Source organism: Lynx canadensis, chromosome X (genome assembly GCF_007474595.2).
Source record: "Lynx canadensis isolate LIC74 chromosome X, mLynCan4.pri.v2, whole genome shotgun sequence".
Taxonomy (NCBI): domain Eukaryota; kingdom Metazoa; phylum Chordata; class Mammalia; order Carnivora; family Felidae; genus Lynx; species Lynx canadensis.
In genome coordinates this window covers 67,253,434-67,325,522 of record NC_044321.2, presented here as the reverse complement: position 1 = coordinate 67,325,522, position 72,089 = coordinate 67,253,434, and the positions used below count along the sequence as shown (strand labels likewise).

The following is a 72,089-nucleotide window of genomic DNA, read 5'->3' as shown; positions in this document are numbered from 1 at the left end:
GATTTCTGTCATATATGGACTTTAAGAAACTAAGCAGATGAACACAGGGGAAGGAAAATAAAGAAAGGTCATTATACTTCCTTCTTAACCATAGACTCTTATCTACAGAGAATAAACAGTGTTGCTGGAGGTGAGGTGGGTGGGGATGGGCTAAATTAAACGGGTGATGGGTATTAAGGAGGACGCTTGTGATGAAACCTGAGTGTTATATATGTGATGAATCACTAAATTCTACTCCTGAAACCAACATTATACTATATGTTAACTAACTAGAATTTAAATAAAAATTTGAAACAAATTACCAGTAACCAATATACTTTCAAGTGCACATGGAAAATTATACAAGATAGATCACATGTTAGGCCACAAAACAAGTCTCAATAAATCTAAGATTGGCATCATAACATACCTTGTTTTTGACTCCAATAGTATGAAACAATAAGTCAATTACAAGAAAAAATTGGAAAAAAAAAACCAAAAACGCGGAGACTAAACAATATAGTAAGCAACCAATGATTCATGAAGCAAAGAAATAATAAAAAACATACAAGAAGGTAAATGAAAATGAAAACACAATGATCCAAAATCATTTGGATGCAGCAAAATCAGTTCTATAAGGGAAATTGATAGCGGTAAAGGGTTACCTCAAGAAACAAGATGTTGAGCATCTTTTCATATGTCTGTTAGCCCCTCACACTGGTCAGAGTGTCTAAAATTAACAACTCAGGAAACAACAGATGTTGGCAAGGATGTGGAGAAAGGGGAACACTCTTGCTCTGTTGGTGGGAATGCAAACTGGTGCAGCTTCCCTGGAAAACAGGGTGGAGGTTCCTCAAAAATTAAAAATAGAATTACCCTATGACTCAGCAATAGCACTTCTAGGAATTTATCCAAAGGATACAGGAGTCTTATTTGTAGGAGCACAGGTATGCCAATATTTATGGCAGCAACATCAACAATAGCCAAATTATGGAAAGAGCCCAAATGTCCATTAGCTACTGAATGGATAAAGAAGATGTGGTATGTATATACAATAGAATACTACTCGGTGATGAAAAAAATGAAATCTTGCCATTTGCAACAATGTGGATGGAACTGGAAGGTATTATACTAAGTGTAATAAGTCAGAAAAAGACATCATATGCTTTCACTCATATGTGTAATTTGAGAAACTTAATAGAAGACTATAGGGGAAGGGAAGGAAAAATAAGTTACAGAGAGGGAGGCAAACCATAAAGACTCTCAAATACAGAGAACAAACTTATGGTTGATGGGAATGGGGGGTTGGGAGGTGGGGGAAATGGGTGATGGGCATTGAGGAAAGCACTTGTTAGGATGAATCATGGGAATCTAATCCTGAAGCCAAGACTACACTGTACACACTGTATGTTAGCTAACTTGACATTAAATTATTAAAAACAAAAAAGAAACAAGAAAATGTTCAAATAGTTAATCTGATCTTACACATAAATGATGGGAAAAAGGGACAAACAAAATCCAAGGTGAGTAATAAAAAGGAAAAAAAAAACCCACAAAGATCAAGGCAGATATAAGTAGCATAAAGTCTAAAAACTGTAAAGACAAGAAAAGGAAAAAGTCAATCCTGCCAAGAGCTGTTTCTTTGAAAAGATAAACAAAATTAAAAATCTTTAGCCAGACTCAAGAAAAAAAGTGAAAATGCCCAAAAAATAAAATCAGAAATGAGAGAGAAGTGACAATTGAAACCACAGAAATACAAAGGGTTATAAAAGAATACTAAAAAAAATTATATATGAACAAATTGCACAATCGGGAAGTAATGAATGTATTTATAGTAACATATAACCTTTCAACACTGAATCAAGAAATAGAAAAGAAAAAAAAGAAATAGAACATTTCAATAGAAGAATTAACAGTAATGAAATTAAATCAATGATACTGATTAAAAAAATACTACCAAAAAATTTCCAGGACCATCTGGATTCACAGATGAATTCTACCAAACATTAAAAGAAGAGTTAATACCTATTCACCTCAATCTATTCCAAAAAGAAAAAAGAACCAAAAAAAAAGAAGAGCTTCTAAATACATTCTATGTGGCCAGCGTTACCCTGTACTAAAACCAGATAAAGACACAATAAACACACACACACACACACACACACACACACACACACAAACACAATAGGCCAATATCTCTGATGAACATAGATGAAATACTACTAAAAAAATATTAGCAAACCATATTCAACAATACATTAAAGGAATTACACATTACAATCATGTGGGATTTATTCTGGGTACACAAAGATTGTTCCATTATTGCAAATCAATCAATATAATATATGATATTAACAAAACCAAGGATTAAAAGCATATGATTACCTCAATAAATGTAAAAATACCATTTGACAAAGTACAGTATCCATTTATGATAAAACTCTCAACAAAGTGGCTTTAGGGTGATCATGCCTCAACATAATAAGAGACATATATGAAAAACCCATAGTTAACATTATATTCGATGGTGAAAACTTGAGAGGTTCTATTCTAAGATTAGGAAAAAGACAGGGATATCCAATGTCACCATTTTTATTCAACATAGTACTGGAAGTCCTACACACAGGTATCATACGATTTTACTCACATGTGGAATTTGAGAAACACAACAGATGAACATATGGAAAGGGAAGGGAAAATAAAATAAAAACAGAGAGGGAGGCAAACCATAAGAGAGTCTTAAATACAGAGAACAAACTGAGGGTTGCTGGAGGGGATGTAGATGGGGGGATGGGTTAAATGGGTGATGGGCATTAAGGAGAGCACTTTTGTGGATGAGCACTAGGTGTCCTATGTAAGAGATGAATCATTGGGTTCTACTCCTGAAGGCAAGAATACACTGTATGTTAACTAAATTGAATTTAAATAAAAAAAGACAAGCAATAACAAGTGTTGTCAAGAACTTTGACAAAAAGCTATTATTGTACACTGCTGGTGGAAATAGAAATTGATAGAGCTACTGTGGAGAACAATATGGAAGTTATCTAAAAATACAATTACCATATGATTAATTCTACTACTTAATTTTTATGAAAAGAAAACAAAAACACTAAATCAAAAATATATGTTCATCCTTAAGTATATTAAAGCATTATGTATATTAGCCAAGATATGGAAGGAAGCTAACTGTCCATGGATAGTTGATTGGACAAGGAAGATGTATATACATATACATATACATATACATATACATATACATATACACATATGGTATACACATGTACATATAGAAAAAAATGTTACATAGCCATAAAAAAGGATGAGATCTTGCCATTTGTGATAATGTGTAGAACTAACAGATATTATACTAAGTGAAATAAGTCAACCAGAGAAAGACAGATACCATATGATTTCACTCATATGTGGGATATAAACAACAAATGAGTAACAAAGAAAAAGCAGAATCGGATCTATAAATATACAGAAAAGAATTATGATTGCCAGAGGGGCGGAAAAAGGGGGATGGGCAAAATGTGTAAAGGGTATTGGGAGATACAGCCTTTCAGTTATGGAAAAAATAAGTCATAGTAATAAAAGGTACAGCATAAGGAATATAATCAATGATATTGTAATAGCATTGTGTGGTGACAGATGGTAGCTACATTTGTGGAGAGCATAGCATAATATATAAACTTACTGAATCACTGTGTTGTACCCTGAAACTAATGTAACATTTTGTCAATCATAGTCAAAACTTTTTAAAGGTAAACAATAAAAACAAATTGAAAATAAGGATTTAACCATTATTAAAAAATTATTTATAAATATGGACTATATAATAGTTTTATTTTTTGAAATAAAAGAATATTAAAATGTAGTTCAAAAGAAAATATTTTTTCTTTTTTTTTCCAAATTTTTATATAAATTCCAGTTAATTAACATATAGTGCATTATTAATTTCAGGAGTAGAATTCAGTGATTCATCACTTACATACAACACCCGATGCTCTTCATAACAAGTGCCCTCCTTAATACCCATTATCCATCTAGCCCATTCCCCACCCACCTCCTTCCATCAATCCACGTTTTGTTCCATATATTTAAGTGTCTCTCATGGTTAGTTTCCCTTTCTCTTTTTTCCCCACTCCCATATGTTCATCTATTTTGTTTCTTAAATTTTGTATATAAGTGAAATCATATGGTATTTTTCTTTCTCTGACTTATTTTGCTTTGCATAATACACTTAATACACTCTAGCTCCAAACATATTGCAAACGGCAAGATTTAATTCTTTCTGAAGGCTGAGTAATAGCCTTCAGATATACATCTTGATCCATTCATCAGTCCATGGACATTTGTGCTCTTTACATAGCTTGGCTATTGTTGGTAATGCTGCTATAAACATTGGGGTGCATGTACCCCTTCAAACCTGTATTTTTTATCCTTTTGGATAAATACCTAGTAGTGTAATTGCTGGGTCTTAAGGTAGCTCTACTTTCAACTTTTTGAGGAACCTCCATACTGTTTTCCTGAATGCCTGCCTGCACCAGTTTGCATTCACACCAACAGTGCCAGAGGGTTCCCCTTTCCCTGCATCCTTGCCAACATCTGTTGTATACTGTGCTGTTAATTTTAGCTATTTTCACAGATATGAGTTGGTATCTCATCATGGTTTTGATTTGCATTTCCCTGATAATGAATGATGTTGAGCATCTTTTCATACTTCTGTTGACCATCTGGATGTCTTCTTTAGAAAAGTGTCTATTCATGTCTTCTGCCCATTTATTAACTGGATTATTAATTAATATTTGGTGGGATGTTGATATATATATATGTATATATGTATGTGTATGTACATATATATATATATATATATAATTTATTGTCGAATTGGTTTCCATACAACACCCAGTGCTCATCCCAACAAGTGTCCTCCTCCATGCCCATCACCCACTTTCCCCTCTCCCCCACCCCCTATCAACCCTCAGTTTGTTCTCAGTCCTTAAGTGTCTCTTATGGTTTGGCTCTCTCCTCTGCAACTTTTTTTCCCCTTCCCCCCCGCCATGGTCTTCTATTAAGTTTCTCAAGGTCCACATATGAATGAAAACATATGGTATCTGTCTTTCTCTGCCTTATTTCACTTAGTGTAATTTGGATACTAACCCTTTATCAGATGTCAACTGCAAATATCTTCTCCCATTCGATTGCTTGTGTTTTAGTTTTCTGACTGTTTCCTTCTCTCTGGAGAAGCTTTTTATCTTGATGACATCCCAATAGTTAATTTCTGCTTTTGTTTCCTTGCCTCTGGAGATGTTTCTACTAAGAAATTGCAATGGTCAGTGTCAAAAAGCTTGCTGCCTTCTACTGTAAGGTTTTAATGGTTTCTGTCTCACATTTAGGACTTTCAACCATTTTGAATTTACTTTTGTATATGGTGTAAGAAAGTGGTCCAGTTTCATTCTTCTGCATGTTGCTTTCCAGTTTTCCCAATATCATTTGTTGAAGACACCATTGTTTTCCCCATTGGATATTCTTTCCTGCTTTGTTGAAGATTAATTAACCATATAGTTGTGGGTTCATTTCTGGTCTTTCTGTTCTGTTCCATTGATCTGTGTGTCTGTTTTTGTGCTAATACCATACTGTCTTGATGACTACAACTTTGTAATATAGCTTTAAATCTGGTATTGTGATGCCCTCACCTTTGGTTTTCTTTTTCAGGTTTGCTTTGGCTATTTGGAATCTTTTTTTTGTTCCATACAAATTTTAGGATGTTTGCTCCAGCTCTGTAAAAAATGTTCTTTGTATTTTGATGGGGATTGCATTAAATGTGTAGATTGCTTTAGGTAGTATAGACATTTTAACAATGTTTGTTCTTCCAATGCGTGAGCGTGGAATGATTTTCCATTTCTTTGTGTCATCTTCAATTTCTTTCATAAGTGTTCTATAGTTTTAAGAGTATAGATCTTTTACCACTTTTGTTAGGTTTATTCTTAGATTCCTAATTTTTTGGTGCAATTGCAAGCAAGATCGATTCCTTGACTTCTTTTTTGGCTGCTTCATTATTGGCATATAGAAATGCAACCAGTTCCTGTACATTGATTTCATATCCTGAGACTTTGCTGAATTCGTGACAATACTTCAGTTGACAGGTAAAATAGTTGTAGAAGTTTAAGGTGCAAAAATTTACACACCTGTGTTGTAAGTCACACAGATGAAAAGAATAACATCGGGAATTTAGTCAATAATATCTTAATAAGTACTTAATAAGTACTTAATAAGACCTAGAATCATTTACTTGAGTGCCTATACACTAGGGAAAGGAGAATATACAGTTACTTTGAGGAATATTGGACACAGTATCTGACTTGACATTGATATCCAGAGAACTGAAGCATCACCATCACGGTACCCTTAGTAAGGCCTTAGAGATGGGTTATGGGTTGAATTGTGTCCCTCAAATTTCTCTGCTGATATCCTAACTTTCAATACTTCAGAACATGACCTTTGAGGGAGAGTCTTTACAGAGATAAATGTTTAAATGAGGTCATTGGGATAAATCCCAATCTAATGTGATATGTCTCTTTATAAAAAATGGAAATTTGGACACAGAGACATATGTAGAGGGAGAATACCATTGTGAATATGAATGCATCCATCTACAAGCCAAGGAGAGTCCTTCCCTCACAGTCCTCAGAAGGAACCAACTTTGTCAACACCTTGATTATGTTTTTATAGCCTACAAAATGGTGAGAGAATAAATTTATATGGCTCAAGCCATTCAGTTTGTGGCAGCTTAAGTACCTGCCACTTTGGTAGGCTACCCTAGAAAACAAGTACATATGAACAGGTAATAAGTAGAGTCTTGGTTATGGCTCAGCTTATGATTGGTCTAATGGATGTTGCAAACCCAACCACTGGTCATTTCCTCAACTTCTAAGTGTATCATTTTCAGCTGTATACTTGGCAGTTGGAGTAACCCTCTATGTGGTCCATGGACTGTGGAGTAGTAGCTATTATAGTAATGAAATCAAATGGAAACCTTAGAAACTTCCTCTCCACCCTTTAGGAGAAACATAAAAGTATATATAGCATCCCTAGGTCCACTTGGAAATGATTTATATTACTTTTAAGGAGAAAAAGTATACAAGAATAACATTCCCACTCATAGCTCTGCTTAATTTGTCAGTTTGCCTACTGAGAAAACTGGATGAATCATGGAGAATGACTATAAACTACTACAAGTTCATCCAGGTAGTATTCCCAACTGTAGCTGCTCTGCTAGACATGGTACTGTTGCTAGATCAGCTTGGAAAGACCTCACATACACTGATTTGGGAAATTATTTTCTATTTATTCAGAAAAGGGAAACAGAAAACAGTTCACAATCATATGAGGCAATGATATGCATTTACAGTTTGCTGAGATCTATGTTAAATCTCCCATTCTTTCTCATAATATAGTCTAAACTATTCTGAAACATCTGTATACCCTATAGAATATTACATCAGTGGCATTATGCTGATTAGGCAGGATTATAAAAAAAATTGAAAAATATGCTGGAAGGCTTTATTAAGGGACATTTATTTCAGAGAATGGAGGACAAATAATAGAAATATTCAGGAACTTGCAATTTTACTAAAACTTTTAGTCCAGTGGTCAAAGACATGCTGAGACACTGCCCCTCTACAGAAAAAAAAAATTGTGTCTGGCATTTATTACTAAGCAGAAAGAAATACATTGTCTGGTGGTCTTCTTTGGATTCTGGAGTAACACAGTCCACACAAAAGAATACTGCTCCATTTGACTTACTGGGTGACACTAAAGGCTGACAGATTTCAATGGGGCCTTGAAACAGAAAAGGGCTTGATAATAAGCCCAAGTTGTGGTGTCAGTATCCCTGCTGCTTGTGGCACAGAATGAAGAAAATTCTCTGGTTTTGGAGGTGTAAGTGTTAGGAAAGGTGCAATGTGGTGTTTCTGACAGGTGCCAGTGTGAGAATCTCAATTAAAGCCCCTGGGTTTCTGAAGCAAAGCCATGGTGTCTATATCCAAGAATTACATGCCCTTTAACAGACAACTCTTGGCATGGTACTGGACTATAATAGAGACAAAATGTTTTACAATAGGATACCAAATGATTATGAATCCAGAACTGCCAATCATAATCCAGATTCTGTTGAAGAATTTTTCCTAATCAAAAAGTCATAAAGGCCCAGCAGCTATCCATCATAAAATGGACATGATCATTCTGGGATCAAGTCTAAGCAGGACCAGAAGTTATAAATAAATTTTATGAACAGGTTACACAGACCCCTATGTCATCCAACATACTTGCACTAGCACCCTCCCTCTGCTTACATCTGTGAATATTTGAATAAGGAGAGAAAGCCTGAATTTCATTCATAAATAGGTTGGTTTCGTTTGTGGGTTCAAGCTAAAAATATATGGTACCTACAATACAGCCACACTCAGGGATGGCCTTAAAGGAGTATAGTATCTAACCAGAGGATTCACTTCACAGTAAAGGAGAAGTGGGAGTAAACTGGCCAAGAGATTCACTGGTAATACATATTGCACTATCCAGAATCAACTGTCTTCAGAGAGAGCCTGAATGACCTATTGAAGGCATAATAAAATATTAACTTGGGTGCAATACTCTTCAAAATTGAGTGACATTCCTTAAGATGCAGTGCATGCATGAAAACAGCAACTTCTATGTAATGGTGTGCCTTGAATAGGGAGAGCATATGTGCTTAGAAATGAAGTGATATACTAAGGAGTGGCCTCACTTACTATCCCTCTCAATGGCTCACTAGAGCTTGAGTTCTTCTTGTTACATCAGTTCTGGCCAATGTAGTGTTATAAGTCCTAATCCTCCTAAAAGGAACATATTCTTGCCAGGGGAAATAACAATAGTCCCAGTGAAGTGCAAGTTATGTCTATTGACAGGGAACTTTGGACTCCTTATGTTTAGAGGCCAGCTATTGTGAAGAAAAATCACCACCTTGACAGGGTAATTTAACCTGATCAGCAAGAGGAGATAGAATTCCTTTTTACAATATAAGAGAGAAACAATATCTGTGAAAGGCACATGATCTCTTGGTACTGTGGTACTTGGTACTTCCATTTTTTACTATGAATGGAGTTTGAAGAGGGTATGATTACTAGGGTCTCAGACCCTTCTGGAATGAAATTCGAGGTTGTACCACCAGGTAAGGCAGCAAGATCTATAGAAGCAATACCTGAGGATGAAGAGAAAGAATGGACAGCATAGGAAGTCAGCCAATTGTGGCCCTAACATCAACAACAGTGATGAAGGCTATTGTTTTTCCACTTTTCTCCCTAAGAAGAAGTCCACAGGAGCGTTGGAGGGATGAGTATGGATAGAGAAATTAATCTGTGTAGTGACTGAGTTTGCTGCTCAGATCTCACTTCAAGAAAGATTGGGGCGCCTGGGTGGCTCAGTCGGTTGAGCCTCCGACTTCGGCTCAGGTCATGATCTCGTGGTCTGTGAGTTCCAGCCCTGCATTGGGCTCTGTGCTGACAGCTCAGAGCCTGGAGTCTGCTTCTGATTCTGTGTCTCCCTCTCTCTCTCTCTGCCCCTCCCCGACTAATGCTCTCTCTCTGTCTCAGAAATAAACATTAAAAACCTGCATATCAAGATAATCCCTTCTTTAAAAAAAAAAAAGAAAGATTGTGCTATGAGGAGTGTAGATACTGATAGCCTCAAGCTACTGAAAATTTAGAATCCACCAGTGTGCAAGCCAGGGCCACTCTTTCACTGGATTGCTTCCAGCTAATGATTTAGCACCATGGGGGTACAAAGGTCAGGATATTCCTTACCAACACAAACTCTTCTAAAGAGCAGTATTTACTCATGGCTTTTCACTGGCCTGGTTGAGACTCTCTGAGCTGCATCACAGTCTCAGGCTCTTCCTTCCAGCTTTCCTTTTTCTTTCTCTTTTAACATGGGTCACAACTGCATGGTAATCTGAAGATTCTCCCTACCTACTCACTCTTTCTCCTTTTCTCCTTTACCTTTCACCACTGTTTCCCTTAGTAAGTCATTTATATTTTTCATTACCCCTTAGCTTGTAATTCCTGGAGGATCGCTGGTGCTCTAGGGTAGAAGTCCAGAGAGACATTTCAGGTGGAGGGTAAATTCTCTAGCTGCCATTTGCCAACTGTTTTGGAAGTATTTTACCAACATTTACAGATCTATCCTTGTGTACTGGCTGAATATTGGTATTGGGTCTAAATTTCATCCCTGTTTCTCATTTATTTCTCCAACATCACTTATTATTTATAGGTAATTGCTTTTATTATTTTATTTTATATCATTCAAGAGCTTCTTTTAGGAAATACAGGTACACACACACTCACACACACACACATGCATTCTCTCTTCTGTCTTTTAAAAAATACTATAGCTTATATAGCATATAGTCTCTTATTCACCTTGATTTTTTTCACTAAAACTTAAGTAAAAGATCTTTCCATCTCACTACATAGAGAGCTTCTTTATTCCTTTTCAGATTCATGTGGCATTCCATTACAATGAAATACTGTTATATATTCAACCAATCATTTAATGACAGATAAATGGACTGTTTTTAAACTTTTCATATTTACAATGTTGCAATAAAAAAACTTTTTTGTGTCATTTAAGGAATGTGTAAAGTTATCAAATGGGTTAGAAAAATGACACCTCTTTAAGAATTGGATCTGAAATGTAGTAATTTCTGAGTAAATGGAGGACAAGATTATAACAAAAGGCAGAAATCAGACTGTATGGAATGAAGGAGTTCTCCATATTTATATCTGTCTATAGCTCTATCTATATATTTGTTGTTTCAATAGATAGGATATTTGTGTTCTCTCAAAATTCATATATTAAAATCTTAATCCCCAATGTGGTGGCATTAGAGTGGGGCTTAAGACCCCAAAGGTAGAGCCTTTGAGAAGTGCTTTGCGGGAGCAGAGCCCTCAAGAAAGGAATTAGTGTTTTTATAAAAGAGAACCCAGAGCTCCCTAGTCCCCTTCCACTATGTGAGGACACAGTGATAAGGGAGGTCTATGAACCAGAAGGTAGGCTCTCACAAGACCCTGAATTTTCTGGTTCCTTGATCTTGGACTACCCAGCCTCTAGAATTGTGAGAAATAAATTTGTTTATGAGCTACCCAATTTATGGTATTTTTGTTATAGCAGCCAAGACAGACAAAGACGATTATCTACTCTAATCTAATCTAATCTGACTTCGGATTAGACTGTCTTTCTTTCCACACCCCTTTACAGCTTTCAGGAATAAACATTACAAGCATATTTATGGAAATATGTAAAATAATTGACAAATATGTGTTATTCTTTCAGGGTAACTTGCAGATTATCATTAAATAAAGTAATAAACTAAAGAAAAAGTGTCTAAAGTAAATGATTACATTTAGAGGTCTATATGTATGTAGGAAGTGGGGGTTACTCTCTACATATATCTCTTTATTTCTTTTAAGGGTGTAAAAGATATGATTCTTTCCTTCCATTATCTGTTTACTTTTTCTTAACGCTAAGAAAAGGTAGATAAAACAAAACATGATAAATGTATTCAAAGGGAGACTGTAAAGTTTTAACCTAAACTTAGAAATGGTTTCTAATTAAAATTTCAGAATATGGGGTAAAATGCTACAGCATTTTGGCTTGAATAGTTCAAGCATTTAATAAAGCATGTACCACTAAAATTACCTCTATAAATTATACACAAAAAAATCAGCTCCCGGTGTAAGCGTTAAATTGTAGTGTAGGGCTAACCTGTAGCCTTGAGAAATAACAGCTCTGTTTGGATACTGTAGGTTAAGAGATAACAGCCTTGTCCTATCAATCAAGGGAACAAATGTTCAAGGAAAATCAACTGGATTAGTGTTTGATTGGATTGGGGCAAGGGCTTGTCTGAACTGTTTCCACCCCCATCTGGGAACTATTTCTTTGTTCTGTTCCCAGGTGGTGATAAGACGATGTGGTAGGCTATAAAAACTCTGTACCCCGGCTGTTCAAGGCCACACTCTGATCAAGAGTGTCGTCCCGATCTGTCAGCCTTGCCTCTCATTGCAATAAACTTTGTTGTGATTGTCACTGGTGCCTGTAGCATTCTGTTTCAGGAGTCATGTGGATGCAACACTGGGATTCATGGAAGACTTGTTTTTATTTATTACAGTTCCACACAAGTAGAAATGATCATTTGGGAGTAGCCAGTGTTTACTGTGGTAAGGCCATTCTGTGAAACCAAGTGCTCAGTTGTTCTTTTTTTTTTTTTTTTTTCTTTTTCTTTTTCTTTAAAGCAGTTTATGAATCCACTTTGCTTCAGGCTGAGGAATAAAGTAAAAAAAGGAAAAAAAAAGAAAATAAAAAGTAAAATATTATTTATCTATTAATTATGGAGAGTTCCTGGTTTTTTAGAGACCACACCAAAACACATAATGTCACAAGTGAAAGGAACTTGAATATCATTTTTATTATTTCTTATTAAAAATGCAGGTCCCTGGACTCCACCCCAGACTTATCAAGTCGAAGTCTGAGATGGAGTCAGAAATTTGCATGTTCAACAACTTCCCTGGGTGCTCCTAATGTTCACCAAAAGGTGAGAAGTACTGAATACTCATCCAACAATAAGGATTTGTGTTGGAACCAAGTTCTATCCAAGTACATTATGTATCTAAGATGTCACAACTATTTTAATAGACCAGAACTTTTGAAATTGATAATATAAAAACACAAAAAATAGTTAACAATAATGGAAAGTCACTTCAAATTCCACCCTACTGATATAAATATATTCATATTTGCATATTACTATCTTTGTTCAGAAACATGCAGATTTTTGCTTAGTTGTGATCCCATAGTATTTTTTTCCTGTTTTTATCTCTTAAAAGTATAATATGAACTTTTTCCTTTAATTATCAAGGTTTTATAATTATTTCAATGAATGCATATGATTATATATATTTTACTAAACCATTCTCCTAATTTGATACCTTTAGTTTAATTCCAAAGTTTTTCCTTTATAGACTGTATTGTAATCATTGTCTTTATTCCTAGAGTTTGTTTATCCATCTGCTGATATTTTTATTACAATACATTTCAAGTAATGGGATTACTGAGTCAAATAGTATTACCACATTTACGACTCTTCCTTCATAGTTCCATATAATTCTAGAGGAAGGTTAAACCAGTTTACACTGTTCTTTTGCGTCAGCAGTGAATAAAAGTACCACCATCCTTAAAGCCTCAAGAACTCTGTGAGATATATATGTAAGATATCTTAAACACATAATACATATAAAATTTGTTATATTTATATAATTTATGTATGTATTATTATATCTTTACTTCATTATTATATGAGAAATGATCTCATAGGATTGTTTTCATTACTAACCATGGTCAATATATTTTTTTTTATTTTCAAATGTTTTATTATTATTTATTTTTGAGAGAGAGACAGAGCACGAGTGGAGGAGGGGCAGGGAGAGAGGGAGACACAGAATCCAAAGCAGGCTCCAGGCTCCGAGCTGCCAGCATAGAGCCTGACATGGGGCCTGAACTCACGAACCATGAGATCATGACTTGAGTTGAAGTCAGATGTTTAACTGACTGAGCCACCCAGGCACCCCATAGTCAATATTTTTTTATAATTTTATTTCTTATATTTATTTATTTCCTCCTGTATAAATTATGTTTCTATTTCTTGGCCATTTATTATAGGTACATTTATTTTACTATAAGAAATGTGTCTTATTACTCACACTCTTGATTTATAGTTCAGTATTTTTTTCTACATCATACTTCTCAAATAATTAGGATGAAGTGTTGACTGTGTGTAGCCTAAAATACAGATAGGATAACTTTCATCTACATATAGTGGTTTAAGAGAATTACTGGAAATGCCACTTTCTAAAGCATTTCACATTACCTCAAGTCCAAATATTTGACATTCATTCATTTATATTTTGGCTTTAAGAGTTTTAAATGCTTCTGTTAAACCATAGTTAATACTTTAAGGGTGACTACTATGGACTGAATGTTTGTGTGTCCCTAAAATTCATATTCTGAAACCTTAATGCCCAATATGATGATATTTGAAGGTAGAGAATTTTAGGGGGTAATTAGGTTTAGATGAGGTCCTAAGGGTGGAGTCCTCATGATGGGATTGGTCCCCTTATAAGAGAATGAATAGACCAGATCTCTTTCTATGCCATGCAATGATATATAAAGAAAGTGGTGTCTATAAGCCAAGAAGAGGTCTTTTATCAGAACTCAGCCATGCTTATACCCCAATCATGGACTTCTAGACTATCAAATTGTGAGAAATATGTGTTAAGTCACCCACTGTATGGTATTTGTCATAGCAGCCTGAGCTAAGATAGTATGAAATTATTTTGACAATTCAGGGAATAATAAGTGGCAGAATTTTTTCCGTATGAGAAAGATTTTTGAGTTTCTGGGACTTTCCATAAGATGAAACATTGTCTAAAGAAGGGATATCTTGGCATTAAAGTTTGTTCTTGACAGCCAAATGTCTACAAGAAGAAATCAAAACTAATGGAGACTGAGGAGAAATAAGTAGACTAGTTGCATTTTTGAAGCACAGCAAAGCAACAGCATATCAACACAGTTATGCAATAAAGGAAAAAAAATCTTTTGAAACTACACTATTAAAAATCATAGGCCTTTGTTCACCTTATTTCCATTTAATTTATAGTTTAATATCAAAAAGAAAACCTGTGTAGATGCATCACAATAATCTATTGTGGCTTTTATGCCCCTTAGGCTTTAATTATGTTTACTATGTGAGTTGCCAACCCTGTGTCTCTACCATCATTCACTTTGTCTGGATTCTTCCTGGAAATTCTATGTTTCACTTCAGTTAATATCACCTTTCAATATCATACTCTTATCTTGTATCTAATGATAAAATTTTATAGCCTGGTTCTCCTATTAACTAGTTGAGTGTACTTGGATACAAATTTCTCCACTGTCTTTGCCTTTCAAAATGTTTCTTATCTTTCATGATCCAGGTCAAATATCACCTTAATAGTTATTTGACAGCTTTTTTTTTTACCCTTTTTTAATGAATGAATGGATGAATGAATTAATGAATCAATGAATCAATGAATGTATTTATGAACTGGGCACACTAAAAATTATACTATCTAGTATCATCTGGATTTTTAAAACTGCCCAGCAATTATTTTATTCATTTCTTCCTATTTTTTAAATCAATGTCACACTAATTTTCTTGTTCAATAAATATCAGGTGCCAGCCACTTTCTTGGGAATTTGGGATATATTAGTAAACAAAACAAAGAGCTTTGCCCTCACAACGATTACATTATATATTATATTATATGTTATATGTATAATACATTATATATTATATATTACATTATATATAATATACATATTATATATATGTGTATATATATATACATATTCATATTTGTCAAACTACTGCCACAATCACTCCCAAACATTTCAATCACTCCCAAAAGATGCTATGTATCCCTTGATTGCAAGTTTTAAGGAGACGTGATGTGTTTTAACATGATGTGATGTATGTTTTCTACAGGAGAGAGTTAACAGTGGCTGGGACCAGGGAGGTAGCAGTGTAGTTGATGAAAGGTGTTCATATTTTAGATATTTTTTGAGTAAACCAGATCTAACAAGGATTGTAAAAGAAAAAGAAAAATCAAGATGTCTTTGGTATATCCTAACCTTCTTCTTTTTTTTTTTTTAACTTTTTTTTTTAACGTTTGTTTATTTTTGAGACAGAGAGAGACAGAGCATGAACGGGGGAGGGTCAGAGAGAGGGAGACACAGAATCTGAAACAGGCTCCAGGCTCTGAGCTGCCAGCACAGAGCCCGACGCGGGGCTCGAACTCACGGACCGCGAGATCATGACCTGAGCCGAAGTCGGACGCTTAACCAACTGAGCCACCCAGGTGCCCCAATCCTAACCTTATTCTTGATCTTAATTTTTGATCTTAATTTGTCTTGACTTAATGGGAAAGTATGACATTTTCTATCAGTTTTTTATAGATAGCTATTATCAAAAGAAGACAATTCTCTATTCTTTTTTTTTAGTTTTTATTTAAAGTCTATTTAGTTAACATACAGTTTAATATTAGTTTCTGGTATACAGTATAGTAATTCAACAATTCCATACAACACCTAGTGCTCATCACAAGTGCACTCCTTAATCTCAATCACCTATTTAACCATACACTCACCCATCTCCCTTCTGGTTACCATCACTTTGTTCTCTATAGTTCAGAGTCTGTTACTTGGTTTGTACCTCTCTCTCTATTCTCCACTTTGCTCATTTGTTTTGTTTCTTAAAATCCATATGTGAGTGAAATCATTTATTTATCTTCTGACTTATTTTGCTTGCATAATATTCCCCAGCTCCATCCATATCGTTGCAAATCACAAAATTTTTCTTGTGTGAAAACTTGTTTGTCCTGATATTCAGCACCAAAGCAACAAATCGAAAAGTGCCTAGACCATGAATGACAAAGACACATTTACTAATTTTAAGCAGCTTCCAGACAGGTAGAAACCTGCAAATATGTTATCAGGTGGCAGAAGCACTGGAGAGTGTCATTTTTGCAATATCATCTTGACTTGCTGCTGATAATGGCAATGATACCGATTTTTGATTCTCTTCCTCTAGCCTGTTAACATCAGTGGTCTTGTGCTGCCTATCCTTCACTGTAATCAGAATGTATGAGTACCCCATGCCCCACCCAACGTGCAGGATACCCAAGCAATAATAGGGCCGAGTGCCCAAGCACCCCAACCCATGCAGAGACCAAGGCACAACAAGGGTGGGTAAGCACCCTAGGCCCTGCACTACCCACACAGAAACCAAGCCAAAGCTAAGTTGAGAAAGGGCCTCACATCCTGCCATCCCTATGTAGTGGAAATGCCACAACTGGGTTAGTTAGTACCTTGAGCCTCACCCAAACCATTCAGAGACTTGAGCCACAGTTTGGGAAAATGCCCTTAGATTCACATTCCCTGTGCAACATACTAGCCACAAACTGAACAAATGAGTGCCCAAAGCCCTTGCCTACCCCACACAGAGACCAAGAAACAATGAGATGAGCAAGTGGCCAAAATTATACTCTCCTTGTGCAGGGGTTGAGTTACAAACAGTTCAAGAAAAGGCCTCATGCTTCACCATCTCTGTACAGCAGCTGTAGCCTTATCACAACCCATGGGTATGTGCAACCCACAAGAAGTACAACTATAGAGTACCTGGCTCTGGTAGCCAAGGAAGATTGCATTTCAGGACCACACGTTTCAGCTTCTACACAATACTTCTCCTTCAATAGTGGGGGGGTGGTGGCCATTTTGCCTAATACAATACAAACACAGATAGGCAAAATGAGGAAACAGGAAAATGTTCCAAATCAAAGAATAAGGCAAATTTCCATATTAAACTTAATGAAATGGAAATAAGCAATCTGATAAAGCATTCGAAGTAATGGTCATAAAGATGCTCATTGATCTTGGGAGAAGAATGGATGAACATAGTGAGAACTTCAACAATGTAATAGAAAATATAAGAAAGTGCCAAACAAATTATAACTGTACTGAAAAATACATTAGAGAGGTTCTACAACACAATGAACAAAATAGAAGTATGAATTTGTGGGCTGGAATATAGAGCAATGGCAAACACCCAGAGCACCAAAAGGGGAGAAAAAAAAAAGACATCTGGATAACATCAAGCAGAATGGGAGAAGGGAAAGAGAAAGGGACACAGAAAATATCTCAAGAAATAAGTGCTAAGATGTCTCTAATCTGGGACAGTAAAACATACATACAGGTTCACAAAGCCCCAAGAGTTCCAAATAATATGAAACCAAAGAGAAACACACTGGGACACATTTTAAAATGGTAAAAGTTAAGGACAAAAAGAATTTTAAAAGCACCAAGAGTAAAGCAACTTACTACATACAAGGGAAACCCCATAAAGCTATCGGCAGATTTTTCAGCCGAAACATTATAGGCCAGAAAGGAGTAGCATGACATATTCTGAAGTGCTGAAAGAGGAAAACTGCAAACCAAGAATCCTCTGCCTAGCAAGTTTATTATTCAAAATTAAGATTTACAAATTGTTTTCCAGATAAGCAAGAACTAAAGGAAATTTTCACCACTAAATCAGCTTTAAAAGAGATGTTAAAGACATTTCTCTGAGCTAAAATGGACAGGCATTAGTGAGTAATAAGAAAACAGAGAAAAGCAAAAACCTCACTGGAAAGGATAAATAAATAAATGTTCAACCACATATAAAGTTAAGTATGATGGGTAAAATAAAAGTAGTAAAATTAAAAATACAATAATTAATTAAGGGATATATAAAATAAAATTATATAAAGTGTGTTTTCAAAATATTTTTGGGTGATATGAGTAAATATTTGGAATGAGTACAAAATTAATATCAACTTAAAATAGAGTATAACAAATAGAACAAAGTGAGGGTTTCTCGAGGGGAGGTGGATGAGGGGATGGGCCAAATGGGTGATGGGCATTAAGGAGGGCATTTGTTGGGATGAAGACTAAGTGCTATATGTAAGTGATGAATCACTGGGTTCTACTCCTGAAACCAATACTACACTGTATGTTAACTAACTTAAATTTAAATAAATAAATTTTAAAAAGACTACAATATACCTAAGATATTTTATTTTATATGAAACTCACAGTACTACAAACAGCAACAACAATGAAAAAAGCTTATAGTGAATACAAGAAAGACAATGAGAAAAGGATCTAAACATAATACGAAAGAGGAGGAGGAGCCAAGATGGCGGAACAGCATGGAAGGTTTTTGTGTGTCTCGCATCCATGAAATACAGCCAGACCAACACTAAACCATCCAACACACCTAGAAAACTGGAGGTTTAACCCAACAATCTGCACAACCTGAAACACAGAATTCAGCAGGTATGTGGCACAGAGAGGTGAACTTGGGGACAGAGAAGCTGGTGGCAGGCAGAGAGCCGCTTTTGCAGTCAGAGAGAGGATGGAGAATTGGGGGTGGGGAGAACACAGGAAAACACAGGAAACACAAGGGAGATCTTGGCATTAAAGTTTGTTCTTGACAGCCAAATGTCTACAAGAAGAAATCAAAACTAATGGAGACTGAGGAGAAATAAGTAGACTAGTTGCATTTTTGAAGCACAGCAAAGCAACAGCATATCAACACAGTTATGCAATAAAGGAAAAAAAATCTTTTGAAACTACACTATTAAAAATCATAGGCCTTTGTTCACCTTATTTCCATTTAATTTATAGTTTAATATCAAAAAGAAAACCTGTGTAGATGCATCACAATAATCTATTGTGGCTTTTATGCCCCTTAGGCTTTAATTATGTTTACTATGTGAGTTGCCAACCCTGTGTCTCTACCATCATTCACTTTGTCTGGATTCTTCCTGGAAATTCTATGTTTCACTTCAGTTAATATCACCTTTCAATATCATACTCTTATCTTGTATCTAATGATAAAATTTTATAGCCTGGTTCTCCTATTAACTAGTTGAGTGTACTTGGATACAAATTTCTCCACTGTCTTTGCCTTTCAAAATGTTTCTTATCTTTCATGATCCAGGTCAAATATCACCTTAATAGTTATTTGACAAGATATTAGCCAACTGGCTCCAACAATATATTAAACAAATTATTCACCACGACCAAGTGGGATTTATACCTGGGTTGCAAGGTTGTTTCATATCTGCAAAACAATTAACGTGATTCATCGCATCAATAAAAGAAAGGACAAGAACAATATGACCCTCTCAATAGATGCAGAGAAAGCATTTGACAAAATACAGCATTCTTTCTTGATACAACCCCTCAACAAAGTAGGGATAGAAGGAGCATACCTCAAGATCACAAAAGCCATACATGAAAGACTCAACACTAATATCATCTCCCATGGGGAAAAACTGAGAGCTTTGCCCCTAATATCAGGAACAAGACAAGGATGTCCACTCTCGCCACTGTTATTCAACAAAGTATTGGAAGTCTTAGCCTCTGAAGTCAGACAATACAAAGAAATAAAGAAAATTCAATACTTACTATTCCCAAATTATCCCAAAAATGGAATAAAAAGTAGCAGTGCCAAACTTATTTTAAGAGGCAAGTATTATTCTGATACCAAAAGGAGAGAGAGAGAGAAAGAAAGACACAAACAAACAATTGGGCCAATATTTCTAAAGAACTTAGATTTAAAAATTCTCAAAAACCTATTAGCAAATTGAATTAAACAATATATTAAAAGAATAATACATGGTCAAATTAGATTATTTCGGGGATTCAATGATGGTTGAACATATGAAAATCAATCAACATGATATTCCACATTAAAAAATGAAGGATTAAAAAGTACATGATTAGTGACAGTACTGGAGAAGGAAGTTGGAAGCCACTGTAGTAGCCTCTGGAGGAGCAGGCAACGTTGATCTGTGGTCTAGAGGCCATTATCCCTAACTGGGAAACCCAGGAAATCTCCACAGGGACTACTCTAATGGCTGAGCAATTTGATGGGGTCGTGATTTTGGGAGCCCACTCCATAACAACCACTGGGTCCTATATTGCCAGTTGAGTGACTGATAGGCTGACCCTTATTCATGACTGTATTTTTTGCTGCCACTAAGGCTCAGCAGCTTATATGCAGGCAGTAGGTGATGCTGTCAGTTATCAGTTTGATTTCCACAGCACCGAGCTGAATGAGCCTCCTATGGTACACACAGCAACCAGCCTCTTTTAGGAGATGTGTTAATGGTATCTAGAAGACCTGATGGCAGGAATCATCATTGCAGGCTGGTAACCCCAAGAAGGAGGCCAGTTGTACTCAGTGCCCATTGTAGGTATGATGCTAAGGCAGTCCTTTGCCACTGGGGGTTCTGGGAGCTCATATACCTATGGCTATTGGAAAGCATGACCAAGGAAGAGTGTCTGGAATTCACTGCCAATGATATTAATTTGGTCATGGAATGGGTGGTTCCAGTGGAGGGGTGATTTGCCTGGAAGCCATTGCAGAATAAAGGGTAGAGCAGAAGGTACTTTTGGGAGCCTAGATTCCCAAACTCACCATTACCACATCCACAATTCCTAGAATTCTAGGATACAATAAAAGACACACAATTGTGATGGAAAATTCGCTAAAAATTTCATCAAAAAAGAAAAAAGTATGATCATTTCTATAGATGCAGAAAAAGCATTTGACAAACTTCAACGTCAATTTATGATAAAAATTCACAACAAAGTGTTTATAGAAGGAATGTACTTCAACATATAAAAGCCATATATAATAAACCCACAGCTAAGATACTCAGCAGTGAAAAGCTGAAAGCTTTTCCTCTAAATCAGAAACAAGAAAAGTAGGCCTGCTCTCAGCACTTTTATTCAACATAGTATTAAAGTCTTAGTTGCAGCGATTAGGAAAGAAAAAGAAGTAAAAGGTATCCAAATTGAAAAAGAAGAAGTAAAATTGTCACTATTTGAAGATGACATGAAAATGAATTCAGTAACATTACAGGATACAGAATTAATATACAGAGATATATATCTATACACTAAAATGAACTATCAGAAAGAAAAATTAAGAAAACAATCCCTTTTACAATAACATCAAAATAATAAAATACTCAGGAATAGATTTAACCAAGGAGGTGAAACTCTTATATTCAGAAAACTATGGCATTGTAAAAGTGATTAAAGACAACACAAATAAGTGAAAATATATTTTGTACTCATGGACAGGAAGAATTAATATCTTTAAGATATCTATACTACCCAAAGAGTTAATATCATTAAAATATCTATACTAACCAAAGCAATCTAAAGATCCAATACAATCCCTACAAAATACTAATGACATTTTTACAGAATTACAGTAAATAATCCTGATATTTGAAGTAAACTACAATGGATACTTAATAGCCAAAGAAATCTTGAAAAATAATAAATCTGGAAATATTAGATGCTACATGATTCTGAACTACACTACAAAACTATAATAATCAAAAGTATATGGTACTGGAACCAAAAGAGGCACGTAAGTTAATGGAACAGAATAGATACCCAAAAAATAAACTCGTTTTCTGTGATCAATTTATCTACAACAGAGGAGGCAAGAACATATAGTGGGGGGAAATAAACCAGAATTTTTAATAAATTGTGTGCAAAACTAAACCACATTCTTACAGTGAATACAAAAATAAACTCAAAGTGAATTAAATATTTAAATGTAAGGCCTGAAACCAAAAAAATTCCTGGATGAAAATACAAACAGTAAGTTTTTTTGCATTGATCTTACCAATATTTTAGTGGATGCATTTCCTCAGACAAGGACAATTAAAGCAAAAATGAATAAATGAAACTACAGCAAACTAAAATCTTTTGCACAGTGAAGGAAACCAACAACAAAATAAATAATCTACTAAACAGGAGAAGACACCTGGGGTTGATATCCAAAAGATATAATGATCTTGTACAGCTCAATAGTAAAAGAAAAAAAGGCTAATTAAAAATTGGCATGCAACCTGAATAGACACTCTTCCAAAGAAGTCAACAGGCAACAACCGGGAGATGGCCAACAGGAAGATCAAAACATGCTCAATATCACTAATCATCAGGGAAATGCAAATAAAAACTTTAAGGACACACCAACTCATGCCTGCCAAAATGGTAATTATCAAACAAACAAAAAGCAAGAAATAACAAGTGTTGGGGAGGGTGTGGAGGAATGGGAATCTTTGTGCACTGTTGGTCAAAATATAAATTGATGCAGCCACTATGAAAAACAGTATGGAGTTTCCTCAAAAAAAAAAAAAAAGATTCAATTACCATGTGATCCAGCAATTACACTTCTCATTATTTATCCAAGGAATGTAAAAAACACTAATTCTAAAAGATAGATGTATTCCTTTGTTTATTATAGCTTTATATACAATAATCAAGATATGGAAGCAACCTAAGTATCCATTAATAATAAATGGATACAGAATGTATCACAAACACACTGGAATATTATTCAGCCATACAAAAGAATGAAATCCTGCCAAATCCAACAACATGCAATCACGTAGAGGATATTATGCTAAGTGAAATAAGTCAGAGAGAGGCAAATGACATGATTTTTACTTATATGTGGAATCTAAAAATAAGTCAATAAAGCAAGACAGAAGTAGGTTCATAGGTGCAGACAGCAAACTGATAGTTGCCAGAAGGGAGGGGATGGAGAAATGGGTGAAATAGGAAAAGGGGACATACAAACTTCCAGTTTAAATGATTAAGTCAGGGGCACCTGGGTGGCTCATTTAAGCGTCTGACTCTAGATTTTGGCTCAGGACATGATCTCAAAGTTTGTGGGTTTGAGCCCCATGTCTGTGCTGTGCACAGAGCCTGCTTGGGATTCTCCCTCTCCCTCTTTCTTTCCCCCACTTTCTCTCTCTCAAAATAAATAAACTTTAAAAAATAAAATAAAATGATTAAGTCATGGGGATGTCCATCATAGGGAATATAGTTAATAATATTGTAATAAGTCTGTATGGTGACAAATGGAAACTAGACTTCTGGTGGTGATCATGTATTAATGTATAAAATTATCAAATCACTATGAGGTACATTTGTAACTACTATATGTTGTATTTCAATCATATTTCAATAAAAATATAAAATAAGAGAAGGGCTAGAGAAAAGGGACAGGAAAGAACTGAAGAGGAATAACAGTACAAAAATTTTTCAAATAAAATACTTAAAGTTACAAAGACAATTAATGAAGGAACTAAAAATAAAGATAGAACCATATTAGGAAAAGAGGAGAGGAGATGGTGTATATGAACAAAATCTTCACCCATTATGGAAGACCATTTTAAGAAAATGTATAAAGTTGAAAAGTAACCATAAAATATATTATTTAGAGATATGGAAGCAGCCAACAAACAAAATAAATACAGAATCACATTTATACGTACCTATGTCCTTCGGTTTGCCTATACAACTAATTTTACTGGTACTTGAAAATCTTATCTTCAAATACAATGATAATGCTTCAAATTAAAGAAATTGTGTCTTTTGAAAACAGACCAAACCAAGTAATGACAGTGTTAGAAAAATGAGTCCTTATGTCATAAGTACATATTTTAAATACAATTCTTAAATTATTATTTTTTTACACTCTGGAAATCAGTGTAGTATCTAAGAATTCCCAAACTTTTTCCTTGGAAAAATTTCATTAGATAATTTTCATTTCATGTCACTATTATTTCTTGTGATCTAGTAGTTCAGCCACCTATGTTACATCATTAGGGGTATTCCATTCCTGATCCATCCCAGTTATGTGCAGGCATATGGCTTACATCTTTCAGACTCCATTAAAACACCAAACACTTTCACTGTACTGTTCACTCCGGTTTCAATTTATAGCTCATTTAACTTAATTCTTCATTTTGGAGACAAAGGAATAGGCCCAGAATAGGAAGAGGATTTATTGGTTTTATTTTGTCATAAAACGATATGTGTTTTAGGGTAAAAAGTACAAATTTAAAGAGTGTGCACAGTTCTATAGTTCCCGTGTCTTTATTCAATTTGTGAATTCACAAAAAAATCACACAGAGTAGAGAGATTTTGGAGGAAGATGGTGGTGTAGGAGGACGCTGGGTTCACCGTGTCCTACTGATCACTTAGATTCCAACCACATCTGCCTAAATAACCCAGAAAACCCACCAGAAGACTAGCAAAACGGACTCTCCAGGGCAAAGCTTACACAAGAGGCCCACGGAAGAGGGTAGAAAAGGCTGAGAGGCAGTGAACATTACATGGACTGGCAGGAGGGAGCCGGGGAGGTGGAGGGGCAGCCAGCCTTCCCGGGAGGCAGAGCCCCTGAGTCTGGCTTGCAAAAGCGGAGGGGCTGGACGGAGTGTGTTCTCACAGCCAGCAGAACTTAACATCTGGAATGTTATAAGTCAACACCTCTGCTCAGAGAGTGGGATGGCTAGAGGAAAATGGGAGGGAGAGTTGTTGAGCCCCAAAGGACAGAGCTCAGCTTGGCAGGGAACAAAGGCGCTGGCCAGCGCCATCTCCCTTGCCCATCCCTCAGCCAAAATCCCAAAGGGAACCAGTTCCCGTCACGGAACTTGCTTGCACCGTGCAAACACCCAATTCTGTGCTTCTGTGGATCCATCCCTCCAAAGGGTTGGCCTCCCTCCCGGTGCCACAGGGCTCCTCCCGAAGCAGGCCACCTAAGGCAAAGCAAGCTGAGTCTGCCCCTCCTGCCTCTGGCACCCTGCTGATCCACCCCAGCTAATATGCCAGATCCCATCGAAGCAGCACCACAAGTCTGGCAGTGTGCAAGTAGTCCAGACAGGGGCCACACCACTCCACATTGAGTCCTGCCCCTAGGAGAGGGGAAGATAAGGTACAGACAAGTCTGACTGTGGCTCCAGCGGTGGGCTGGGGGCAGACATCAGGTCTGACCACCAACGTAAGTTACTCCAGACAGCACAGAGGAAGAGCCCTGCAGTTCCACGCCACTCCAGAGTCTATCCAAAATGACAACATGGAAGAATTCTCCTCAAAAGAAACTCCAGGAAGTAGAGACAGCTAGACAACTGACCAAAAACGATATAAGCAATGTAACAGAAAATGAATTTAAAGTAATAGTCATAAAATTAATCGCTGGGCTTGAACAAAAGCATAAAAGACAGCAGAGAATCTATCACTACAGAGATCAAGGGACTAAGAAACACCCAGGAGGAGCTAAAAAATGCTATAAATGAGCTGCAAAATAAAATGGAGATGACCACAGCTTGGATTGAAGAGGCAGAGGAGAAAATAGGTGAATTAGAAGATAAAACTATGGAAAAAGAGGAAGCTGAGAAAAAGAAAGATAAAAAAATACAGAAGTAAGAGGGGAAAATTAGAAAACTAAGTAACAATAAAACGTAATACCATATGCATAATTGGGATTCCAGGGGAGGAAGAGAGAGAGAAAGGTGTTGAAGTTGTACTTGAAGAAATACTAGCTGAGAACTTCCCTGATCTGGGGAAGAAAAAAGGCATTGAAATCCAAGAGGCACAGAGAACTCCCTTAAGACGTATCTTGAATCGATCTTCTGCATGACATATCATAGTGAAACTGGCAAATACAAGGATAAAGAGAAAATTCGGGAAGCAGCTAGGGGTTAACATGCTCTAACACATAAAGGGAGATCGATAAGAATAGTGATGGATCTCTCCACTGAAACTTGTCAGGCCAGAAAGGAATGGCAGGAAATCTTCAATGTGATAAACAAAAATTATGCAGCCAAGAATCCGTTATCCAGGAAGTCTGTCATTTAGAATAGAAGAGATACAGTCTTCACAAACAAACAAAAACTAAAGACATCCGTCACCACTAAACCAACCACACAAGAGATCCTAAGGGGGACCTGTGAGACAAGGTACCAGAGACATCACTACAAGCATGGAAACTACAGACATCACAATGACTCTAAACCCATATCTTTCTGTAATAACACTGAATGTAAATGGACTAAATGCTCCAACCAAAAGATATAGGGTATCAGAATGGATAAAAAAACAATCTATTTGCTGTCTACAAGAGACTCATTTTAGACCTGAGGACACCTTCAGATTCAATAAAGAAACAAGTGCCCTGAATGATACATTGGATCAGATGGACTTGACAGATATATTTAGAACTCTGCATCCCAAAGCAACAAGAATATACTTTCTTCTCGAGTACACACGGAACATTCTCCAAGATAGATCACATATTGCACCACAAAACAGCCCTTCATAAGTATACAAGCATTGAGATCATACCATGCATACTTTCAGACCACAATGTGATGAAATTTCAAATCAACCACAGGAAAAAGTCTGGAAAACCTCCAAAAGCATGGAGGTTAAAGAACACCCTACTAAAGAATGAATGGGTCAACCAGGCAATTAGAGAAGAAATCAAGAAACATATGGAAACAAATAAAAATAAAAAGGCAACAATCCAAACGCTTTGGGATACAGCAAAGGCAGTCCTGAGAGGAAAATACATTGCAATCCAGGCCTATCTCAAGAAACAAGAAAAATCCCAAATACAAAATCTAACAGCACACATACAGGAAATAGAAGCAGAACAGCAAAGACACCCCAAACCCAGCAGAAGAAGAGAAATAATAAAGATCAGAGCAGAAATAAACAATATAGAATCTAAAAACTACTGTACAGCAGATCAATGAAACCAAGAGTTGTTTTTTTGAAAAAATAAACAAAATTGATAAACCTCTAGCCAGGCGCCTCAAAAAGAAAAGACAGAGGGACCAAATAGATAAAATCATGAATGAAAATGGAAGTATTACAACCAATCCCTCAGAAATACAAGCAATTATCAGGGAATACTATGAAAAATTATATGCCAACAAACTGGACAACCTGGAAGAAAAGGACAAATTCTTAAACACCCACACACTCCCAAAACTCAAACAGGAAGAAATAGAAAGCTTGAGCAGACCCATAACCGTGAAGAAATTGATTCAGTTATCAAACATCTCCCAACAAATAAGAGTCCAGGACGAGATGGCTTCCCAGGGGAATTCTACCAGACATTTAAAGCAGAAATAATACCTATCCTTCTCAAGCTATTAAAAAAAAAAAAAAAAAAAAAGGAAGGAAAACTTCCAGACTCATTCTATGAAGCCAGTATTCCTTTGATTCCTAAACCAGACAGAGACCCAGTAAAAAAAGAGAACTACAGGCCAATATCCCTGATGAATATGGATGCAAAAATTCTCAATAAGATACTAGCAAATCGAATTCAACAGCATATAAAAAGAGTTATTCACCATGATCAAGTGGGACTCATTCCTGAGCTGCAGGACTGGTTCAACATTCGCAAATCAATCAATGTGGTACATCACATTAATAAAAGAAAAGATAAGAACCATATGATCCTGTCAATCGATGCAGAAAAAGCATTTGACAAAATTCAGCATCCTTTCTTAATAAAAACTCTTGAGAAAGTCGGGATCGAAGGAGCATACTTAAACATCATAAAAGCCATTTATGAAAAGCCCACAGCTAATATCATCCTCAATGGGGAAAATCTGAGAGCTTTCTCCCTGAGATCAGGAACATGACAGGGACGTCCACTCTCACCGCTGTTGTTTAAAAAGCCTAAATATCCATCAACTGACGAGTGGATAAAGAAATTGTGGTTTATTTACACAATGCAATACTACATGGCAATGAGAAAGAATGAAATATGGCCCTTTGTAGCAACGTGGATGGAACTGGAGAGTGTTATGTTAAGTGAAATAAGTCATACATAGAAAGACAGATATCATATATTTTCACTCTTATGTGGATCCTGAGAAACTTAACAGAAGTCTATGGGGGGGGGGAAGAAAAAAAAAGATGTTAGAGAGGGAGAGAGCCAAAGCATAAGAGGGTCTTAAAAACTGAGAACAAACTGAGGATTAATGGGGGGTAGGAGGGAGGGGAGAGTGGGTGATGTGTATCGAGGAGGGCACCTTTTGGGATGAGCACTGGGTGTTGTATGGAAACCAATTTGACAATAAATTTCATATTAAAAAAAGATCACATAGTGTAACTAAGTAATAGAGTAAGTACTCTAAGGTAGACTCCAGTTTACAAACAATATCTTTCCTTGAATAGAAATAATTTTTCATCCTCCTTCCTTGTTTTTTTTTCTCGTTATTTGATTTGCCTTCATTTGACTCTAATTAACCATAGGAATTGACAATATAAGCTATTTAATCAAATGCTTAGGATTGTGTATAATACCACCTAATTTCTGGGTGCTCAGTAAATGAAAATACCTGCTGGAAAATAAAATAAGCTATCAATGACTGTTTCTCTTGGTTGGAAGGTGACAATTAACATATTGATTTATTTTTTGACTTGAACATTTTGTACTGAACTGGTTTCTTTTACCTTATGTTCATATTGCCCAAATGCAAATTAAAATTTACACACATCAGTATTTGAGAAATCTTGATAGGAATATGGGTCTATGAATATGTTTAATACAACCCTAGATATATTACTAAGCAATTTACATGCTTTACTTTCCTGTAAAGAATGTGGTATTCATGTCCCATTTTACACTTAAGGAAAATGATATTCTAAATGATTAAAAAAAAGTTCTTCAAAGGAATTCTGCAAGTAACTGGTAGTGTAGCAATTAAAATCAAAGCTTTCTGACTCCAAAACTGTAGGAAGTAGCAACTAGATTATGCAACATTCATGATACTTTCTATTTTCAAATTATTTAGGTATTTTGAGGAACGTGAGAAAATCTTTGCTGACACATTTTAAGATACTAGAACCTTGACTATCACAATGTTCACAGTTTGGGACTAGATGACCGCTTATTATTTCCTTAGGACAAGCTTTTTAAAAATTTTTTAAAAAATGTTTATTTTTGAGACAGAGCAAGAGACAGAGGACAAGTGGGGTAGGGGTAGACAGGGGGTGACACAGAATCTGAAGCGGGGTCCAGGCTGCAAGCTGCCAGCACAGAGCCCAACACGGGACTCATACCCAAGAACTGCAAGATCATGATCTGAACCAAAGTCAACTGCCCAACCAACTGAGCCACTCAGGTGCCCCAGGACTAGCTTTTTATTTTTAAATTCCCTGTTGAAAACTAGGTTATGGCAAAGATTATTTTCACCAATATAGAAAGCCAAGAATAAATAAAAAGAATTATAATATATTTGGCTATATAAAGGTTTATAAATTTTTGCATAGCAAAACCAACAACAACAACAACAACAACAAAAAAAAACATAACCCAACGCTAATATCATCCTCCATGGGGAAAAATTGAGAGCTTTCCCCCTAAGGTCACGAACAAGACAGGGATGTCCACTCTTGCCACTGTTATCCTACATAGTATTGGAAGTCTTAGCCTCTGCAATCAGACAACACAAAGAAATAAGAAAGCATGCAAATCGGCCAGGAGGGGGTCAAACTTTCACTCTTCGCAGATGACATGATACTCTATATGGAAAAACCAGAAGATTCCTCCAAAAAACTGCTAGAATTGATTCATGAATTCAGCAAAGTTGCAGGATATAAAATCAACACACAGAAATCGGTTGCATTCTTATACACCAACAATGAAGCGGCAGAAAGAGAAATCAAGGAATCCATCCCATTTACAGTTGCACCAAAACCCATAAAGTACCTAGGAATACATCTAACCAAAGAGATGAAAAATCTATACACTGAAAATACAAAAAGTTTAACAAAGAATTTGAAGAAGACACACACACACACACACACACACACACACACAAAATAGAAAAATATTCCATGCTCCTGGATAGGAAGAACAAATATTGTTAAAATGTCAATACTACCCAAAGCAATCTACATATTCAATGCAATCCTAATCAAAATTGCACCAACATTCTTCTCGAAGCTAGAAGAAATAATCCTAAAATTTGTATGGAACCAGAAAAGACCCCGAATATCCAAAGCAATCTTGAAAAAGAAAACCAAATCAGGAGGCATCACAATCCCAGACTTCAAGCTATACTACAAAGCTGTAATCTTCAAGACAGTATGGTACTGGCATAAGAACAGACACTCTGATCAATGGAACAGAATAGAGAACCCATAAATGGACCCACAAACGTATGGCCGACTAATCTTTGACAAAGCAGGGAAGAATATCCAATGGAATAAAGAGAGTCTCTTCAGCAAGTGATGCTGGGAAAACTGGACGGTGACATGCAGAAAAATGAACCTGGACCACTGTGTTACACCATACACGAAAATAAACTTAAAATAAATGAGAGACCTAAATGTAAGATAGGAAGTCATCAGAATCCTCGAGGAGAAAGCAGGCAAAAACCTCTTAGAATTTTGCCGCAGCAACTTCTTACTCAACAAGTCTCTGGAGGCAAGGGAAACAAGCAAAAATGAACTACTGGGACCTCATCAAAATAAAAAGCTTCTGCACAGTGAAGGAAATAATCAGCAAAACTGAAAGGCAACTGACAACATGGGAGAAGATATTTGCAAGTAACATATCTGATAAAGGGTTAGTATCCAAAATCTATAAAGAACTGATCAAACTCCACCCCCTAAAAACAAAGAATCCAGTGAAGAAATGGGCAAAGACATAAATAGACACTTCTCCAAAGAAGACATCCAGATGTCCAACCAACGCATGAAAAAATGCTCAACATCACTCATCATCAGGGAAATACAAATCAAAACCACAATGAGAGACCACCTTACACCTGTCAGAATGGCTAACATGAACAACTCAGGCAACAACAGATGTTGGCGAGGATGTGGAGAAAGAGGATCTCTTTTGCATTGTCGGTGGGAATGCAAGCTGGTGCAGCCACTCTGGGAAACAGTATGGAGGTTCCTCAAAAAACTAAAAATAGAACTACCCTATGACCCAGCAATTGCACTACTAGGCATTTATCCATGGTATACAGGTGTGCTGTTTCGAAGGGACACATGCACCTCCATGTTTATAGCCGCACTATCAACAATAGCCAAAGTATGGAAAGAGTCCAAATGTCTATCGATGGATGAATGGATAAAGAAGATATATAATAATATATATATTAATATATATTAATTAATTAATATATAATTTGTATATATTATTACTCAGCAACTAAAAAGAAAGAAAGCTTGCCATTTGCAACTACATGGATGGAACTGGAGGGTATTATACTAAGTGAAATTAGTCAGAGAAAGACAAAAATCATATGACTTCACTGATACTAGGGCTTTGAGAGACAAAATAGATGAACATAAGGGAAGGGAAACAAAAATAATATAAAAACAAGGAGGGGGACAAAACAGAAGAGACTCATAAATATGGAGAACAAACCGAGGGTTACAGTAGGGGATGTGGGAGGGGGGATGAGCGAAACTGGTAAAGGGCACTAAGGAATTTACTCCTGAAATCATAGTTGCACTGTATGCTTACAAATTTGGATGTAAATTTTAAAAAACAAAATAAAAAAATAAAAACAATAGATATATGAGAGTAGGGAAAATTACAACAAAGAAGAACAACAGAGACTTATATCTATAATAAATAAAGTCTTTTATAAATTGACAATAATCTCTAAATATCCAATGAGAAAAATGGACAAAGGATACAAAGCCATGATTCTCAAATTATCAAACCAAAGTGACCAAAATACATTCAAAATATTTTCAAGGTCACTAATAGGGACATGCAAGTTAAGGTATCAGTGAATTAATATGCATCCATTAGAATGGTTAGAGGAAGAGCTGTAACATATATTGCTAACTTGGATGTAGAGATGTATGTTTATTTTTTTGCCTTTAAATAAAACTAACAAAACATCGCCCTCTCTTCTGCTTTCTGCACCTTTCCCATTCTCATGTGTGTGTGTGTGTGTGTGTGTGTGTGTGTGTGTTTCAAGGTTTGATATGGTGAAGTGAATCTTTAATAAAAGTAAGGAATGCTACATAGTAAGAGGTTGTTGATTGTTATCCGAAGAAAATAAGTGGAAATGGATAAGGGTAGAAATGGGCAGTGGGAAAACAAGCCAAAATAAAAACTAAAAAAAACTGATGTTAGCAAATCCAGAATGTATGGCATCTTGGAGAATTAAGTTATGTGTGTATTTTCATAAATAAGATGGAACTTAAAGCAATAGCATTAGATACATATCTCCTGGTTTATAGAGATAATTAGGATATTGTGAGGTAAAAAATTAAATTGTAAAGTACAGCATATGTATGATTTTAGTTTAGTCAAAACAAATTATTTATTTCTCTGCTTCTGCTTACATACACTTGCATGTACAAGGTGTTGGTGCAAAAGAAAAATGAACACCAGGCTGGTAATACTGGCTATCTCAAGAGGATATATGTTAAGGAACTTAGAAGTACAGGAGTGAGCATAAGGATTTAGTAACTTTTTATATATTTTGTATTTTAGTTGTTATAAAAAATTTGTATTACTTTTGTTAGTAAGAAAATATTTAAATTTGACCATAAGACAGAAAATCAATAAGGAAAATTCAGTTTTAAACAATACATTATACAAAATAAACTTAACAGATATATACAAACCATTCCAAATAAAATCGGTAAAATATATATTATTCTCAAGTGCAGGTGAAAAATGCTCCAGGATCAATAATATGTTAAGCCATGAAACCAGTCTTAAAAAATTAAGGAGAGGGGCGCCTGGGTGGCTCAGTCGGTTGAGCGACCAACTTCGGCTCAGGTCATGATCACAGTTCGTTGGTTCAGGCCCCGTGTTGGTCTCTGTGCTGACAGCTTGGAGCCTGTAGCCTGCTTCGGATTCTGTGTCTCCCTCTCACTCTACCCCTCCCCCACTCATGCTTTGTCTCTCTCTGTCTCAGAAATAAATAAATATTAAACAAAAATTTTTAATAAAATATTAAGGAGATTTAAATAATATCAAGCATCTTTTCTGAACATAATGATAAATTACATAAAGAAGCGTAGAAAATTTATATTACATGGAAAGTTAAAAACATGCTACTAAATAACCAATGTGTCAAAGAAGAAATCAAAACAGGAATTAAAATGTAACTTGCCAGGGCACCTGGGTGGCTAAATTAGTTGTGTCTAACTCTTGATTTCAGCTCAGGTCATGCTCTCATGGGTCATGAGATCAAGCCCTGAATCAGGCTCTGAACTGATGGCATAGAGCCTGCTTAGGATACTCTCTCTACCTCTCTCTCTGCCTCTCCTTCCCCTAAAAATAAATAAACTTAAAAAATATAACTTGAGAAATTAAAATGTAAATACAACTTACCTAAACTTATGGGTAGAAGAAAAAGCAATTCTAAGAAAAAATTCATAATGAGAAATACCCGATTCAAAAAATAATAATAATAATACATAAAAAAGAGAGAGACAATTCTCAAATAATAAAACTAGCTCTACAACTCAAGAAATTAAAAAAAAAATTAAACAAAACCGAAAATTAGTAGAATGAAGGAATTAACAAAGGTCAAAGCAGAAATAAATGAAAAAGAGACTAAGAAGATAATAGAAAAAAAGATCAGTGAAACTAAGAGATCGTGTTTTGGAAAGATAAACAAAATTGATAAACCTTTACCTAGCCTCACCAAGAAAAATATCAAATAAATAAAATCAGAAAAGAAAAAAAATACATTACAGATTTTGTTACAACAGAAATACAAAGGATCATAAGAGACTACAATGAAGAATTTGATAAATCCTAGCAACATACAACATTGCAAGATGGAGTCAAAAAGAAATACAATATCTGAACAGACTGATTACTAGTAAAGAGGTTGAATAAGTAATCAAAAATCTCCCAACAAAAGTTGAGAATCAAAGGGTTTCCCTGCAAAATTTTATCCAATATTTAAAGAACTAATACCAATCCTTCTCAAACTCTTCTAAAAATATAAAAGAGGAAGTAACATTGCTGAACTCATTTTATTTATCCATTTCCTAAAACCACTCAAGGATACCACAAGCAAAGTAGAGGCCAATATCCCTGATGAATATAGATAGAAAAAATCCTTAGGCAAATACTAGCAAAACTGAAATCAACAATACATTAAAAGAATCATACAACATGAACAAATAGGATAAATTCCAGGGAAGCAAGGATGGTTCAACATCTGCACATCAATGTTATACACCATGTTAACAAAACTCATTTTAATAGATGCAGAAAACATGTATGAAAAAATTCAACATTCCTTTATGATAACTCAATACACTGGGTATAGACGGAATGTACTTCAACCTAAGAAAGCTTATGAGACAAAATCCACAGCTAACATCATATTTAATGGTTAAAACTGGACATTTTCCCCCTAAGATTAGACACAAGAATTATCATTCTCATCATTTTTATTCAACATAGCATTGAAAGTCCTAGCCAGAACATTTAGATACAAACAAGAAATTAACATCATTCATACCAGAAAAAGTTAAAGAGAGTTAAGACATACAAACTTCCAATTACAAAATAAATCACAGAGATGAAAAGAGCACCATAGGGAATATAGTCAATAAGATAGTAATAATGTTTGGTGATAGATGGTCAGTACACTTATCATAATGTATAGAATTGTAAAAGCAGTATGCTGTACATTTGAAAATAATATAACATTGTATGTTAATTATACTTCAATTAACAAGTCAACCAAATCAGAAAGGAAAGAGTAAAACTGTCTCCATTCGCAGATAACATATTATACATTATAAACACTAACCACCAAAATCTGTAAGAACTAATAAAAGCATTCAACAAAGTTGCAGGATAGAAAATTAATACACAAAATCCTGTTGTTTTTCTACACAATAATAATGAACTAGCAGAAACAAAAATGAAGAAAACAATTACACTTACAATTGCATCCAAAAAATATCCAGATATAAATTTAACCAAGGAGGTGAAACACCTGGACTCTGAAAACTATAAGACATTGAAGAAAAAAATGGAAGACACAAAAAAATAGAAAAGTATTCTATGCTAATGGATCTGAAGAATTAATATTGTTAACATATCTATGGTACCAAAAACACTCTACAGATTTAATACAATCCTTAAAAAAATTCCAATGATATTTTTCACAGAAATAGATATAACAATATTAAAATCTGTATAAAAATGATAAAAGACCTTGAAAAATCAAAGTAATGTTGAGAAAAAAGAAGAAAACTGGAAGTGTCATGCTACCTGATTTCAGACTATACTGCAAAGCTATAGTAGTCATAATAATATGGTACTGGTACAAAAACAGACAAAGAGTTCAATGGAGCAAGATAGAGAGATAAGAAATAAACCCATACACATAAAGTCAATTTGGTTATGACAAAGGGGCCACGAATATTCAATGGGGGAAATGACAGTGTCTTCAATAAGTGGTTTGGGAAACCTTGACAGCCACATGAAAAAGAGTGAAACTGAACCATTGTCTTACACCATACATAAAAATTAACTCAAAAATGGATTAAAGATTAAAATGTAAACTCAGAACCATAAAACCCTTAGAAGAATATGTAAGCAATAAACTCCTTGACATTAATCATGTTGATGGCATTTTGGATTTGATTCCAAAAGTTATGGAATAATAAGTCACAGTAATAAAAAGCACAGCATAAAGAATTTAGTCATTTATATTGCTATAGTGATGTGGGGGACCTATGGTAGCTACACTAGTGGCAAACATAGCATAATGTATACAATTTTCAAATACTATATTGTATGCCTGAATGTACCTGAATGTAGTACACCTAATGTAGCATTGTGTTAACTATATTCAAATAAAAAAATAACACACACGCACACACACATACACACAATGGAATGTTATTCAGCCTTAAAAAGAAGAAAATCTTGTACTATGTATGAAACTTGAAGGAATTATGCTAAGTGTAGTAAGTCAGATAGAGACAAACACTGTATGATTTCACTTATATGTGGAAATTAAAAAAAATGGGAGAGTGGATACAGAGAACACATTTGTGGTTGTCATATGTGTGGAGGCTGGGGAATGGATGAAGTGGGTGAAAGCAGTTAAAAATTACAAGCATCAAGTTATAAAAACAAAGAAGTCATGGGTATGTAATATACATCATGGTGACTATAGTTCATTATGCTGTATAGTATATTTGATAGCACTGAAAGAGTATATTTTAAAAGTTTTCATCTCAAGAAAAAAATTTGTATTATTAATGGTGATGGATGTTAACTAAATTTCTTGTGATGATCATTTCTCAATATATATAAATACTAAATTTTTATGTTGTACATCTGAAACTAATATAATGTTACATGTCAATTACACCTAAATAAAAAGAAAAAAAAAGAATAGGAAACAAAGAACTTTAAGCATAACACTAGTTTTCTACCTTAGTAAGTGAAGTATAAACAACTTTTCCAGGGAAACCTGGGAGTATGGCAGAATAGGAGGATCCTAAGCTAACTTTATCCCACCTGATACACCTAGATAATAGCCACATCAGTGCAACTAACCCAGAAAATTACCTGAAGACTGGCAAAAGAGACTCTCCACCATTAATCAGACAGAGGAGGCCACATAGAAAATGCTAACAGAGGCAGAGACCCAGTCAAAAACAAAACTCCTAATGAGTCTGACCACAAATGGGAGGGACACTACAAATATAAAAAGGGGAGAGGAACAGATCCCACATCAGGCACCCAAGACATAGAAAACCTGAACTTGGAAGATGTATTTCCATAACATTTGGCGTTGCAAACCAGTGGGACTTAACTTCTCAAGTTTTTACAATCAGTGGGGCTTAACTCTGGGTACTTGAAAAATAAACTAGCTCAGCTCTGAGAGCCAAAGGCAATAGGAAACTGGGTTGCTGCCTGTAAAGAAACAGCATAATAAACAAATCCACTGAGATACAGCATAGAAGCAGCAGTTTGAAAAGTGCTTGGCTCTAGCCAGGTATTATACTTCAAGACTCCACAGTAGGGAAGGGCATCTACCTTGCCAATATCACACCTCCTGCCCCAGCACTCTTCTGCAGACTCACCCCATCCAACCCATTCCATTTGGCAGGAGTCCCTTTAAAGTCGTGCTTGTTGTGTCTCATTCTGCAAGAAGCCCCAACAGTGACCATCACCACTCCAAAGTGACTCTTACCTTAGGGATAGGGGAAGATAACCACACATGCAGCCCCCACAGTGGGCTGAGGCAGACATCTGATCTGATTGCTAGCTTTGGCCACCAAGAAAACATCATGGGGGCAGCTCAAGGAGAGAGTCCTGTAGTTCAAGGTCACTGAAACCCCCACAGACAAATTAGGGGCAAAATCTGGCCTGACTGTAACCCTACCCACCAACAAAAGCCTCCTAGGGGAAAATTCAGGAAGAGCATTCTGCAGTTCAGTGTGACCACAGCCCTGCCTGGCAAATGGGCTGAGAGCAAGTATAGTGTCTGAGCCAATTTTAAGCCAAAGGCAGCCCCAGCCCTGGTCCTTAATAGGACAGGGATCAAAACTGTCTGTCTAGCAGAAATTTTGCAAGGCTTGCAAGTGGCATAATAGATTCAAAGTGTTGACCGAAGACAACCTACAGGCAAGAATACTCCATTCAACAGAGCTATCATTCAAAATAGAAGAAGAGATAAAGAGTAGTTTTGCAAACAAACAAAAGTTAAATAAATTCCACTAAATGAGTCTTATAAGAAATGTTAAGGGGAATCCTTGAGTGGAAAGGAAAGGCTATATCAGGAGTAAGAACATTAGAAAAGAGAAAAAAATCACAGGTAAATACAAACATAATAAGGGTAGTAGATTAGTCACTTATAAAACCAATATGGAGGTTAAAGCACAAAGCAGTAAAATCAATTATATGTATGAAATTAGTGATAGGATTAATAAAATAAAAGAATGTAAAGTATCATATATACATAAAACATGACAGGAAGTAAAGATTTAGTGTTTAGGATAGGTTCAAATTTTCATCAACTTAATATAGACTGCTATATTCATTGGATCTTATATATCAACCTAATAGTAACCACAAATTAAAAACATACAATAGGTATACAATAAATAAAGATAAAAGAATCCAAGCATATCACTAAGGGAAACCAGAAAACCGCATGAGAAGAAAGCTAGAGCAGAAAGGAACAGAGAACTACAAAAACAGTCATGAAAGAAATAACAAAATGGCAATAAATACATACTTATCAATAATTAATCTGAATATACATAGATTAAGTGCTTGAATAAAAACACTTAGGATGACTGAATGGATGGAAAAGCAAGATCAATCCATATGCCCCCTACAAGAGATTTACTTCAATGAAAGTGAGAGGTTAAAAAAGTATTTATAGTGCCAATGAAAGAAAAGCTAGAGTAAAAGGGTAAAAAAAGCTAGGTTAACAATATTTATATTGAAAAAATAGGCTTTAAAACAAAGTCTGTAACAAGAGATAAATAAGGGCACTACACAATGATAAAACTATTAATCCAACAAAAAGTATAACAATTGTAAATATCTATGCTTCCAACCTGGAACTACCCAAATACATAAGCAACTATTAAGAGATACAAAGAAGAAAATGATGGTAATGCAATAATAGTAGGGGACTTCAACACCCCGTTTACATCAATGGATAGATCATCCAGACAGAAAATCAATAAGGAAACAGTAGCTTTGAATGACACATTGCATCTAACATATATATTCAGAGAACACCATCTAAAAACATGGGAATACACATTCTTACCAAGTACACATGGAACACTGTCCAGAATAGATCATATGTTAGGCCATAAAACAAGTCTCAGGAAATTCAAAACCATTGAAAACATATCATGCATCTTTTCAAACTACAACACTATGAGACTTGAAATCACTACAAGAAAAAAATTGGAAAGGCCACAACAAAATGGAGGTTAAAGAACATCCTACCAAGGAATGAATAGCATAACCAGGAAAGTAAAGAAGAAATTTAAAAGTACATGGGATGAAAGAAAAATAAAAACACAACAGTCCAAAACCTTTGAGATGCAGCAAAGGCAGTCCTAAGAGGGAAGTATATTGTAATACAAGCCTACATCAAGAAGCAAGAAAAGTATCAAATACACAAGCTAAACTTAATACCTAGAGGAGCAAGAAAAGGAACAGCAAATAAAGCCTAAAGCCAGCAAAAGAAGGGAAATAGTAAAGAGTGGAACAGAAACAAATGATACAGGAACAAAAAGAAAACACACACACACACACAGACACACACAGACACACACAGACACACACACACACACACACACGAAAAGATCAACAAAAATAAGAGCTGTTAGAAAAAATTAATGAAATTAATAACCCCCAGCCTTTTCAAAAACAAATATACAGAACCCAAATAGATAAAATCATTAATGAATTAGGAGAAATCACAGCCAACATCACTGAAATATAATCAAGTATAAGAGAATATTATTTTTTAAAAAATTGTTCCAACGAACTGGGCAATCTGGAAAAACGGACAAATTCTTAGAATCTCACAAAATACCAAAACTGAAGCAAGAAGAAATAGAAAATTTGAACAGACCCATAACCAGCAAGGAAATTGAATCAGCAAACAAAAATCTTCCAACATACAAAAGTCCAGGGCCAGATGGCTTCCCAGGGGGAATTCTACCAGTCATTTAAAGAAGAGTTAATACCTATTTTTCCTCAAACTTGTCCAAAAAGTAGAAATGGAAGGAAAACTTCCCAACTCATTCCATGAGCATTACCTTGTTTCCAAATCCAAAGACCCCACTAAAAAGAATTATAGGACAATAGCCCTGATGAACATGGAAGCAAAAATTTTCCACAAGATACTAGCAAATCGAATTAAAAAATACATTAAAAGATTATTCACCATGATCAAGTGGGATTTACTCCTGGGCTGCAGGGCTGGTTCAATATTTGCAAGGCAATCAATGTGATACACCACATTAAGAAAATAAAGGATAAGAACCATATGATCCTCTCAATAAATTCAGGAAAAGCTTTAGGCAAAATACAGCATCCATTCTTGATTAAAAAATATCAACAAAGTAAGTGTAGATGGAACATACTTCAACATCATAAAGGCCATAAAGACCCCTAACTAATATCATCTGCAATGGGGAACAACTGAGAGCCTTTCCCCTATGGTAAGGAACAAGACAAAGATATCCACTTATACTATTAGTATTTAACATAGTACTGGATGTCAGTCTCAGCAATCAGAAAAAAAATAAATAAATAAAAGACATTCAAATCAGCAATGAAGACCTCAAACTTTCACTATTTGCAGATGACATGATACTCTATGTAGAAAACCTGAAAGACTGCTAAAAAAGTGTTGCTAGAACTAATACATGAATTCAGTACAGTCCTAGGATATAAAATCAATGTACAGAAATCTGCTACATTTCAGTAAACCAATAATGAAGCAGCATAAAAAGAAATCAAGGAATTGATCCCATTTGCAACTGCACCAAAACCATAAGATAAATAGGAATAAACCTAACCAAGGAGGTAAAAGATCTGTACTCTGAAAACTATAGAGCACTTATGAAAGAAATTGAAGAGGACACAAAGAAACAGAAACACATTCCATGCTCAAGGATTGGAAGAACAAACATTGCTAAAATATCTATATTACCTAAATCAATCTACACATTTAATGCAATATTTACCAAAATTCCACGAGCATTTTTCAGACATAGAACAAATGATCCTAAAATTTGTATGAACCACAAAAGACCCTGAATAGCCAAAGCAATTCTGAACAAGAAGAACAAAACTGGAGGCATCACAATTTTTGGTTGCAAGCTTATTACAACTTGTAGTCATAAAGACAGTATGGTATGTCACCAAAAAAGACATACAGATCAATGGAGCAGAAGAGAAAACCCAGAAATTCACTTATAAGTATATGGTCAACTAATCTTTGATAAAGCAGGAAGGAATATCCAATGAAAAAAAGACAGTATCTTCACCAAATTGTGTTGGGAAAACTGGACAACAATGAGAAAAAGACAGTATCTTCACCAAATTGTGTTGGGAAAACTGGACAACAACATACAGAAAAAGGAAACTGAACCACTTTCTTACACTGTATACAAAAATAAATTCAAAAATGGTTAAAAGACCTAAAGGTGAGACAAGAAACTATCCAAATCCTAGAGAAGAACACAGGCAGCAAATTCTTTGACCTCGAATGTAGCAACTTCCTATTAAACAAGACACTAGAGGCATGGGAAACAAAAGCAAAAATGAACTATTGGGACTTCACCAAGACAAAACCTTCTCTGTAGAAAAGGAAACAGTCAACAAAATTAAAAGGCAACCCACAGAATGGGAGAAGATGTTTGCAAATTACATATCAGTAAAGGGTAAGTATCCAAAATATATAACGAACTTATACAACTCACCCCCCTCAAAAAAATGCCAAATAATTCAGTTAAGAAATGGGCAGAAAAGTTGAATAGACACTTTTCCAAAGAAGACATCCAGAAGGGTAACAGACACATGATAAGACGCTCAACATCACTCATCTTCAGGGAAATACAAATAAAAACCATGGTAAGATACCACCTCACCTCTGTCAGAATTGTTAAAGGAACAGCACAAGAAACAACAGGTATTAGCTAGGATGTGGAGAAAGGTGAACCCTCTTGCATTGTTGGTAGGAATGCAAACTGCTGCAGCCATTCTGGAGAACAGTATGGAGGCTCTTTGAAAAACTAAAAATAGAACTGCCCTACTATCCAGCAATTGCACTATTAGGTATTTACCCAAGGGATACAAAAATACAGATTCAAATGGATCCATGCACCCGATGTTTATAGCAGCATTATCAAAAATAGCCAAACTATGGAAATAGCCCAAATGTCCATTGACTGTTGAATGGTTAAAGAAGATGTGCATGTGTGTGTGTGCGTGCGTGTGTGTGTGTGTGTGTGTGTGTATTCAGCCATCACAAAGAATGAAATCTTGCTATCTATGATAACATGCATGGAGCTACAGTGTATCATGCAACATGAAATAAGTCAGTTCAGAATAGAACAAATACTATATGATTTCACTCATATGTGCAATTTAAGAAACAAAACAGGTGACAATAAGTGAAAGGGTGAAAAAAGAGAGAGGAAAACAACCACGAGAGACTCTTAAAGATAGCAAACTGATGTTTGACAGATGGAGATTGGTGGGGGATGGACTAAATGGGTGATGGATATTAAGGAGGGCACATTTGTGATGAGCACTGGGTGTTATATATAAGTGATGAATCACTAAATTTCACTTCTGAAACCAATACTGCACTGTATGTTAATTAACTAGAATATGAATAAAAATTTTTTAAAAAGAATCCCATTTATATTGCACCAAAAGGAATTAAATTTCTAGGAATACACTTAACCAAAGTGGTAAATGACGTGTACTCCAAAAAATGTTAAACATTAATGAAAGAAATTGAAGATGACACAAACAAATGGAAGGATAGTCCATGTTCATGAATCGGGAGAACAAGTATTGTTTATATGTCCACACTACCAAAAGCAATCTACATATTTAATGCAATCCCTATCAAAATACCAACAGCATTTTTCACAGAAGTACAACAAAGAATCCCAAAATGTGTGGAATCACAAAAGACTCTAAATAGCCAAAGCAATCGTGAGAAAGAGAACAAAGCTGGAGTTATCACTATCTCATATTTAAAGATATACTACAAAGCTGTAGTAACCAGAACAATATAATTCTGGCAGAAGAAGATACACATAAATCAATGGGAGAGAATAGATTGCCCAGAAATAAACGTAGGATTATATGGTCAATTAATCTTCAACAAAGGAAGCAAGAATATACCATGAGGAAAAAACAGTCTCCTCAAAAAATGGTGTTGAGAAAATTAAACAGCTACATGCAAATAAATAAATAAATAAATAAATAAATAAATAAATAAAATAAAACTGTACCACTTTCTTACACCATACACACACACACAAAAAAAAAAAACTTAAAAAAGATTAAAGACATACATGTGAAACCTGAAAGTATAAAATTCCTAGAATAAAATATAAGCAATAATCTCTTTGACATCAGTCATCAAAACAATTTTTCTAGATATGTCTCCTTTGGCAATGGAAACTAGAACGAATTTAAATTATTGGGACTATACCAAAATGTGTAACTTCTGCATAGTGAAGGGGAATAGCAACAAAACAAAACTATACCCAACTGAATGAGGGAGGATATTTGCAAAAGATATATTTGCATCTGATAAAGGGTTAATATCCAAAATATATAAACAATTTTTACAATTCAACATAAAATAATCCAATTAAAAATGGGCCAAAGACACGTATAGACATTTTCCAAAGAAGATATACAGAGGGTGAAAAAAAAAATATATATATAAAGATGCTCAACATCACTAACCATCAGGGAAATGCAAATCAAAACAACAGTGAGATATTACCTCACACCTGTCAGAATGGCTAAAATAAATAAATAAATAACAAATTTTGGTGAAGATGTAGAGAAAAAGAAATCTTCGTGCACACTGTGTGGGTATGCAAATTTCTATATTCACTGCAGAAAACAATAAGGATATTCCTTTAAAAATTAAAAATATAATTACCATATCTTCAGTAATTCCACTTCTTGGTATTTACCCAAAGAAAACAAGAACACTAATTTAAATAATATATGCACCACAATGTTTATTGCAGCATTATTTACAATATTCAAGATACAGTAGCATCTTAAGTGTGCTCTGATAGATGAAAGAACAAAAATGAACTGGTACATCTACACAATGGAATAATACTTAGCCATGAAAAGGAATGAAATCTTCCCATTTGTAACATGGATGGATTAGAAGGTATAACGCTAAATTAAATAAGTCAATCAGAGAAAGACAAATACCGTGTTTCATTCTGTGGAATTTAAGATACAAAACAAATACATAGAATAAAAGCAACAAACAAGACACACCCTTATATAGAGAGAATAAACTTGTAGTTTTCAGAGGGGAGGCAGTGAAATGAGTAAAGGGGATTAAAAGTACACTTATTTTGATGAGCACTGAGAAAGATATAGGATTTAAAAAGTATATTATATACCTGAAACTAATATAACATTGTATATTAAGTTGAATTATTTTTTTATTCCAGTTTATGAATCATGACATGTTTTACTAACATAATTTCAAATGTCAATTATTTTAATACAGGAAAATAAACAGCGGTGGTCTTGAAACATGGCATTAGCCCTTATTATGTCCATTATGATAATTATGAACAGTAGTATAATTCATTGAGCCCATACTAAAACAGACCTAAGGCTCATTAACAGTTTGTTTATAAATTTCCTGGATAAAAATGAGAAAAAATATATATGTATCCTTTTGTGACTTCCACTTAGAATGCACAATTCCCTTTTGTGACTCCCCAAACTCTTTTAAAAAATATGCCTTATTATTTGTTTATTTTGTGTGAGTAGAAATGCTTGTTAAAACAGATGTCAGAAAGCCCATTAGTATCATATGGTCTGCAGCTCTTTAGAGAAACCATGTTCTTAACCAACAAAATATATCTCATGTGCTGCTTTTGGAAAGGTGGATACAGTTCTTGGGGAAGATGGCGGTGTAGGAGGACGCTGGGCTCACCACGCGTCCTGCTGATCACTTAGATTCCACCTACGCCTGCCTAAATAACCCAGAAAACCACCAAAAGACTAGCAGAATGGAATCTCCAGAGCCAAGCACAGACGAGAGACCCACGGAAGAGGGTAGGAAGAGCAGAGAGGTGGTGCATGCTCCATGGACTGGCGGGAGGGAGCTGGCGCAGAGGGGCGGCCCGCCAGCCAAGCAGAGCCCCCGAGTCTGGCTGGCAAAAGCGGAGGGGCCGGATGGAGTGTGTTCCCACAGCAAGCGGGACTTGACATCTGGAAGGTTATAAGCTAACAGCTCTGCTCTGAGAGTGGGAGGGCTGGAGGACAACGGGAGGGAGAGTTGTTGAGCCCTGGACGACAGAGCTCAGCTTGGCAGGGAACAAAAGCGCTCACCAGCGCCATCTCCCTCACCCATCCCCCAGCCAAAATCCCAAAGGGAACCAGTTCCTGCCAGGGAACTTGCTTGCACCATGCAAACACCCAATGCTGTGCTTCTACGGATCCATCACTCTGGCGGGTCTGACTCCCTCCAGGTGCTGCAGGGCCCCTCCCGAAGTGGATCTCCTAAGGAAAAGCGAGCTGAGCCTGCCCTTCCCGCCCCTGTGCACCTTGCCAATCCACCCCAGCTAATACACCAGATCCCCAGCACCACAAGCCTGGCAGTGTGCAAGTAGTCCAGATGGGCCACGCCACCCCACAGTGAATCCCGCCCCTAGGAGCCGGGAAGAGAAGGCACACACCAGTCTGACTGGCCCCAGCGGTGGGCTGGGGGCAGACATCAGGTCTGACTGTGGCCCCGCCCACCAACGCAAGTTATTCAAGACAGCACAGGGGAAGTGCCCCTCAGTCCTGCACCACTCCAGGGACTATCCAAAATGACAAAACAGAAGAATTCCCTTCAGAAAACCATCCAGGAAATAACAGCTAACGAACTGATCAAAAATGATTTAAACAATATAACAGAAAGTGAATTTAGAATAATAGTCATAAAATTAATCGCTGGGCTTGAAAACAGTATAAAGGACAGCAGAGAATCTCTGGATACAGAGATCAAGGGACTAAGGAACAGCTAGGAGGAGCTAAAAAATGCTATCAATGAACTGCAAAATAAAATAGAGACAACTATGGCCTGGATCGAAGAGGCAGAGGGGAGAATAGGTGAACTAGAAGATAAAGTTATGGAAAAAGAAGAAGATGAGAAAAAGAGAGATAAAAAAATCCAGGAGTATGAGGGGAAAATTAGAGAACTAAGTGATGCACTAAAGAGAAATAATATACGCATAATTGGTATTCCAGAGGAGGAAGAGAGAGGGAAAGGTGCTGAAGGTGTACTTGAAGAAATAATAGCTGAGAACTTCCCTGAACTGGGGAAGGAAAAAAGCATTGAAATCCAAGAGGAACAGAGAACTCCCTTCAGACGGAACTTGAATCGATCTTCTGCATGACATATCACAGTGAAACTGGCAAAATACAAGGATAAAGAGAAAATTCTGAAAGCATCTAGAGATAAACGTGCTCTAACATATAAAGGGAGACCTATAAGACTCGTGACTGATCTCTCTACTGAAACTTGGCAGGCCAGAAAGGAATGGCAGGAGATCTTCCATGTGATGAACAGAAAAAAATATGCAGCTGAGAATCCTTTATCTAGCAAGTCTGTCATTTAGAATAAAAGGAGAGATAAAGGTCTTCCCAAACAAGCAAAAACTGAAGGACTTCGTCACCACTAAACCAGCCCTACAAGAGATCCTAAGGGGGATCCTGTGAGACAAAGTACCAGAGACATCGCTACAAGCATGAAACCTACAGACATCACAATGACTCTTAACCCATATCTCTCTATAATAACATTAAATAAATACATAAATACATAAATACATAAATCCCTGGCAAGAAAATAATCTTGGTGTGTATAAGAATCAAACAACACATGCTAGCTTGGCTAAATTATATAATAAAAGGGGAAACATGGTACAAAATGAGGGTGGAAAATAGGGAGGGTCTAGATAATGTAGGCATTGAAAACCAGGGTAAGTGTTTGAAGCAGTAGAGAATAGAGATACCAAGACTACTTAGAAACCTTTGTAGAATTTCAAGAAAGATGATGATGGAAACTATTAAAGTAGTAGTAATTGAGATGCAGAGAAGTGGACTGATTCAGGATATATTTTGGAGCTAAAGTACAGAAATTTTATTGATTGATCACATGTGTGAGTGAGGAAATGGATGAATCATAGATGATATACAGATTTTAAAAGAGCAAATGAGTGGATGGCGGCACCATTACTAAGATGGAGAAGGCTGGGGAGGTATAGGTTTTGGAATGGGTTGAGAGTTGTTAAGATATGTTAAATTTGAGGTGCCTAGTAGAATTCATGCTAAAAATTTCAGGTAGGTGCTTAGATATAAGAATTGGTTCCTCAATGGAAAGATCAAGCTAGACGTATTAATTTTGAAGTAATTAAAACAGATGATATTTAAAGCCATTGGATTAGATGAGTTTACCAAAGAAAGGTTGTAGATATAAAAGGTCAGGAACCAAGTATTAGGTCATTGCAACATCAAAGATGAGGAAGAGGGGGTTACAATAAGGGTGGCAAAAACTACAAGTAGAAAGAAAACATGATAGTTGAGTCCTAGAAGTAAAATGCATTTTTTTTAGGAAGAGAGAGAGGCTATTTTAAATGCTGTTGGTAAGATGAGAGAGGAGAAACCAGTGGATGTGGCCACAAGCATATATATGGCAATCTTGGAAAGAGCAGTTTCAGTAAAGTGATAGAGATGGAAGAGCCTAATTAAATGGTAGCTATGCACATGGAAGTTTATTAAAGCGACAGTCTGAATGTATACAAGCCCATAACACACCCTGAAAGATTTTCTTCTACAATTAAAATCAATCCATGTCCCCAACTGAATTTCTTGTATTTTACTTATTTTTCATAAAAAAAATCTAATGGAAAATAATCCAGCTACTTGAAGGTCTTTTTTTTTCATTTACTTTAAAATTTATACACCAATACATTCTTATTTCTTGTAAATCTTGTTGTGCTAGTGGTCACTCATCCATTGATTCAACCTCCAAGACTTATCCTTTAACAAAGAAGTCATGAATTAGTTTCAAGTCTCAAAGCTGACTTTTTGAGTCTGCTTGGAAAAAAATGGACTTAAAGTCCAGGATTTTTGACAGAAGTTTTTTTTTTTTAAGATATCTAAATAAAAATAGGAAAATATAGGAAGATAAAAATGGAGATCTATACATAAAATTTTATTAAAAACCAAGGATAGAAAAAACTTGGAATGAAATGTAAAGGGAAATCCCCACAAGATTAGAGGAGGAATATTTGAGACGAAATAAGAATAGGAAAACAGGGAGGAAGAGGAGGAAGGGAAATTTTAATTAATGCAAGAATTTAATTAACAGAAGAAGCTCAAGGTTAAGACTCAGCAATATCTACAGGTGCTCTGAATTTAGCAGGACAGAGAACATAAGCCCTATCATGAAGAGAATTGACAATAAACATTACGTGAAAGCAGAGCACACAGATTGATGCTCAGAAACCATGCAAATAAATTACACCCCAACCAAAGATTAGAGAGAACCAGCATAGTGGACAACATGGGGAATAGGAGACCCTACATTCAAACTGAGATGTCTAATTAAGCTTCTCTTTACAGCAAGATTTTGGAGGCAGGGGAATGGAAGAGGAGATCTCCTGGAGGAGAGAAAAGAAATTAAATTTACAGAGCATTTACTCCCCTAAAGAGGGAATTAACCTGAAAGAGACTGTTATAAACCAGAGGGATCTAGTTACTTCCAGCAAGTTAACTTTTTTTCTGATTAATAGTAAGAATGATGAATTATAAATAAATTTATTTCAGATATAGATTAAATAATTTAATTGCATATTTGAATCCTTGTATGTTACATTTTTACCCTGCTATCTCTGGATTTTGGTTGATATTTAGCAACTTCCTAGGAAATGTCTTCATACCTCATTAAAATTTGCCACTGTAGAAGTTTTAGTCAATTTTAATTTTTTATTCCTTCTTAAGAATAGGACACTTAACCACTCTTGTAGTGTTCTCTTTACAAATACTTTTAAATGTTTCCTTAAGTTACAATCCAGTTCTCTGTTCCAGTCTAAATATTATTAACTTTTTGACACTTGTTTTTCAACTCTTTTGAATTCTTTTGAAGTACTCTCTTATGTGTTAGTTCCTAACTTGTCAATATTCCAATAAAACTGAACTATTCTTAAGGAAAATATAAATTCAAACCTTTAAAATGTTTTTCATTATAGTCATTTTTTTCTAAAAATAAAGCACAGTAAACATACCAAAGGAGCATATCTTGGTTTTAGAGGTGGAGGAGGCATCTTGCACTGACAGAGACGTTTGACCTTGGGTGATGGTAGTATAGGCTCAGAAGGAGGTAGTGGTGGTCTTTCTCTTGATGGGGGGACTCTGCCTGTACCTATTTTTTTCCCTTTTTCTTTGAATGTAGTCTTTTTGGATGAAATTTTGAATTCTGTCTTCAGTTCCAGTGCTTCCTTCTTTGAAGCTGTAGATGTGGCATCTGATTCGTCAACTCCTTTCTTTTTAGCCTCCAGTTTATATAAGGAGTCTTCAGATTCAGCATCTGAACTTTTGACTGTCTTAGTCTTCTTTGAGTATTTCTTGGAAGATTCATCAGATTCAGCATCAGTAGACTCTGTATTCTTCCTTGCATCCTGTTTCTTGGCATCTTTTTTTGAATCTTTGTTAGCCTTCTTTGAATCATACTTATCCTTCTTTGACTCCCAATCAGATTCAGTTTCAGTAGACTCTTCAGACTTCATTACAGACTTACTTCTGTCATCTTTATTTGAATTTCTTTTATAATTTTTTTCATCTTTTTTACCCTTTTTTGAATCCCATTCAGATTCAGAATCAGCATCAGTAGACACTGCATCCTTCTTGGCGGACTTTTTCTTGTCATCTTTTTTTGAGTCTTTCTTGATCTGCTTCTCACCTTTCTTCCAATTTTTTGCCTCCAGTTCAGACTCAGATTCAGCATCAGTAGACACTACATCTTTCTTTGTATCTTTTTTCTTGTCATTTTTCTTTGAATCTTTCTTAGCCTTCTTTGAATCTTTCTTTGCATCCTTTGAGTCTACAGATTCTGCATCAGTAGACTCTGCATCTTTCTTTGCATCTTTCTTCTTGTTGTCTTTCTTTGTACTTTTCTTATCTTTATTTGCATTTTTCTTTGCATCTTTTGAATCTACAGATTCAGTATCAGAGCTCTTTGCATCCTTTTTTGTGTCTTTCTTTGAAGGCTTCTTTGAATTATTGTGAGAGTAATTCTTTAACCATATATCCAATTTCATGGATTCAGCACCAGACTCCTCTATATACAATATGAAATCCATATTTGAACTATTTTTTGAGCAAGTCTGTGATTTGACATCAGAATTGTTCTTTGAGCCCTTAGAATCCTTCTTTGCACATAGGAACTCATTATCTGTGTCCTTGGACTTCTTTGAATCTCTCTTATCTTTTTTTGGATCCATTGAAACTGTCTTAAAATCTCTGGATTCTGGATTTGTTTCCAATTTAAACTTTGGCTTCTCGAATAGTTCACTTTTATGTGATAATTTTGATTGAGTTTTATCTGATTTCTTTCCTCTTTCAGGTTCCTCATCATTTACTGTTTTGGATTCTGGAGTTGTTTCATGTTGGCCTTTGGTTTTTTTGGGATTTCTTTGTAAAGTTCTTCCTTTTGTGTCATATTTGGACTTTTCAGATTCTCCATTTTCAGGATGGGTTTTAGGAGTATAAGGATTTCTGAATAGAGCTTGTCTCCTGACAGTTAAGTAAACAGATGGCCTTTGGGAATTTTTTTTAAAAGAATGCCTTATCCTTATATGATCTGGCTTCTCAACTTGCTTTAATTTTCTTTTGTCATGTCTCTGAAAAGATTAGAATAATTTTAATCATTTTTGAATAAGTTTTATTAATATGTATATATTTTTAGAGAGAGAAAGAGACCAAGTGGGGCTGGCGCAGAGGAAGAAGGAGAGAAAGAATCTCAAGCAGGCTCCATGCCAAGCACAGAGCCCAATACAGGGCTCAGTCACACAACCATGAGATCATGACCTGAGCCAAAATCAGTCAGACTTTTAACTGACTGAGTAACCCAGGTGCCCCAAATGAGTTATGTCTTTTTAATATTGAAACATGAAAGTAGGCTAGCTTTTCATTAACTATCTAGTTCAAATGGAAAAAAATATCAACATTCTGTGTGGGTTACGTCTGTGAGATAACTCCATATTAGAAATAAAATGACTTTAGAAGAAATCTTGGTATTTTCTCAATGACTTTTATAGGGATTAGAGCAGGCCCGTAATGATCCATGACATTTAAGGGCTCATCCTCACAATTGATAGTGGGTTCCTTTTCAACCCCTGTATAGAAGAGATCATTTGAAACATTTTGTGCACCTTTCATCCCCAAGTTAGCTCAGAAATAAGCTGAATGCCCATGAAGATTGTCATGACAATTTTTATGATAACTATAAGCTTCAAGCCTTAGCCTCACTTTGTACTCCTGCTTTTAAGGTCTCTGATCAAATCAAGAGACTTAGAGCCCTGGTGTGAATTATTTCCCAGAACAAGGACATAAAATGAAAAAAAAAAATTGATACCATTAATTTGTGTAAAGGTACTGTAATTTTTTTAAATTCCTAATCTCAAATCTGTCAAATCTGGTTTTCATAGTGATCTCATACACTAATTCTGCATTTAGCTCTTATATTCTTTTAACTATTCAGTAGGGACTTCACCAATGAAATGGTCATATAGAATTAAAGGAGGACCATAAAGAGAAGCATGAAACTTGGACCACTAAAGATGTGGAAATGGCACTCAAATAAATGCATTGACTTACTCTGACTTGGGTGATGCTTTTAAAACATATTTTGATATCACCATGGGTGACCTCTGTAAGCTAGTTCTTCCTTTTCCTAATTAATAAGATATTTACACTTTATATAAAAGAGGTAAAATCTTGAATGTCCCTGTATCTAGTATCCTGAATGCCAGATTAAAGAAAATGGAGAGGCCCTGAAACCTCATCAACATTGGCCCATGTTCTAAGGTTCAAATTTTAGATGTTTTTGCAGCTGGTAAACATTTCCTGAGAGATCTCACCAGTTTCATCATTAGGTTCTGTAGCTTCCATAGCCTATTACTATATAATGCCTTTGAAAATGAGAATTATGTATAAATACAAGTATATCTGAAACAGATGGAGGTAATCTGTTGTACAGGGAATTATAAATTTAAAATATCTGCTTCCAAAAGGAATTAAAATTCAAATTATATATTTTTTATTTAAATTAATATATTGTATAGTCTTAGATTTAGTTAAAAAATGACATTTTCAATACTTACAGGAACTGAAATTTGTAATTCTGAAGATCTTAATCTCTTTTCTCTACCTGGCTGGAGTGGTTTGGGAAATGTCAAAGTAAAGTAATCTTGATTCCATAATTTTCTGTTTGATTCACTGACTATAATGAGTGAGAACAATGCACAAGTTGCAGTTAATAGGCAGACTTCCATCAGCACTGAAATATTCTTAAGAAATATATTGCTTAAATTAAACTAAGTTATAACTCAAAATATAGCTTCCTTCCCTGGATTCTTTAGTATATTTGCATATCAATTAGGGAAAATAAAAGCTAATTTCCTCATTTAGCACTAAATTGTATATAAAATTACATTTGTAGCTTTATTTTTTAAATTAAACATGTTTTCACAATTTTTACTTAAATCATAATAGTTAATATAATACAATAAGTAGGAATGTAAAATGGAGAAAAATTTGCTGTTTCTTTTCAAACATCATCTTATATATTTTGATTTATTTTCTTTGTCATTTTGGTTATCTTGCAGGCAATGTGACTTCTATAGTCTTCATAATAGCACAATGCAGAGCATAAAGTAGTCCATAAAGTCTCTATTGATTAAATCTGATCATATATTTTAGCACACCGCTGACCTCAATGACATCCAAGCCACAAAAAATTAGGGCCACAAACCCAAATACTGAATTTATTTCAGGGAAACCTATTTAAAGATTGGTATATACACCCTTGAGCACATCCAGAATAAAGTGATCAAACTATCTGGGTGTTCTAACATCAAAAGAAGAAATAGTGAGTTAATTCAGTATAGTTCTCCTGGATATAAGGAGATTAATGAAGGATGTGATCCCTATATTCAAATATTTAAATAACTGTTATATGAAAGTATAATAATAATAGTAACAGTATAACCACAACTACTAACACATATAGTGTTTACTATGTGTCAGACTGTTTTAAGCACGTTTAATTCACACAACACTGAGTTAGATAATAAAATTTATAATTGCTTCAATTTTATAGATATACAAAAATGAAGCACTGAGAAAGGTTAAACTGCTTGCTGAAACTCATAATGGGGAAGAGCTAAGATTCAAACAGGTAATTTGGCTCAGAGTCCGTGGTCTTGGTCACAATGTTAGAGACTTTATTTATTTCCAGTGGGTAAAAGTTGTATCAGTGCAGGAAGATATCAGCTCAATATATAAGGAAAAATTTATTTAAGTTGTAGCTTTTCAACAAAATTGTATGTCCACTTTCGTCATTTTGACTATATTTCTTCTCTACTTTGGGTTTTGTAATTGTGATTTATCTCTACTTTGGGCTTTGTAATTGTGATTTTTAAATAAAAGGAAACTTATGTAATTAAGATTTGTTATAATGAGGAAGAACAAACTAAATATTTCATTTTTCAGTTTATTTGTTTATTTACTCACTTATGTATGTATTTTGAGAGAGAGAGAGAGACAGAGAGAGAGAGAGAGAGAGAGAGAGAGAGAGAATCCCAAGCGGGCTCTGTTATGTCAGCACAGAGAACAACATGGGGCTTGATCCCATGAACGATGAGACAATGACCTAAGCTGAAATCAAGAGTCAGATACTTAACTGACTGAGCCATCCAAGCGTCCCAATATTTTCTTTTAAAATAACTACAAACCCACATTAAGATCAGAAATACTTAAACACACATATATTTCAATGCACACATATACACATACACACGCATATAGGTTCTTTTAAATTTTAAGAGATATCAGGCACTTTATGCTTTACTACTTTGAATGGTTATTTGTTCCAAAAAAACAAAAGTTACTTGTCCCCAAAATAACTTTGAATATGATCTAAGTAATATTGAATTTCAAAGACTCAATTCTTACTTGATATGGAATTAACATACATTCTGATGTTTACTTCTTGCCTGTTAAGAAAAAAAGCTTCAATTAAATTTGTGCTATAGTTAATAATAACTAATAGTAGTCATACATCAATAAATATAATATAATATAATATAATATAATATAATATAATATAATATAATACAATACACCAGTGAGAATGCCTGGTATCAAAAAGACAAAAATAATAAGTGTCTGTGAGGATGGGGAGAAAAGTAAACACTTGCACACTGTTGGTAGGAATATAAACTGGTGCAACCACTGTGGAAAACAGTGTAGAGTTTCCTCTAAAACCTAAAAATAGAAGTACCATATCATACAGTAATTCCACTTTTGGGTATTTACTCGAGGAAAGCAAAAACATTAATTCAAAAAGATATAGGAACCACTATGTATAGCGCAGCTTTATTTTCAATAGCTAAGATATGGAAACAATCTAACTGTCCATGCATAGATGAATGGCTAAAGATGTAGTGTGTGTATATATCAACTAAAAAAATAATTACATCTTACCATTTGCAGCAACATGAATGGACCTAGAGGGTATTATGTGAAGTGAAATAAATCAGATACAGAAATAAAAAATACTATATGGTTTTGCTCATTATGTGGAATCAAAAAAAGAAAACAAACAATGAACACATAAACAAAAATAGAAACAGACACCTAAGTACAGAGAACAAGCTGGTGGTTGCCAAAGGGGAAGAGGATGATAGGATGAACAAAATAGGTGAAGAGTATTAAGAGGTACAAACTTTCCATTATAAAATAAATAACAGGGATGAAATGTATAGCACAAAGAATATAAGCAATAATATTTTAACAATGTAGTATAGTGCAAATGGTAACTGCACGTATTATGGTGAGCACTCTATAATGTACCGAATTGTTGAATCACTATGTTGTACACACGAAACTAATATAATATTGCATGTCAACTATACTTCAATAAAATGTAACATAAATTTTGGGGTGCCTGCGTGGCTCAGTCTGTTGATAGTCCAAATCTCAATTTCAGCTCAGGTCATGATATAACATTTGTGAGATCAAGCCCCACATCAGGCTCCTCACTGAGTTTGGAGCCTACTTGAGATTCTCTCTTTCCCTCTCTATCTCTGCCCCTCCCCAATTGTGTGCAGTCTCTCTCTCTCTAAAGAAATAACCATTTTTTTAAAGTAACATCAATTTTAAAAAATGTTAAAATACTATGTACATCTTATGTATTATTCAATATTGTAATAAACAAACACAGTTTGCATTAACATCAATAAACATATACTAAAATACTTCAATTAAATTTATACTATGGATAATGATTATTATAAATACTATTATTAATAATCCTTCAATAGTAACACTTTGAGGATTTTTTTCATTTGAATATAGTTGTCACAATGTTACATTAGTTTCAGTTGTACAAAATAGTGATTCAACAAGTTTATATATTGTTATGTTCACAAGCGTAGCCTTATCCATCCCAATACATTGTTGTTACAATATAGCTAATTATTTCTTATGCTATGCCTTTTATTCCCATAAATGTCAACTATCAGTTTTCTGCATTTATAGGTCTGATTCTGCTTTTATTAATTTATTTTTTGATATTCCACTTATGAGTGAAACTATATGGTATTTGACTTTCTCAGCCTGATTTATTTCACTTAGCATAACACCCTTAAAGTCCATCCATGCTGTCTAAAATCTCTTCCTTTTGGGGGCACCTGGGTGGTTCAGTCGCTGAAGAATCCAACTTCAGCTCAGGCCATGATCTCATGATTTGTGAGTTCAAGCCTCATGTTGGGCTCTGTGCTGACAGCTCAGACTCTGTAGCCTGCTTCAGATTCTATGTCTCCCTTTCTCTCTGCTCCTCTTCTGCTCATACTTTCTCTCTCTCTCTCTCTCTCTCAAAAATAAACATTAAAAATTGTTTAAAAAATAAAATAAAATCTCATTTTTCTTGTGGTTGCATAATATTCCACTGCATGTGTACACACAACCTCCTTATCCATTGATCTATTCATGGGAAAGTTAGTGGTTTCCATATCTTGGCTCTTGTAAATAAGGCTTCAATTAACATAAGGGTGCATATATCTTTGTGAATTATTATTTTTGTTTTATTTGTGTAAATACCCATCAGTGAAATTATTTGATCATGTGGTATTTTAATTTTTAATTGTTTCAAAGAACCTCCATACTGTTTTCCACAGTGGCCATACCAATTTACATTCCTACCAAGAAGGTACAAGAAAGGGTTCCTTTTTTCTCCACATTCTCTCTTGTCAAAACTAATTGTTACTTCATGTCTTTTAACCATTTTAAAAGTTATAAAGTGATATCTAATTGTGGTTTTGATTTGCATTTCAGTGATTATTATTGATGTTGAGCATCTTTTCATGTGTCTGTTGGCCATCTGAATGTCTTCTTTGGAGCATCCGGTAAGGGAAGGAGAAATAAGATAAAAACACAGAGGGAGGCAAACCATAAGAGACTCATATGCAAAGAAAACACTGAAAGTTACTGGAGGGGAAGTGGTTGGAGGGATGGGTTAAATGGGTGATGGGTATTATGGAGGGCACTTTTTGGGATGAACACCGGATGTCATATGTAAGAGATGAATCACTGGGTACTACTCCTGAAGCCATGACAATACTGTATGTTAACTAACTTGAATTTAAATAAAAAAAAATGGCTATTCTCATTCCCTGCACATTTTTCAATCAGATTGCTTGATTTTTTTTCTGTGGAGCTGTATACATTTTAAATATATTTTGAATATTAACCCTTTTTCAGGTATATCATTTGCAAATGTCTTCTCCCATTCACTAGGCTGCCCTTTTGTTTTGCTGATAGTTTCCTTTGTGGTGGAAAATCTTTTTATTTTGATGAAGCCCCAATAGTTTACTCTTGGTTTTGCTCCTCTTGCCTTAGGAAACATATCCAGAAAAAAATATTGCTATGATTGATGTATGAGTAATTATTGCCTTTATTATGAGAGTAATTATTGCCTGTATTATAAGAGTAATTTTTTGCCTATATAATCTTCTAGGATTGTGATGATTTTAGGTCTTTAATCCCTTTTGAGTTATTTTTAGGTTTGCTATTAAAAGGTGATCCAGTTTCATTCTTTTTTTTTTTATATATGAAATTTATTGACAAATTGGTTTCCATACAACACCCAGTGCTCATCCCAAAAGGTGCCCTCTTCAATACCCATCACCCACCCTCCCTTCCTCCCACCCCCCATCAACCCTCAGTTTGTTCTCAGTTTTTAACAGTCTCTTATGCTTTGGCTCTCTCCCACTCTAACCTCTTTTTTTTTTTTTCCTTCCCCTTCCCCATGGGTTCCCGTTAAGTCTCTCAGGATCCACATAAGAGTGAAACCATATGGTATCTGTCTTTCTCTGTATGGCTTATTTCACTTAGCATTACACTCTCCAGTTCCATCCACGTTGCTACAAAAGGCCATATTTCATTTTTTCTCATTGCCACGTAGTATTCCATTGTGTATATATACCACAATTTCTTTATCCATTCATCAGTTGATGGACATTTAGGCTCTTTCCATAATTTGGCTATTGTTGAGAGTGCTACTATGAACATTGGGGTACAAGTGCCCCTATGCATCAGTACTCCTGTATCCCTTGGATAAATTCCTAGCAGTGCTATTGCTGGGTCATAGGGTAGGTCTATTTTTAATTTTCTGAGGAACCTCCACACTGCTTTCCAGAGCGGCTGCACCAATTTGCATTCCCACCAACAGAGCAAGAGGGTTCCCGTTTCTCCACATCCTCTCCAGCATCTATAGTCTCCTGATTTGTTCATTTTGGCCACTCTGACTGGCGTGAGGTGATACCTGAGTGTGGTTTTGATGTGTATTTCCCTGATAAGGAGTGACGCTGAGCATCTTTTCATGTGCCTGTTGGCCATCTGGATGTCTTCTTTAGAGAAGTGTCTATTCATGTTTTCTGCCCATTTCTTCACTGGGTTATTTGTTTTTCGGGTGTGGAGTTTGGTGAGCTCTTTATACATTTTAGATACTAGCCCTTTGTCCGATATGTCATTTGCAAATATCTTTTCCCATTCCGTTGGTTGCCTTTTAGTTTTGTTGGTTGTTTCCTTTGCTGTGCAGAAGCTTTTTATCTTCATAAGGTCCCAGTAATTCACTTTTGCTTTTAATTCCCTTGCCTTTGGGGATGTGTCGAGTAAGAGATTGCTACGGCTGAGGTCAGAGAGGTCTTTTCCTGCTTTCTCCTCTAAGGTTCTGATGGTTTCCTGTCTCCCATTCAGGTCCTTTATCCATTTTGAGTTTATTTTTGTAAATGGTGTCAGAAAGTGGTCTAGTTTCAACCTTCTGCATGTTGCTGTCCAGTTCTCCCAGCACCATTTGTTAAAGAGGCTGTCTTTTTTTCCATTGGATGTTCTTTCCTGCTTTGTCAAAGATGAGTTGGCCATACGTTTGTGGGTCTAGTTCTGGGGTTTCTATTCTATTCCATTGGTCTGTGTGTCTGTTTTTGTGCCAAGACCATGCTGTCTTGATGATGACAGCTTTGTAGTAGAGGCTAAAGTCTGGGATTGTGATGCCTCCTGCTTTGGTCTTCTTCTTCAAAATTCCTTTGGCTATTCGGGGCCTTTTGTGGTTCCATATGAATTTTAGGATTGCTTGTTCTAGTTTCGAGAAGAATGCTGGTGCAATTTTGATTGGGATTGCATTGAATGTGTACATAGCTTTGGGTAGTATTGACATTTTGACAATATTGATTCTTCCAATCCATGAGCAGGGAATGTCTTTCCATTTCTTTAAATCTTCTTCAATTACCTTCATAAGCTTTCTATAGTTTTCAACATACAGATCCTTTACATCTTTGGTTACATTTATTCCTAGGTATTTTATGCTTCTTGGTGCAATTGTGAATGGGATCATTTTTTTATTTGTCTTTCTGTTGCTTCATTGTTAGTGTATAAGAATGCAACTGATTTCTGTACATTGATTTTGTATCCTGCAACTTTGCTGAATTCATGTATCAGTTCTAGCAGACTTTTGGTGGAGTCTATCGGATTTTCCATGTAAAATATCATGTCATCTGCAAAAAGTGAAAACTTGACTTCATCTTTGCCAATTTTGATGCCTTTGATTTCCTTTTGTTGTCTGATTGCTGATGCTAGAACTTCCAGCACTATGTTAAACAACAGCGGTGAGAGTGGACATCCCTGTCGTGTTCCTGATCTCAGGGAAAGAGCTCTCAGTTTTTCCCCGTTGAGGATGATGTTAGCTGTGGGCTTTTCATAAATGGCTTTTATGATCTTTAAGTATGTTCCTTCTATCCCGACTTTCTCCAGGGTTTTTATTAAGAAAGGGTGCTGGATTTTGTCAAAGGCCTTTTCTGCATCGATTGACAGGATCATATGGTTCTTCTCTTTTTTTTTGTTAATGTGATGTATCACGTTGATTGATTTGCGAATGTTGAACCAGCCCTGCATCCCAGGAATGAATCCCACTTGATCATGGTAAATCATTCTTTTTATTTGCTGTTGAACTCGATTTGCTAGTATCTTATTGAGAATTTTTGCATCCATATTCATCAGGGATATTGGCCTGTAGTTCTCTTTTTTTACTGGGTCTCTGTCTGGTTTAGGAATCAAAGGAATACTGGCTTCATAGAATGAGTCTGGAAGTTTTCCTTCCCTTTCTATTTCTTGGAATAGCTTCAGAAGGATAGGTATTATCTCTGCTTTAAACGTCTGGTAGAACTCCCCTGGGAAGCCATCTGGTCCTGGACTCTTATTTGTTGGGAGATTTTTGATAACCGATTCAATTTCTTCGCTGGTTATGGGTCTGTTCAAGCTTTCTATTTCCTCCTGATTGAGTTTTGGAAGAGTGTGGGTGTTCAGGAATTTGTCCATTTCTTCCAGGTTGTCCAATTTGTTGGCATATAATTTTTCATAGTATTCCCTGATAATTGTTTGTATCTCTGAGGGATTGGTTGTAATAATTCCATTTTCATTCATGATTTTATCTATTTGGGTCATCTCCCTTTCCTTTTTGAGAAGCCTGGCTAGCGGTTTGTCAATTTTGTTTATTTTTTCAAAAAACCAACTCTTGGTTTCGTTGATCTGCTCTACAGTTTTTTTAGATTCTATATTGTTTATTTCTGCTCTGATCTTTATTATTTCTCTTCTTCTGCTGGGTTTAGGCTGCCTTTGCTGTTCTGCTTCTAGTTCCTTTAGGTGTGCTGTTAGATTTTGTATTTGGGATTTTTCTTGTTTCTGGAGATAGGCCTGGATTGCAATGTATTTTCCTCTCAGGACTGCCTTCGCTGCGTCCCAAAGTGTTTGGATTGTTGTATTTTCATTTTCGTTTGTTTCCATATATTTTTTGATTTCTTCTCTAATTGCCTGGTTGACCCACTCATTCGTTAGTAGGGTGTTCTTTAACCTCCATGCTTTTGGAGGCTTTCCAGACTTTTTCCTGTGGTTGATTTCAAGCTTCATAGCATTGTGGTCTGAAAGTATGCATGGTATAATTTCAATTCTTGTAAACTTATGAAGGGCTGTTTTGTGACCCAGTATATGATCTATCTTGGAGAATGTTCCATGTGCACTCGAGAAGAAAGTATATTCTGTTGCTTTGGGATGCAGAGTTCTAAATATATCTGTCAAGTCCATCTGATCCAATGTCTCATTCAGGGCCCTTGTTTCTTTATTGACCGTGTGTCTAGATGATCTATCCATTTCTGTAAGTGAGGTGTTAAAGTCCCCTGAAATTACCACATTCTTATCAATAAGGTTGCTTCTGTTTATGAGTAATTGTTTTATATATTTGGGGGCTCTGGTATTCGGTGCATAGACATTTATAATTGTTAGCTCTTCCTGATGGATAGACCCTGTAACTATTATATAATGTCCTTCTTCATCTCTTGTCACAGCCTTTAATTTAAAGTCTAGTTTGTCTGATGTAAGTATGGCTACTCCAGCTTTCTTTTGGCTTCCAGTAGCATGATAAATAGTTCTCCATCCCCTCACTCTGAATCTAAAGGTGTCCTCAGGTCTAAAATGAGTCTCTTGTAGACAGCAAATAGATGGGTCTTGTTTTTTTATCCATTCTGATACCCTATGTCTTTTGGTTGGCGCATTTAATCCATTTACATTCAGTGTTATTATAGAAAGATACGGGTTTAGAGTCATTGTGATGTCTGTATGTTTTATGCTTGTAGTGATGTCTCTGGTACTTTGTCTCACAGGGTCCCCCTTAGGATCTCTTGTAGGGCTGGTTTAGTGGTGACAAATTCCTTCAGGTTTTGTTTGTTTGGGAAGACCTTTATCTCTCCTTCTATTCTAAATGACAGACTTGCTGGATAAAGGATTCTCGGCTGCATATTTTTTCTGTCTAGCACACTGAAAATCTCGTGCCAATTCTTTCTGGCCTGCCAAGTTTCAAAAGAGAGATCAGTCACGAGTCTTATAGGTCTCCCTTTATATGTGAGGGCACGTTTACCCCTTGCTGCTTTCAGAATTTTCTCTTTATCCTTGTATTTTGCCAGTTTCACTATGATATGTCGTGCAGAAGATCGATTCAAGTTACGTCTGAAGGGAGTTCTCTGTGCCTCTTGGATTTCAATGCCTTTTTCCTTCCCCAGTTCAGGGAAGTTCTCAGCTATTATTTCTTCAAGCACCCCTTCAGCACCTTTCCCTCTCTCTTCCTCCTCTGGGATACCAATTATGCGTATATTATTTCCTTTTAGTGTATCACTTAGTTCTCTAATTTTCCCCTCATACTCCTGGATTTTTTTATCTCTCTTTTTCTCAGCTTCCTCTCTTTCCATAACTTTATCTTCTAGTTCACCTATTCTCTCCTCTGCCTCTTCCATCCGAGCCGTGGTGGTTTGCATTTTGTTTTGCATTTCCTTTAAAGCGTTTTTCAGTTCCTCGTGACTGTTCCTTAGTCCCTTTATCTCTGTAGCGAGAGATTCTCTGCTGTCCTGTATACTGTTTTCCAGCCCAGCGATTAATTTTATGACTATTATTCTAAATTCACTTTCTGTTATATTATTTAATCCTTTTTGATCAGCTCATTAGCTGTTGTTATTTCCTGGAGATTCTTCTGAGGGGAATTCTTCCGCTTGGTCATTTTGGATAGTCCCTGGTGTGGTGAGGACCTGCAGGGCACTTCCCCTGTGCTGTGGTGTATAACTGGAGTTGGTGGGCGGGGCCGCAGTCAGTCATGATGTCTGCCCCCAGCCCACCGCTGGGGCCACAGTCAGACTGGTGTGTGCCTTCTCTTCCCCTCTCCTAGGGGCGGGATTCCCTGTGGGGTGGTGTGGCCTGTCTGGGCTACTTGCACACTGCCAGGCTTGTGGTGCTGGGGATCTGGCGTATTAGCTGGGGTGGGTAGGCAAGGTGCAAGGCGGCAGGGGGGGCAGGCTTAGCTCACTTCTCCTTAGGTGATCCACTTCAGGAGGGGCCCTGTGGCAGCCGGAGGGAGTCAGATCCACTGCCGGAGGTTTGGCTCCGCAGAAGCACAGAGTTGGGTGTTTGCGCGGAGCAAGCAATTTCCCTGGCTGGAACCGGTTCTCTTTGGGATTTTGGCTGGGCGATGGGCGGGGGAGATGGCGCTGGTGAGCACCTTTGTTCCCCGCCAAACTGAGTTCTGTCATCCGGGGGCTCCGCAGCTCACCCTCCCTTTGTCCTCCAGCCTTCCCGCTTTTCCGAGCAGAGCTGTTAACTTATGACCTCCCAGATGCTAAGTCGCGCTTGCTGTCGGAACACAGTCCGTCAGGCCCCTCCACTTTTGCAAGCTGGACTCGGGGGCTCTGCTTGGCCGGCGAGCCGCCCCTCCGCCCCGGCTCCCTCCCGCCAGTCCGTGGAGCGCGCACCGCCTCGCCGCCCTTCCTACCCTCTTCCGTGGGACTCTCGTCTGCACTTGGGTCTGGTGACTCCGTTCTGCTAATCCTCTGGCGGTTTTCTGGGTTATTTAGGCAGGTGTAGGTGGAATCTAAGTGATCAGCAGGACAAGCGGTGAGCCCAGCGTCCTCCTACGCCGCCATCTTCCTGTCTCTCTCCAGTTTCATTCTTTTACATGTAGCTGTCCAGTTCTCCCAGCACTACTTATTGAAGAGATGGTCTTTTGCCTATGGTATATTATATATATTGTGTTTCTTTATTGAGAATCTCAGTGAGTTCTTCCACTCATTTCTACAGCCTGGTATCTTTATAATCATTACTTTAAATTCTTTATAAGGCATGAAGGGAAAAAAAGAAAAAAAAAGAAGAAAAAAAGAGGTTAGAGAGGGAGGGAGCCAAAGCAAAAGAGGCTCTTAAAAACCAAGAACAAACTGAGGGTTGATGGGGGTGGGAGGGAAGGGAGGGTGGGTGATGGGTATTGAGAAGGGCGCCTGTTGTTATGAGCACTGGGTGTTGTATGAAAACCAATTTGACAATAAATTTCATATTAAAAAAAGAAACAAAAACAATCAAAAAATAAAAAAATAAATTCTTTATAAGTCATATTGCTTAAACCTATTTCATTTAGTTGTTTTTATGAAGTTTTTTTCTTTCTTTTTTTTCCTCTTTCTTTCATTTCTTTTCTCTTTCTTTCTTTCTTTCTTTTGGAGAACATTCTGTGTCTCCATTTTGCTTGACTTTCTGTGTTTGTTTCTATGGATTAGGAAGATCACTGACATTTTCTAAACTGAAGGAATGGTCTTGTGTATGGTTATCCTCTATGTAGACTATGTTGTTGGTGACTTTTCCTGGCTGGCTAGAGCTATGGTTGGCATGGACTGAGTGTCTTGGGGCTTTCCAAGTAGTGGGCATCCTGTCAGGACAACTAAAAGTGAAGTGTATGCAAGCAGGGTGTTCTCAGCATTCTACACACTGAGGCCACCCTAGTAAGATAAAGCTGAAATGGGTGTAAACCATGGTGTTCTGGAGCACTCTGTGCAGGAGGTGCCTGGCAGGGTGGCTGGAGCTGATGAAATGTGCAGTCAGGAGGTCCCTGAGCTCTCCATGCAGAGGGTGCCATAGCAGAACAGCTGAAACTGAAGTGGGTACAAGTGAAGGCACCTAGGTCTCTACACACAAAAACATCTTGGGAGGATAACTGAAGACCAGAATCCACCCTAGGCACCCCAGGCATGGAGGGACCCACACAGGGAAAATAAATTACCATAATATTTGGCTTTGAAAACCAGAGAAGCCTAACAATCAGGGGGACTGAATACTGGAACTTTAAAAAAACAGGGACCAATAGTAATAATAATAATAATAATAATAATAATAAAAGAAAGAGAGGCTCTCTTAACTATAGAGAATAAAAAGGGTTGCTGGAGGGGAGGTGTGCGGGGGATGGACTAAATGGGTGATGGGTATTATAGAAAGCACTCAAAGTGATGAGCAGTGGGTATTATTGTATGTAAATAATGAGTCACTAAATTCTGCTCCTGAAATTAATATTACAGTGCATATTGGCTAACTAGAATTTTAATAAAAACATGAAACAAACAAACAAACAAAAAGCCAGGGGGAGCTCAGTTCTGGGAGAGCTAGGAGGACAGAGTCTCTGCCACTAAAGATACCCCACAACAAACAGCCCTGTTGAGATGTCGTTTAGAAGCAGCAGTTTTGAAAACACTTGGAGTGTGCAGGAAGGAAATTTATTTACTAATCTCAGAGAATGCCCTGGGTGGACAGGGATCTTTGGGGAACTTCTCCAGGAAAAACAGAGCTGGCAGGTACCATTTCCTTCCCCCACACCCTAACCTAGATTCAAGGGCAACAGCAGAAATTATCACAGTGCATACTTTCCACTTCATTTGCTAATAGTGTTCCCCAACCCTGTGTGCTCCTGCAGAAACATCCCTGACATCCAAGCTTCAGCAGGAGTTTTTCCAGGTAGCTGCAGCACCCTTTAGCAGCAGAAGTGTGCAGAACTTTCTGGCACTGTGCTTCCAGACCCCATGTTCTCCTGTGGACCTTACGCCTCCAATATACCCTTGTCTACAGCCCATTGAAAGAAATGCCAAAAAACAGCTTCAATAGGAGCCAGCACCACTCCAAAGTGATTCCTAGCCTGTGGAGAGGGGAAGATAACTACACATGCAAATCCAGCAGTGACTCAAGAAGTAGGCTGGGAGAAGACATCAGAGAAGAAACTGATGGTTACCAAAGGGGAGGTGGCTTGGGGAATGGATGAAATAGGTTAAGGGGGATTAATAATATACCTATCATGATGAGCACTGTTAATGTATAGAATTATTGAATCACTATATTGTACGCTTGATACTAATATCACATTGTATATTAACTATACTGGAATTAAAATAAAAAAATATTTAAAATAAATAAAATTACATGATTATAAATCTTAAAATGATAAATTAAAATAAGAGACAAAACTTTTTCAATGGATTATAGAAGATATACCAAAATAAAAGAACTCTTAAAGATTAATGTTTTAGTGGAGATAGTGTACTGTGTACACACTAAAGGACAGTAAGCTCATAAAGCTATACTAATGTCAAACAAAGTTAATTTTAACATAAATAAAGATAAATGCAACATTTTATAATGCCAAATGGGTCAATCCCATAGGAAAATACAAGTCTAAATTTGCATGTACTCACTTGCATAACTAAAATACACAAGCAAAAAGTTATACAACTAAAAGCAATATGCAAACTTACAGCTGGAACATTTAGTATGTGTATTTTAGTAACTAAAGGATCAATTATATAAAATATATGAGTAGAGATATAGAAAATTTGAATAACATTATTAACAAAATGACATATGAAGACACTACACCAAACAACTGCAAAGTACACATTCTTTTCAAGTTCACATGGAATATTTAACCAAAGTGACTATAGACTGTACCATAAATTGTTTCAACAAATATCAAAGTACTGAAATTGTATGGTATATGTTTGCTGACCACAGTTGCATAAGGCTAGAAATCAATAACAAAAAGAAAATTTTGAAAAATCTAAATATTTGGAAATTAACAGTATAATGTATATGTGTTAAAGAGTAAATAACAATTAAAATTAGAAAATATTTTGAAATATATTTTGTATATCATGAAGAAAAATGTGATAGTTGAATATGAATGGATGCAAAGAATTACTAAGAATTTTATAGCTTTATTCATATATCAGAAAATAAAAGAAGCTGAAAACAAATGTTTTACATATCCATCTCAAGAAACTAGGAACAGAACATCTCATTGAAGCCAATATATGTAGGAAGAAAAAAAAATAAAGATAACATGGGCACCTGGGTGGCTTAGTCAATTAAACATTTGACTCTTGGTTTCAGCTCAGGTCATGATCTTATGGTTCAAGAGATTGAGCTCTGTGTTGAGCATTTTTCTAACAGTGTGGAGTCTGCTTGTGATTCTCTGTCTCCTCTTTCTCCACCCCTTTCCCTCTCTCTCTCTTACAAAATACATGAATAAACATTAAAAAATAAAGATAACAGAGGTGAAAAGAAAACAAAAAAAATTACGCATGCAAATTTGAAAATTTAGGTGAAATAGGAAAATTCCTTTAAAAAGAACACATATTAAAGCTGAAATAGAAAAATATAAATTATTGTATGTATACTAAAGATGTTAGCTTGATAATTAAAAACTTACCGACATAAAGAATTTGAGGTATGGATGTCTTCATTGATAAATTCTCCCAAAAATCTGAGGAATAAATAACAATTATTCACAAACTCTTCTGAAAAAGGGAACATTTATCAACTTGTTCTATGAGAAGAGAATAGCCTTAATAACAACATCTGAAAAAGTCATTAATAGAAAATAAAATTAGTCTTATATCTTTTATAAATATAGATTCTAAAATGCTTAAACATTTTATCAAATTCAACACATAGAAAGCATATTATATCACAACCAAATGAGTCTTATTTTAGGTCAGTTCAACATTTGAAATTCACCACGTTAACATATTAGAATAAAGGAGGGAAAGTCATGTGATCATTTCAGTATACAGAAAAAGTCTTTAAGAATACCTAACATTTGGGGAGCCTGGGTGGCTTAGTCGGTTAAGCGTCTGACTCTTGATTTAGGCTTAGGTCATGATCTCATGGTTCATAAGTTTGAACCCCACATTGGGCTCTGCAATGGTGGTGTGGAGCCTGCTTGCAATTTTCTTTCTACATCTCTGCCCCTCCCCTGCTCACACTGTCACTCTCTTTCAAAATAAATAATAAATAAATAAACTTACAAAAAAGAATATCTAAAATTCATTTATGGAAAATTTTTGGCAAACAAGAAATAGAAATTTCTTTAGCCTGGTAAAAAGAATCTATAGGAAACCAGAATAAATGTAATATTCAATGGTGAAGTAGAAGCTTTCCTCTTAAACTGATGAATAAAAAGGGTGTCCACTAGTAAACTTCGATCTGACATTGCAATAGAGGTCCTAGCCTATGCAATAAAGCAAGAAAAAATAAGTTAAAAGCCTAAAAATAATAAAAGGAGAAATAAAATTGTTATTTGCAGCCAGCACAACTGTCTACATGGAAAATGTAAGATGTTCAGACACACAATCAGAATTAATAAATGAATTTAGTGACATTGCTATATACTAAGATTAACTGTGAAAATAAGTTATATTTCTATAGACAACAATATAATTAGAAAATATACCATTTATATGATAACATCATGAGTACCAAACACTTAGGAATAAATCTAAAAATATATCTTCCAAATGTCTATAATGAAGGGTGTAAACCAATATTAAAATAAATTAAATAAAACATAAATAAATTGACATATATACCATCTTCAGGAATTGAAAGATTCCATATTGTATGTATAACACACCTTCCCACATTGATATATTGATTGAATATAATCTCAATAAAATTTTTTGACATTTTTTATAACTGATAGTTGATTCCAAATTTTACATGGAAATGAAAGAGCCAAGAATATTCAAGACAATTTGAAAAAAAATGGAAAATTATACATTGCCAAATATCAATATATCAATTTATGATAAAATGGCAACAGTTAAGACAATGTAGTATTGGCACAAAAACAAATAACCATTGAAACAGAATAGGAAATATAAAAAGATGTCTATAAAGATATGGTCACATGAATTATCCTAAAATTGTTATGCACTGGGGAAAGAGTATTTTCAACAAATGGTACCAGTCAATTTGATATCTTCAAAGGGACAAGATGTGAGTATTGGTCCTTCTCTCACTTTACACACCAAAATTAGTACTAGATGTATTATAGACATAAAGCTGAAAAGTAAAACAAAATGTTTTCAGAGGTAACATAGGAGAATATTTTAATAGCAGTGGAGTGTTTCTTAAACAGGACACAAAAATCTATAATCCTAATGGAATAGAATGACATCCAATGAGGATTAACTGTACCACTCTTCCTTTTTCCAAAAAAAAGGAAATGTAAAGAAAAAAGTAGATAAAAGACATATTTCTTCTTTGAACATCATAATAAAATATTTTTAAAGAAATGGTAGTCAGAAAAATATTAATAACAATAATAACTAGTATGTTTATTGTGCTTTTATAGTGTTTTAGAGTGCTTAAAATGCACTTTCAAGTATAGTATACCTTTTAATATAATAAGCTTTTTTAATATGTTTTCTTTGTTCTGGAATGAAATCCTGCTCTCAAAATTATTTTTCCTTCTCCATTTATATGTCCTTTTCTTCAAATCTTCTTTTTATAAACATAACTGCTAACTGTTTTTCTCTACTTTTATTTATTCATCATTTTTCTTGAAATTCTATTCCTTGATAATTGAATAAGTCAATTCTTCAAATTTGAATAAGAAATTATGATGTTATTTTCATTCATGTATTCATTCAACTAATAAATATTGAGTACTGTGGAAGGCTGGTAAATAACTTCACAAAATGTCCATATCTGAAGCACTGGAACCTGTGAATGTCATCTTATATGACTAAAGGGATTGTACATATGTGGTTAAGAACCTTGAAATCAGGAAATTATTCTGTATTATCCAGCAAGACACTTAATGTATTCAACAGAGTTCTTATAAGAGGAAAACAAGAAAACCAGAGGGCGATAAGGCAATCTGATGATGAAAACAGAGATTGGAACGATTCCCTTTGAAGAAGGGGAAAGGAGACACAAGCCAAAGAACTCAGGTGGTCACTAGAAGCTAAAACTATGCAAGAAAATTGGTTTCCTCTTCAAAGACTTTAGAAGAAATCAACCTTGCTGACACCTTGATTTTAGCCTAAGTAAAACTGATTTCAGGCCTATAACCTCCAGAAATGTAAGCAAATGTGTTTGTATTATTTATCCCACTGAATTTGTGGCATTTTCTCACAGCAATAATAATTAATACAAATCGTGGTACCAGTAGTGGGTGTGGGTGCTGCTGTAACAAATACCTAAAAATGTGGAAGAAAATTTAGATTTGGGATATGGGCAAAGGCTAAAGGGATTTATATTGCCTTGGAAAAACTGTTAGTAGACATATGAGTGTTAAAGACTCCTCTGATGGACTCTGGAGGAAGTGAGGAGCATGATAGAAAAAGCCTATATCATCTTAAAGAATACGTAATAAACAAACTATTGGTAAAATATGGACATTAAAAGTGTTGATGAGGGTTCAGAAGGAAGTGGAGAGCACAATAGAGAAAAAGTAACATCATCTTAGAGAATACCTATATAGTCACAAATAGAATTTTGGTTGAACTATGAACATTAGGGTGCCTGGATGGCTCACTCAATTTAGCATCTGACTCTTGATCTCAGCTCAGGTCATTATCTCATGGTTCATGAGATGGAGCCTTATCTGAGCTGACAGCACAGACCCTGCTTGGTATTCTCTCTCTGCCTCTTTTTCTATCTCCTGCTCATGCTCTCTCAAAAGAAACAAACTTAAAAAAAAAAACAAAACAGGAAGGAAGTTAAAGCTCCAAAGCAGTAAAACGGTTACATATATATATAACCCAGTCACAAAATTCACAAAATAGAAGGATGCAAAGTATGATATCATATGTGTGCATGGGGGAAATAAAAATTTAGTGCTTTCAGAATGGGTTCCATTTAGGTAACCATCAATTTAATATAGACAGTTATATGCATGAGAAGTTATATATAAGCTAATTGTAACCACAAATGAAAAATCTGTATAGAGATGAAAAAAAAGAAAAAAAATAATCCAAACATATTACTAAAGAAAACCACCAAACAAGAGAAAATAAAAGAGAAGAAAGGAACGGAGTAAAAATAAAAAAAAATATGAAACAACAAAATTGAAATAATTACACATTTATTGGTAATCCCTTTGATTCTAAATGGCCTAAATGCTCCAAACAAGAGACACATGCTGAATGAAAGGATAAAAATGCAAGAACCACTTTTGGTTCTCTATATGATACCCAGAAGAGACCTACTTCAGACTTAAAGACACATACATATTGAAAGTGAAAGAATGGAAAAACCCTTACTATGCAAATGGAAATAAAAAAGAAAACTGGGTAGCAATACTTGTATAGAAAAAAGTAGACTTTAAAACAAACACTGTAACAAGGCACAAAGAAGGACACAACATAGCGTTACAGCCAAAAATCCAACCAACAGATATAACAATTTGAAATATTTATGCAGCAAAAATAGGTGCACCTATATACATAAAGCAATTATTAGCAGACATAAAGGAAGAAGTTGACAATAATACGATAATAGTATGGGACTCTAACACACCTTTACAGGAGTAAATATATCATCCAGGCAGAAAATCAACAAGGAAACAGGAGCTTTGAATGGCACATTGGACTAGATAGACCTAACAGATTCAGAACATTCTATCCAATGTGTGGAATGCACATTCTTTTCAAGGGCACATGAAACATTATTCCAAATAAATCAGATGTTATACCACAAAACAACTCTCAATAAGTTAAAAAAGACTGAAATCATATGCATCTTTTCTGACCACATTGTTATGAAACTAGAAATCAATCACAAAGAAAAAATTTGGAAAGAACACAAATACATGAAGGCTAAATAACATGGTACTAAACAATGAATGGGTCAACCAAGAGATCAAAGAGGAAATAAAAAAAATACATGGAGACAAATGAAGATGAAAACAAAATAGTAAAAACAAAAATTGAGGGATGAAGCAACAGCCGTTCTAAGAGGGAGGTTATGGCAATACAGGCCTACCTCAAGTAGCAAGAAAAGTCTAAAATAAACAACCTAACCTTAAACCTAGAAGAACTAGAAGAGCAAAGTCCAAAACCATTAGAATAAAGGAAAAAATAATAATTAGAGCAGAAATAAATGCAATAGAGACTAAAAAAATAGAACAGATAAATTAAACAAGAACTATTTCTTTGAAACAAAGTGTATCAACAAAATTGACAAACCTTTAGCTAGACTCAACAAGAAAAAATGAGGGAGGACTCAAATGAATATAAGAAATGAAGTAGGAGAAATAAGAACTAACACCAGAAAAATATGAAGGATTATAAAAGAAAATTATGGAACATTATATGGTATCAAATTGGACAACCTAAAGGAAATGGAT

At 35.6% G+C, this 72,089-nt stretch overlaps 1 protein-coding gene and 1 pseudogene across 1 annotated transcript; one reads left to right on the top strand and one right to left on the bottom strand.

Annotated features, from left to right (window-relative positions):
* The first annotated feature begins 9,117 nt into the window (after window positions 1–9,117).
* Window positions 9,118–21,236, top strand: LOC115506814 (annotated as a pseudogene).
* Window positions 21,237–48,882: 27,646 nt separating this feature from the next.
* On the bottom strand, window positions 48,883–56,833 carry CYLC1 (cylicin 1). The gene is made up of 5 exons (XM_030304819.1): window positions 56,829–56,833; window positions 54,515–54,555; window positions 52,663–52,781; window positions 49,567–51,180; window positions 48,883–48,942 (listed from the first exon to the last, which is right to left on the bottom strand). Exons 1-5 carry the CDS (start codon window positions 56,831–56,833, stop codon window positions 48,883–48,885), a joined length of 1,839 nt encoding a protein of 612 aa, XP_030160679.1.
* Window positions 56,834–72,089: the final 15,256 nt, after the last annotated feature.

What these genes read in the sequence shown, in the direction of transcription:
- CYLC1 (XM_030304819.1), bottom strand. An exon ending in GTATGTTAATTCCATATCAA is followed by an intron (nt 52,782 to 54,514) that starts GTAAGAATTGAG and finishes CACTCATTATAG; the next exon opens with TCAGTGAATCAAACAGAAAA. An exon ending in AATTACAAATTTCAGTTCCT is followed by an intron (nt 51,181 to 52,662) that starts GTAAGTATTGAA and finishes TAATCTTTTCAG; the next exon opens with AGACATGACAAAAGAAAATT.